At 39.4% G+C, this 72,089-nt stretch overlaps 1 protein-coding gene and 1 long non-coding RNA gene across 3 annotated transcripts; one reads left to right on the top strand and one right to left on the bottom strand.

Annotated features, from left to right (window-relative positions):
- Positions 1–4,310: 4,310 nt before the first annotated feature.
- On the bottom strand, positions 4,311–34,305 carry Btbd3 (BTB domain containing 3). Of its 2 annotated transcripts, XM_027421671.2 has the most exons (5): positions 34,153–34,305; positions 12,444–12,747; positions 11,856–11,946; positions 11,188–11,306; positions 4,311–8,265 (listed from the first exon to the last, which is right to left on the bottom strand). In XM_027421671.2, exons 2-5 carry the CDS (start codon positions 12,584–12,586, stop codon positions 7,233–7,235), a joined length of 1,386 nt encoding a protein of 461 aa, XP_027277472.1. In that variant the 5' UTR covers positions 12,587–12,747; positions 34,153–34,305; the 3' UTR covers positions 4,311–7,232. The 2 variants fall into 2 exon arrangements, with proteins under 2 accessions (XP_027277472.1, XP_027277471.1); XM_027421670.2 differs by lacking the exon at positions 34,153–34,305 and having other exon boundaries at positions 12,444–13,336.
- Positions 34,306–34,348: 43 nt separating this feature from the next.
- On the top strand, positions 34,349–41,193 carry LOC118239042. The gene is made up of 2 exons (XR_004770431.1): positions 34,349–35,023; positions 40,989–41,193. It is a non-coding gene; the product is annotated as an uncharacterized LOC118239042 (long non-coding RNA).
- Positions 41,194–72,089: the final 30,896 nt, after the last annotated feature.

Raw genomic sequence — 72,089 nt, forward strand, 5'->3', positions numbered from 1 at the left:
GCAAGAGTTAAATCCTAAATCACCTAAGACCACCAGACAATAAGACGTTATTTTAACATTGAAATTAATAAAATAGAATTTTTAACACCTTCAAAATAGACTTCTCTTAGAAAATTGTCTGAAGAATCCTTTATGGCACCCTCCTCCAGCTTTTACAGTCATCTGAAAAATTCTAGCAGAGAAGGCATCTGATGTGCCAGAAACATCACCACCATAATAAATCATTTCTGCATCTCATTAACATGATAAAATTAAAGCTCTTATTAGAAATCTAATTAAAGTATGAGAATTCCTCAACAATACAGGCCTTTGTAGCTTCTACAAACTAGGTGGCTATTGAGCGTGAGGATTTAAAAGAACAGCACTGAGGTCTTTCCCAACTATCTACACTGACAACTTGCTAAAAGAATGTGTAAACTTGCTGGGCATTGGTAGCGCATGCCTTTAATCCCAGCACTCGGGAGGCAGAAGCAGACAGATCTCTATGAGTTCGAGACCACCCTGGTCTACAAGAGCTAGTTCCAGGACGGCCTCCAAAGCCACAGAGAAACCCTGTCTCGAAAAAACAAACAAATAAATAAATAAATAAATAAATAAATAAATGTGTAAACTCAAAGTACATATGCACAAGTAAGGAACATTTATGGTTTACTTGGTGACTCTCCATCTCTGCTTTCACTTAGCACTTACAGGTGAATTTTCTGTTCACCAAGCACTGTCAAAGTGCTCTGGAGTATTGATTGTCATCACCTAACTCTTCCACAAAGGCATTTTCACCACCTGCCTGCAAATAGGAGGTTCAGAGGCAGAGCAACTTGCTTCAAGTCACATGCAGACTGAGCCACATTATGAGAGCAGATGGCAGTCCAGCTCCAGGCTGAGCCATTAGCCACTGCACCATGTCACCATTTTATTTTAGCTTATTTTTTAAAGAATGTAATGGGAGAATCTTGGAGGGTTTCTACAACACAACTATTAGTTCAGGCAAAACTCCCTGAGAATAAACAATAAGGCAAGAGGTTTCACCATTTTCGTTTGGTAAGTCCCTTTATATTGGGCTATTTCAAAATGCAATCATACCCAGATCTGCATCCTTTTAACCATCTCCTAGCTGCTTTAATCTTCATGTACATTATTCTCTAAACCTAGTAATCTCCTGCCTCCAGCCTGATCCAGTCTATCTTGCCCAGAGTTCAGTGCCTAAAATACAAATTTGTTGTCTGTTCTGAAATCTCTTAGTTGTAACTGCCTTATTTTGTGTCTAAAAGCCAGACAAATGAGCCCGATACATGGAATGCTTGCTCCCTGCTCCTGCTAGGTTAGTATCCTATTCTAAACCCAGCTCACAGGATGTGGCTTTGTTCTACATGGACCCTTTACTGTGGCCATATTGGGATGTCTTAATATATTTGTTTTGGGATTTTCTTCTGGGCTTCACATTACAGTTTGCCATTTATGGCAGCAATCATTTCCTCTTCCATCTTGAAGCTGACTTATGTGTTGCTAATGATCTACTAGAAGCTCCAGCCTGCCTGCCCAACCTCTCGGCTCTGCTGATTTGTACTCACAAAGCTCCTCTTGTACTGTTTCTGGGTCAGCGATACTTGGTGTGATCTGCAGACAGCAGCACTGACATCAGGAGGAAGTTCCAGCAAAACTTCCAGGGAATGGGGCTCAGTCACCTATGATTCTTCTGTATCTAACATTGGAGCACCCTTGACCTCCACCACAATCTCCCCGGACTATGGCATGCATCTTCCTGGCCTGCCTCCCTACACCTCCGACTGCTTATGATGAAGCAGCACACCAATAAAAGATCAATGAATGAATTCGTAGTGAGTTAATCCTCTGAATGACTCATTAAACCTTGTGTCATGTTGAAGTCAGAAAGACATGGATCTCCAGTTCACTACTGTCTACAAATATTCTTAGAAACGGAATTTTTATTTAAGAATAAAGATCAATGACAACTTTCAATTTTGAATTAGTAAAGGGTTCACGCAGTTTCAACACTGTAATAGGAGATGCTGAAGTAATTTTAAAGTTTACAGTTTGGGAAGCACTGAAATGAGAATTCCCTAGGATGCACAAAATGTCTCAAAAGAACATTTCTATGCATTCTACAGTATAACAGAAGGTGGTACTCTCGACTTCAAGATTTGAAGTATTATTCATGTGCTTTTAAATAGTCATTGCCATTCTCTTGATAGGAAAGAAAATGTAAATTGGATAGCCCCAGTGAAGACTGCCACACACCAAAACATCTTATCATTCTAGTTTCACACAAAACGTCTTCATGTTAAAATTAACAAGGTCATTCATATGACTTGTTTCTATCAGATTTTTTTCAGGCATAATCTCATTCTTCTACAGTAACAAATGAAATAATGGGCATAAAAGAAACAGTCTACTAATTATAAAGCTGCTCCCAAAGTAATAAAAACTGAAGGATGTCCTTATTTAAGTAACTTTTTATACCACTATGGCCTTAGTGAAGAAAGACTGCCTCACAGAAAGCTTACCATGCAACTACTCTGCTTGTCACCAGTAGCTAAGAGGAGTGAAAAGAGTAGCTAACTGTCATAGAGATGGACTTAAGAGGCAGAGCTTGCAGAGCTGTTGGGCTTATCTTGAATTAGGGGCTTTTTAGACATTAAGAGTATAAAATAGTAAAACAATCTTGTTTCTAATTTAAATAAAAATGAAAAAAAGTATAAAATAGTATCTACTAGCAAAGATGCTTTCTACTGGACATTTCAGCACATAGGCAACTAAACAGTAACCATAGGGTCAGAGCACATATCATGGAAACCACCTCGTCTCCCCTAGAAAGGTTTAGAAAAGACAACAGAAGAGAAAGGTTGATCTGAAGAAAATGTGGGCAAACATTCCTCAGAAGCAAGACAATGGCATCCATGTTGTATGCTCAGCAATTAGACATCATTAGTGGCATCTACCCATTTTTACAAACCTTTTTATCTCACCCGACACTGGCAAGCTCTCAACTGGGAAACTCTCCACCCACCAATGTTAGGGAAATAAATGCATAAGCTCTATTTTGAAAATAAATTCTCCAGAAGTGGTTTTGTTAGAGCATATATTCTAAAAAGTAGAGAGTAAAGATTACAACAAGAAAAACAATTGGTCAGTAAGGGGAAGGCACTTATTGTGGAAAGAACATTGGAATGCATCTCTGGAAATTCTACTGAAGTTTCTCCAAGGCTCAGCTGATACTTTCAGCTCACTTACATCTTTGGGTCCCCTACATTTTATACCAGTTAGTTTCTGCTTTTCAGTTTTCACTCAAGGATTGGCCCACAGCCTTCCCAGGCAAGCCAGTCAACCAGGAAGGTATAATTTCAGTGACATGTTAATCTTTGGTCCCAACAATGGAGTTGGATTATTCCCAACTGTCTTGGGATAATGAAAACAAACATGCGGATTAACTTTAAATAGAAACAAAGAAGAGATAAAAGCTGAGACTTGGGTGGATTAAAGATCTTTGCAATTCAGGTTGCAACTGTGCTTGAGCTCATGGGGATAGGGGTGGAGGATCCCAGTTCTCATGCTTAGGAGGAATTCCAAAATTCCTCTGAGTAAGTTAAACAGTAGAGTCTGAACCTAGGTAGGTGAAGTAGTTACACAAATGCAGAGGACTCACAAGAAAGGCTAGTAGAAAAGTACTGGGGAGGTGCACAGAAGAAAATAGGTAATATGCATAACTATGTATACATAATAATAAATGAGCACATGGGTATGTTATGTTCAGTGTACGTGACACAGAGAGATACACCTGACTGCTATCCAAGAGGCCAAGAAGCCGTCACACTGGAGAGCAGAATGGAAAATGAACTGATTATATAACAACTACACTAAAATTCTTGTTTGGCAGTTTATTTCTGGATCCAATCAAGACCTTGGGAAACAGCAGTACAGGTCCCATCAGAACCCAGATGCTGTTCAGCACAACACCCCCTTAGCACAGGGAGATCCAGACATTTAAGCAACTATGGCAACTATAGCTTGGAATGCCAGCCAACCACAAATTCCATAACAGGACTACAAATGCATCCATTCACTCACTCTCATTAAGTGAACAGTCGGGCTTTGAACAATGCAATTGATTAACATATTCATTGTTCTCTTATGCTTTTACCTCAAATTCCACCTTCTTTAGGAATCAAAGACACTGAATACTTCACAAATAAATGCTCCTGTGAAATCATCATTGTAAAATGCAGTGGCACCAATAGTGACAGAACTAACTTTTTACTATTTCAAGGGAGCAACAAAAATGCTAAGAAAGCAAATCTATGAACCAGTTTTATTTTATTTGCATTTAACATGATTATACACATTCATGTGTCTAACAAGATCTGCACTGTTACATTAAAAATACAGTACAATAACATTCAACATGAGGTACTTCATATTTATATATTTTCCTTCATAAATAATGCTGTAAGCTGCTAAAGTCAAGCACACTGATGCACAGTTGCCTACAGTGTACTGAATTAGCTGAGCTTATTTAAACACCTTTAAAAAAAAGACAGTTCAGTGCAATAATTATGTAGAAATGAGACCATTTACTTAAATACTATCTTACGATATGATTAAAGAATGCTGCATTAGAACTGCTAGCCTAGTTACCCTTATCCCCAGTATGAACAATGATGAAGACTGCAAGGTATGCTGGGAAAAGCATCTACAGCGTTTTCTGCTTAATAAAGTTGTGTTTATACACTACAGCTGCCAGCCCTGTCAGAACAATGGTTTCTATTCTTACAAACTACAAAGTTCAAAATTATCAAAGAAAACCAAAGCAAGTGCATTATCTTTCATTTTGCTGAGAATGCAGTTAAGAGAATAGGTTCAGAACACAAAATTTCTTGTTTTAGGTACAGCTTTCCAATCTTACCCACAGTTCTTGGCGGAGGCTAATCAGTAAGTGGATGTGTCTTTTTTGGAAACATAATAATAATAAATATAAAGTCATGTTCTCTCATCCTCAGTGAACTGTACTTGCCTAGCCACAGGGAGGGCAGCTAAGTCACAATAAAAGAGTGAGGGTGGGGGTGGATGCTGCCCCTTGAAGGTTATCACACCCAGCCCAACTATCTGACAGGACTCAAGCAGTGTTAAACAAAATATCTTCTCCTCTGGCTTTAAAGTAAGTGCCTTCTGGTCAGGCTTACCAATCTGTATGGTAGCTGCGAGTTACTGAAATGTTTAACCATAATTTTAAAACAAAAGCCTTTGTAGAAGTAATTTTAATTGACAATGTACCTTTATTTTATTGATGTTTTGCCAAAACTACAACCTGTCATCTCCTTTATCAGGAAGCAATTGAAAGATTATTTTGTAAAGTTGTCCTAGTAATATCCATCTAGTCATGAATAATAGCTTTCAGTCACCTATGCTAACAGATGTAAGTAATGGCAAAATGATTAAAACAGTTCCCATAATCCAGTGCTCTCCTCCACCAGGGATGCTGGCCAAAGGCCACAAGCCCTTCTCTGTAGGGGAAGAAGTGGCCCAGAAGCACAGTGAGTGGAAGCACTCATGGGGCCTTGCTGGCACCAGTAGGGGGTGGGAGGCATTTCTGACACACCCACCACTAGCCAGGCTGGGAGGAGGCAGCTCCTGAGTTGGCAAGCACACTTTCATGCGCATACTGCGCAGACACACACACACACCCCAGGACTAGCCCCTGCTCCAGGGAAGCCAACTTTACTTTGGCTTATAGAGCAGGAGAAGGAGGCGGCCAGGGACCACACTCTGGGTGGCGGGGAGCCATCTCAGGATCACACTGAGCAGAAAAGCTGCTCAGAAACACATGGACATTTCAGTTTCAAGTGACCACATTGGACACTACCAGGGTCACAGGCACTAAGCCAGCACAAACCATCATGGAAGGAGAAGTTGTCTGTGAGCTTTTCCCTCTTTGCTTATGCTACCATGGACAAGTAAGAGCTGCATGTGATGCTGATGAGGTGAATACTTGGTATAACCCAGTGTCACTCCGAACCATTTTTCAAAAACCCTGCAGGCATATATTGGCACTTTAAGATGGCCAGAGGCCAGGTTCTAGCAGTCCAGAAACTTGTTCAGAATCAACAAATAAGATCGTCTATGGTCAAAGAGCAGATAAAGAATGTTTCAATTAAAAAGAAAAGCATAAAAAGTACTTTATCACATTGACAAGTAGTGCTACCATTACTCCATACCTCCACTGTTTGGTCCTCTTCTAACAGGGGAGAGAGAGGTGGGGAAACTTGAGTCCTGTACAGCAAGACTTAAGAACAAGCCAATAGAGATGGGGGGGGGGTGTCCAAAACTACCAGGCAAGAGTAGCTTTTCCAAACTGTGCAAGCTTCTCACTGATAAACTGGACTATTCATTTTTATAGGGCATTACCAGGCTTCCATTTTACCTGTTGTAGTATGAATTTGCAGGTTTGCAACTTTTTTTTCTATTGACAACATTTTCTAATTTCATCCATCCTGAAAGAAGTCTCTGTGTTCAGGAACTTGTCTGCTAAACTAATAGAATCTAAGTTTGCTTTGTATCAGAAGTCTTGGTCTAAACAAACATCCAATTCCTTACACCAACAGTGTCAACTGTTCAGTATGAAACACATAGATGAACTTAAGATACAAAGAACATAAAAGCAAGGCCCAGAAGCAACAGATGTAAATAAACAGAGTCAAACATGACCACTGGCCTACTGTTTACCTTCTAAGTTTACTTGTTACAAAGCAAATATTCTTTCAAAATTGTACACTGAGGTTTACCTGTTTTTTGTTTTTGTTTTTATTTATTCATTTTGAGAGGAAGGGGGGTTCTGTTTAAAAATAACTTGATGGTATTACTTTAGAATACATACTTCCATTTAGTAAAGGAAATTCAAGTTGATCCAAAATCTTCTTCAGAGGTACAAAAGTGGGAGGTTGGTGGGCACTTGAAAAAGCACATGATCTCCCTAGGCATACAGACGCAACTCTAAAACCACGAAGCCTGAGTAAGAACTTGGCTCTTCTAAGCATATAGTTAAAAGCGGAATGTTGCATTTTAGCCTGTACATAATTAAAAGGTTCAAAGACATTAGAAACTGCCTACCGCTGCTTCATTCATTACAAATTACCTGTGCTGATCACATATCTGGAGACGAGCTAAGCGTCAGGCAAGGAGGGCCCAGGTGGATGTCTCATGATGTATAAGGAACAGAAGGTTCAAGCATAGAATATGAGTTCGGGGATCTGCCCCCCCTGTACCCCAGTGCCGTTGGTGCTGTCTGAGGAGCACTGAAACTGGACAGTCACCTTGCCACACTGAACTTCCGTCATGCCTTCCTGTCCAAAGTAGCTGAGTTCATTGCCATCCAGCACAACACTGGCTGTGTAGAAGGTGTCTGGCTCAATCTGCACCGGATATTCAAACCACACAGGGAAGGTATTGCTGGATCCATCTGAGAAGTACTTGCTCAAGTTCTGGCCCAGGACAACGCCCTGCCGTTTGAGTTCAATCTTGGCGCTGTACTCTGCCGAGCCACAACTGGAGCCATACAGCCCAAAGCCTGCGATGAATACCCTCTTATCAACTGCAAACTGGATGCTGTCACAGCGACCCCGATAGCGCCACTGGTTGCTCCGATAGGCACATGACTGGAATCGGTGACAACGCTGGGGGACCAGGCCCTTTCGGGCTTTACTCACAAACTGCAGCTCCGGTTTTTTGGATGCAGTGTACCAGAGGAAGATGTCATTGGTCTCGTTGAGAGTTAATACGCCAGACTGCGCAGCACCATTTGCAAAGTCATCCAGGGCCATGGTGGGGATGCGGATCAAGTACAGGGCCTTTCCTAGGACCTTGCGTTTATTTTCAATGCTCAAGGCCAGATCCTGCCGCTGGCATTCTACTTCAGCCCAGTTTAGGGCTGCCTCAAAAACCACTATTTCTTTGGCATTCAGCGTTTCCCTGCGGAGGATACTTTCGAGTGTCTGGAAGTCGATGTCGCAGAATCCCTCGGACTTGAGTGCTAACTCAGCTTGAGCATCAATCACCTCCCAGCATCGCTGTGTCAGGTCTGGCTCCTCAAACAGACAGCTCTGAGACAGGAGTACACAGGCATTCTTGGCGCTCAGGCTCGTCTCCAGGAAATTAACACAGGCTCTGGCAAGGTGAGGAACTATGTACTTTTTGGCAGCATACAGTGTGGCCAGCACTGTGTCCGCAGCCAAGTCAATTTCATCACAATAGATGTATCTGAAAGAAAGCATCCAACATGTAAGCGGATTGCCACAAAATGAGCATGTACAGCAAGGAAGGAAGCCACTGCCTTCAAGCCTGTCCAAGAATATAAAGTCATGTGACAGTTACTACAAACATGTTAGGAAAGCATCTGAAATACATTCACAAGGCACTGACATTTCAGCTCAGCAGCAAGCTTATATAATTAAAGAGATTAACGTGTTATTATTCATCCTCTATCCGTTTTCAACAAAACAGGAGATACTGCAATTATCTGAAAGATGACTGTGTATCAGAGATAAGATTATGAAACACAGCAAAATTCTATTATACTTTTCTAAGTTAAAGCACTGTCATTCCTAATCCCACAGTTCAAAAGAATATTTATTATATATGTATGTGTGTATATTTGTGCATCTGGATACTCCTGGAAACCAGAAGAGGGCACTGGATCCCCTGGAACTGGAGTTGTAGGCAGCTGTGAGCGATCTAATAGGGGTCTAGGACCTGAACTCTGGTCCTCTGCAAGAGCAGCTCTCAACCTCTGTGCTCTCCTCAGTTCCACCAATGTTTAAAGTACAGCACACACAGTTTTATGCCAATCATCTTCTGGACATTCAAATAAAAACAAATGTCTTTTGACACTAAGGTCAAAAATTATATTTTAATGATTTTGGACTTTTCTAAAATATAAAAATAAAATCTGATATTAAGTATTTCTGAAGTGGTTCCAAGTTCAATAAACTGTCAAATTCAAACTTCATGATTACCTTTTCAGTTAATGTCACAAAATCCTTTGAGTTCTAAATTTCTAAACTCATGTGTCCCCCACATATTCCTCCTACTCTCAGCACTGAGGAGTACATTATTTTCACACACATCTATTAAAAGCAGAGAGCTTAAATGAACATGGATTGTGTGCTTTGGTGAGCTGTACCTATTTAAGAGATGAAATACCTCTTGGTGTTTGGGGGATGGTGGCAATTTCTCAAAACAGTATGTAAAGGTGGAAACCACATGCTATCTTATATTCCAGGACAAAAGAACAGTCAATAAGAACTCTACCAGTGAACAACACTGAGAAAATTTACCCTGTCAAGTTTTCCAGCTAATGCATAGAGTACTTTATCTGATTTTTTTAATAGCTATCTTGTTTCCTATTTGTAAGACATACACAAGCCAAAGTTTCCACAGTCACACACAGAAAGCCTTCTGCTTCCAGGAAACTCTTCTCTAATAGGCTAAGCCAGTTACACTGGCAAGACCACTCAACAACACAGCTGTAGTACAGTTGCACTTTGCCCAGAGGCTAGGACTAGGGAAATATCCAGAACATGGGCTGGATTTATAGTCTTCCCTGGAACTCATGGGAGCTACCACTCCTTTTCTAAATGTACAGCTACTCACCTAGGATGCAGGAGGAGGAAACTCAGTTACTGTCTCAACTACAACATACCAGCAAGGCAAATGGAACCCCATTGCAGTTCTACTCTTACTCTTCCATCTGATTCCATGGATAATTTCTAAAAACTGTACTAGTATGACCTAGGTGAGTCATCTACAAGAGAAGACACTTGGCAATTGATAAGTCAAATGACTTGGGGAAGGTGTAACTTTCTGCCATTCCTGTTCATGTTTCCTGACTGTGCACACATCTAGGATAGAACACTTCAATATTAGACTTCAGTGAGGCCCCAATGTTAACTAGAGCGGCATTTCACCCAACAACAGATGGCACTGTCGCATCCATAGAGCTGACTTCACTTGCAGTGATGAAGGAAGGGTTAGGATCCAGGCAGGGGGAAGGGGTTTCTAGATGACTGTGTCTAATGGACTCTGAAGGTTAAAAAGTGAGGAAGAAGTTAACGTTAGTGTACTTCACATGCTCACTTGCCTTTAATCTCCCTGTTTCGCTTCCCACTGTCAAAGTTCTAGTTCAATCAGATTGCAAAGCTATAACAGGAACAAGGAGTTCAACACTTACAAACTCTAGAGCTGACTATAACTTCTTTTTCAGTATGAGGGAGATAGTAAATAATGATCATTTTAACAGTTTGCAAGAATAGTGTCAAACTGGTTGACCCACTGGGCAATTTTTTCTTCAAACTTTTTTAAAAAACATATTCCAGGGAACTTAAATCCCCAGAGCAGCAGATAATCTTGAACTCAAATATGTTAGTGTGTTGTAAATACATTTTAAGAAAAACCGTATAAATATAACTTACAGTAACTGGGCTTTAATCATATGGTGGACTACCCCATTGTCTAGCATCAGACATTGGTAAAGGTGATTCTTGGGACCTGATTAACATGTCAGAGAGTCTGCAAAGGACCTAAAAGACATGTGACTAGCCTAATCTCTTACACTCCTATGTTGCTAAATGAAGATCCTTGCATAAATCTGTAGGAAACTACTTTGCCATTCAAAATCTCTTCATCACCATAAGCATTGTCCAATTTTGTATGTGAAAAACGTGTGGGCAGATAATAAGTTCCACTTCCGGCAGCACAAGACACACATCTCCCCAGTGTTGCTAACTAAACAAAGTACATAACTTCTACAATTGAGAAGTGAAGGCATATTTCTCTAAAGCCTTAACACACACTGCTCTCAGGAGGAGACCACGCCTATTAAAGAACACCTACAGCAGAGAGCTATTTTTCTTCTAAAATGTCGTTAAAAAGCAGCTCACTGCATAAGCTGCATGCCCCTAGGCTCTAGGCTAAGACATGACTCTAAGTCCCTGCAACATTCCATATGACTCCCACGGGAAGATGAAGAACAGTTTCCTCCAAAGTCATTCACAAGGCAAGCAGCAGCACCCTCTCTCTTTAGAACCTCCTCTTACACAGAACTCACACCTGACTCGGAAGCCAGCAGAGCACAAACACAGTCAGCACAAGCAAACTCTTTCCGAACACACAAATAATGCTTACTTCAGCATGGCGAGGAAAGCAGCAGGTTCGACGTCTGGTATTCGGATTTCATCTTTGTCCTCAGCAAGTTCTCCATAAAACATTGCATGGAACACTGAGCTCCCAACAGCTAAGACATACTGTGGAGAAAGGGAAATCTCATTTCACGCACTAAACTGAAAGCATTTTCAGCAAGTCAATCCCGAAAAACAACTAGCGAGTCAGGGGTAGGGGGATGTAAAGGACCTAACCTGTGTCTTTGAAACAGCCAGGGTACAGTGTATCCTGACAGGGGAGCATAAGATTGCCACACAAGACGTGATCTCTATCAGGATCTCAAAGCTTTGACATTAATGTACACCCCCCTCCCATGTGAAATAAGTAAAACCAGAGCTTATTTATCTGATTTCCATAGGAACAGTAAACAGAGGACTTTCCAAACCTGTTACAACACTTGTAATCATTGGAGAGTGAAGAGGGCATGTTTCTGTGTGACATATACAACCATGTAGACGAAAACAAAGACAACATTAAGTGTGGCCCAAGCCCTTGGAAAGGGTCTGCTTTCTCTGTAATCTGGTGAAACATGCACTGCCTGCCATCAGCAAGCTGCCCACACCAAGCTCGGGGCTGAGAGGATCCCTCTACACAAATCTCAAGACTAAACCGGTAATGCAGCTGTTGCTTACTTTGTGTCCTGGCAACCGCTGAGTCCCACCTGGTGGCCCAACCACAAAATGTACATCTGCCATCAAGTCATTATTGAACATCACCGCATTTCTACAAACAGAGGCAATTCATTAATTCACAGCAGCTTGCATTCTTACCACCCCTTTCCCAACATGCAAAACTTAAAGAAGCTACTCAAGCTAAGCAACAACAGTTCAGTGACTTCACAGCAAAAGAGAAAAGAAAGTGTCCAACTGTACAACTATCGGAAATCACTGCAGACACATGGGAAGAAACTAAAGTTTTAAAAGTTATCCAAACTTTCACACAGCTTAGGACAAATAAAGAGTTTCTCTTCTGTGCTCCACAGACACAGCCCTGCCGGTTAAACGTTACAGCTTGCAAAAATTTTTTTTTTTTTAAATCTAAGAGGAAAACAGCTGTACTGTTTTGGAAAAGATACAAGGTGGCTTTCCATTACCAGTAAAGCTTCTGGGAAGAGAGGAGACAGAGATTCATGTTAAAATGCATTACGGGTCATGCAAAAGCAGAAACTTCAGCACTGGCAAACTTTGAAAATAAATACTGGCCGGCTGGCCGGCACTTACCTTTCTCTGATGGTGGGATAAAGACCCTGCCAGTTGGGGGCCGGGATGAGGTTGTTGTTACAGAGATTGTGCTGGTGGTGCTGCTGGACAGTGGTGCTGCTGGAGCTGACTGGTTTCTTCCGGGGGAATATATCAGCAGCCATCTTCTTCTTCTTTTTAGTCTTCAAGGTAATTATTTCATAACAAACTGGGGGCAACTTACTGCTGCCGCCGCTGCTGCTGCCACCACCACCACTGCTGCTGTTGCTGCTGCTGCTGCTGTTTGCTTTCTTTGAACCTTTCTTGGACCTGTTCTTTACTGTCTCTGGAAGCATCAAGAAGAAGGTGAGACATTTCATGTTCTTTTCTTTATCATCTACCATGAGTACAGGATGTCTCTCTTTAGAGCTAGATATCCCAAATTTGCTCGAACATCTAGGCAAAGAGGCTAGCCAGAGCTAAGATGTTAACAGAAACCGACAAGCTGGTGGTATTTTGCTGCTTTTCTCAGCCAGGCAAGGTGACCTTTTCACTATGTTGAAGAGGAACTGGCTTTAAGTTTTATCCAGGACCGGATCTGTTAAATACATTCCCATCATGATTCCCGTTTTTCTTATTTGCTCATAAAAATAGCCGTTTTCTGGATCACCTGAAAAGGCTATGCTGAGCAAAGGCGGCAGGCAGAGAGCTGTGGAGCTTGCTTTCTGAATTAGGTTAGCAAGATGTGCTGAGCGAGCCCAGCGAGGAGTCTGTTCAGCCGGCGAAGTTGTGTGGTGAATGGATCGGAGAGAGGAGAGTAGGTATTACAGCCCTGCAGACGGAGTCAGACAGCCAGCGCTCTGAGCCAATAGCTGAAGCCACCAATCAGGATTGGACCAAGCCAAACAGTGACACCTATTGTAGCATGCACAGCTCTGATATTAAAGGAACAGCAGTTACATTCTCTTTTCTACTGTATATTTAAATTAAGATAAACAGCAAATGAAACACATTTGCAAACAGGAAGGGTGGGGTTCATTTCTCTTTAGCACAGGAGCAGTTTCATTTCAACCCAAACAAGCAAAGCCATTAACAAAGAATGGGAACACATATGTCTAATCTCTCTTTCTGGCAAAATCTTCCTCCTAACAGCATTTACTTGCAACTATTTTGAGCAGAATCCTCTAGTCTCTAAAGCCAAAGGGAATCAATGTACTAAAACCAAACCAAACACATTTAAGTACAGTTTTTTTGGGCATGGGGAGGTTTTTTTTCCAGTCTTTCTGAATGTTTTACTAAGGTCATGCATTCAGCTTACTTTCCAAGGTTTTGTAACTCCACAATGACACTGGTCATGAGTGCCAGGTCACAAAACACTGTTAAGCTTACACCCGAACACTTAGCTGAGCATAGGACAAATTCTAGATATGAAAATAGCATTCAAATAAGGCAAATCTGTTAATCAGTGTTTAGATACTGTAATTCACTAAAAATATGTCAGAGGGGGGCTCTGCTCAGATCTCAAAATCCACTCAACTCTTCTGGCTAAACTTAATCTTGTCATAACACATTTTAAGTAAAATAATCCATAAGCTCCAACACAGCACCAGTAATAGGTTTATTTAAAATGATCAAAGTCTGTATTACCTAGTTAAAAGGCAAAAGGGCTCTTTGCTTCAGATGGGAATAAGGCTCCCCTAGCAGCTACACATGCTTACTTATTTGTAAAGAGGGACTAGTGACTAGAGTGACTCTCACTCCTATCTACAGAATTACTCTCATTTATTCAGAGCACAGAGGCTCAATGCTGCCCCTCAATAAAGTATGCTTTGGGGCCATAGCCCTGCACACCATGGAACATTCACCTGCATAGCAAATATAAGCAAATGAGAACTAGTTGTTACTGTAACTAATAGTATTACATATCAGGAATTTCAGTCCCAGGCATCCTAATCACTAAGTCAGTCCAAAGACACACTCCTCATTGTCATTATTATTGAAATTCATTTGCAAATCCACTGCAGGCACAATGCTTAATACAAAGTTACCTATCCCCATTCTAGGTGGAGCCTAAGCCATGCTTATTTATTACAACTATTGTATTATCAATTGCAGGGCCAATACACCTTATCAGCACCATATAAATAACCTTCAGCTGTATTTTAAGCATAATGTTAAAGATATAACAACCTGTTAAATTAGTATCTAGAAAGGCTTGGTGAGAAAAGTACTTGCCATGCAAAAACAGAGACCTGAGTTTGGATCCCCAGCAGGGGAGAAAAGCAAAAGCTATGCACAACAGCATGTACCTGTAACACTAACTCAAGCAGTGAGTGAGGGGTTAAGTAAAGCCTCACCAGCCAGCAAGCCTAGCCAAGAGGTGAGCTACACAATGAAGGCAGAGAGAGATGGGAGACATGCTGTGTCAACATCTGTTCTCTATACACTTAAAACACACAAACAATGCACCCCCCTCCACACACAATATACCACACACTTATCACTGGCCACACAAACATACACCATACACAGACACACAAACACCCACACCCACGACGCAATACATCACACCACACACAAACACCCATACCTACCACACAAGACAGGAAAAAACACCTCATACATTATACACACTCACAGCCCACACAACACAAAACACACATACACATACCACACATAAATACCCATCCCCACCGCACATACACAACACCAGTTCCACAAACATCTCATATCACACAACTCACAGCCACACTCACTCACATTCACAGACAGACACACTCACACACTCACAGGGCACCAAGGAAAAGACACTAGGCAAACAAGCAAATCCTGTGTGAGCTGCCTATCAGGAGTGGGCTGAAACAGAGGGTTTCTCTACTGATGGCTACTGAAGTTCTCCTTCACATCTGCCTGGAAAGCCCTTCTGAGGGGTAGGCCCTTCTGAGCATAAATCCTAAACATATTTCTAACAAACCCAGTATCTGGCTTCTAAAGTCAGAACTAATCAATTAAAATGGAAAGGGAAACCAGTGCTTTGAGAAAGTCCTTATTATCTGCCAACTGAAAAATGACAAAACAGAAGAAATATAAGAACAACACATGAGACTTTGTGGTCATTACAGCTAGTTCAACATCCACCCCAAAGAAAGTCTCCAAGACTATGGCTTTTCCCTCAAGGAGAAGAGGAAAAGTGCATGCAGCAGTTTGAGAAAGCGAATTATGTAACGCTTTAGAAAAAACTCATTCTGAAACTAAAGAGCCCAGGTATCTGGAAAATCAAGCTCTGTAGAAAAGCTGGGAAAGGCAAGTGAAGTAGAAATGTAAGGGAAGGAGGGCTGAGTGCAGACTTGCACGCACAAACAGAGCTGGCTGCAGAAGGCCCCTCTGTCACTCAGGCCCAGAGGCTAGTGAGGTGGCTGTTAGAAGGCACACAATGGGAAAGGCACACACAGCTGCCTTTCCTGCTTTTGTAACAAGGCAGGCCAAACACTGCGGCTAAACCTGAAGCCCCAGGGCCAGCGGCAGTATGAGCCAGGAGCCTTTAGGGAAAGCAGATTCAACAGGATCAAACCAGAATTTTAACAAGGACTCTCCCAGTGTGTGTAAGGCACTGAAGTTTGAGAAAGACTTCTCTAACACCCACCAGCACATGTTGCCTTCAATTCAAATGAATGAGCAAACAACTCAAGATAATTTAATTTAGTTTGGACTAAGAACTTAACTCTTCAATCGTGTTCTGCAATTCTTCTCTTCTGGTTAGGGGCACAATTCTAGGATAAAGGTGAGCAGCCAGGCAAATGAGCATGCCTAAGGTGTGCGGTTCTCTGGAAAAGCAGCTCTAGTCCTGATTCTTGGAGGTCAACCAACAGTGACGATTCAAAATTACCAAGCGGATGAACCTGTCAAACCTTAACCAACCAACTCCACAATTCTGTCTCAGAAAGCTACAGGTTACATCATCAACATCAGCAATCCAGTCCCAGTTCCCTTTCAGCTAAGCCACCTAACTAGATAGGGGTGGGGGTGGGGCTCTGAAATCAAGTCAGTGTTTAAGGAACTCAGTTTTCTCGGCGCAACAGTGAGGTTGTTTGGAAGGGCATTTCTCCAACTGACACTTAATCCAGTGACATCACCTTTTATAGTCTGACTTTGAACAGAGCACACATATCAGAAGAGCTCAAGTATAAAGCTCAAGTTGATGTTTTCTATGTTATTCTTTATATTTTGATGTTGCACTGATTATTCTGTGAGACACCTAAAGTTTAACACCTAAGGGTCTTTTCTATCAAGAACTTTGACTAGGGCCTATCAGAAGAAAACAAAAGTAATACCCCATGTACTTAACAGAGTAAGTTGTTTCAGTAAGTAACCTGAAATCCCTCAAACAGCACGCACAAACTGGCAGGGCCAATGATGTTTCTGGAAAGAGTAACAGTAGCTTTCATCTGTCTTTCTGAGTAAGACATGATCCAGAACACAGTAAAGCAGTCGTTCTCAAATTCTTAATGCTGCTACTCTTTAATACAGTTCTTCATGTTGTGGTGACCCTCAGCTATAAAAATTTTTTGTTGCTACTTAATAATTGTAATTTTGCTACTGTTATGAATTGTTACGTAAATATCTGTGTTTTCTGGTGGTCTTAAGTGAGTGACCACTGTGAAAGAGTCATCTGACCCCCAAAGGGTTCTTGCCCCACAGGCTGGAAACTGCTACAGTAAATATTATGGGAAACAAACAAACCAAGTATTAATTTGAGTATCTTTATTCTCTGCTTTTGTTGCTACTTTACTACATTAAATACGGTATGTGCCTCCCCTTATTTAAATATGAACAGAGTCTCATCTACTGTCTCCAATCCAGACATAGCACCTCTAGTTAGGAGGGATCATCTAGAACCTCCTCCTAACTAGCATTTTCTCACTTTAGACTTCCTTAGTTTCAGAGCTTTTTGAGACATTGTTAATCTGCCTTAATGAGGCAACTGGGCCAGGAAGCCCTTCCACCTTTAAAGAAAGCATTCACCAAATACACCCAACAGAGCCTGCAGTGCACTAGGCACACAAACAGGGAGAAGCAGAAACCAGGTCCAAAGGTTAGCTAATAACAGTGGGTTTCTATTGATTTTATAATTGTCAGAAAGTTGGATCACAACTTACGTAGGCAGTTTGGGGAAGGAATCTTGGAAGCCTGAAAAACAGCAGTGTCACTGAGAGGCCTCCTGCCAGAAGTGTGAGGGATTTGTAAAGAAATGTCCACAGTAAAAGGGAGTAGGGCGAGACATGAACTGGGAGGCAGGTCTGCTTACCTATGTGCTGTTTGTCCCACTCAGTCTGGCGTATCACAACGATCGAACCACACATGCCTCTATTTATATACTTAATCTGCTATAAAAGAAAATTGTATGTGCAGAGTTCACAAAGACAAAAGCCACAGACATACAGGGCCACACCCCTGCTGGGGCAGTTCAGGAAGGAGTGCTCAAAGGACAGGATCCAGAAAGTCTTTCAATGGGCAGGAACAGCCATGGAGAACTTGCTGAAACCCTGGAGGCTCTCAATAAGTCTAAAGTCAGAAAACCAGCTATTCCTGGTTAACATGGAGTTCTGTGACTGCAACAACAATGCCGGCAACTCTTGTTTAGCTTGTTCTAACTCTGGACTCCTTGTCTGGACTTGTATATGGCTTACTACAAAACACCTAAAAACCAAGGCAGTGTGGTGGATTGGAAGAGTCACTTCCAACCCGAGTCACAGAACATAACAGGAAACAGTTCAACCTGATGAGTTGTGATACAATGCTGTTTGGGTTTTGCTTATTTTTCCTTTCAGCACCAAGCAAATGTTATGCTTGTGATCTGGGAGGTAGAGAGATAAGTGACAAAATGCTGGCAGTCCCTAAAGATAGCAGCAGCTGCTGGAAAACATGCTACATGCTTTCTAAATTTGGAGATAAATGAAGAGCCAAACAACACCACAGCATGTATAGTGAAAAAGGCAAGAGCCAATAACAAATGACTTTCAGGTTGGTTTCTTAGCATCTGAGAGCCACATTTTCCTCATCTTCCAAATAGAATAATTACACACAGCTCAGCCCTCTCACGTTTAACATGATGTCAAAATTATATGTTTGTGAAAGCACTTTGATAAATGTTGAAAATGGTCTACAAGGGTAAGTTTGCACTACGAGTAGCAATTGGACTCAAGCAGAAAACATCATTTATGATGAACACAAAGGCAACCGGCACTCTGCCTTCCCATCCTTGCACCATCTTCAAGCAGCATAGCTGCAGACACTGCATCTCTCCAGGCATGCTCTGGCCCCACCTGTGGACCACACAAGACCCAAGTTCCTTTGAAGCCTGCTCAGATTCTTCAAGTCTATGAACTATGCATTTTTGAGGCGAGCCACAGCAATGTCAGAATCCTGCATTGTTATTCCCAAATCTATACCTGGAGCCAACACTGCAGGCCGCATGCCTGCTGCACTTAATCAGAAGGCAAGTGCCGGCTACTGCCCCACTCACGGTACCTGTAACAAAACCCGAAGCTGCAAGCAGCCATCTAGCCACCTGACAATGCTCACACTGACCAACACAAACTGGACTCTCTCAATGAGCCACTTTCAACTCTAGCACTGGGCAACCACACCTAATACAAGCCTTTGGGGAAAGCATGTCGGAGTTGTCTAGAAGGGTGAGGCAGGCATATGGCCAGCTTACTAACTCACATCCTTTACCAGGAAGAACTCCAGTTAACCTTGAAATTTGAGGGGGAAGCAGCCAAAGTCAGAATACATCAATTCTCAAAAAAACAATTCTTTTAAAAAATCCTATAGAGCATTTAACACACCTGATAATTACAGCCCTGAAACATACTGTATCTCAGTACACACCTTATTTAGAATATTAAACAACTCATTTAAATCTGAAATTACTCAATCATACATTAAATGAAATAATCTTGAAAATGAGTATCTAAGGTGTATCATGTGATATCTCTAGACAGCTACTTAAAGGAATATCATCATATATTATTTTGTAAAGGTTATGATATTTTGATAGAAAGGTAACGAAGCTTTACATAGTCTAAATAATCTTATAGATAATTTTCTCTATATATTTCCAGGACTTAAAAAAATCTACTTATTGGCTGGAGAAATGGCTTAGTGGCTAAGAGCACTTGCTACACTTGAAGAGAACTAGAATTTGCTTCCCAGCCCACGCTTCAAGTGGTTACAGGGGATCTGATGCCACTTTCTGGCATCTACAGGCATTACAAAGACATGCATATATACATGCACAAATAAGTAAAAAGTTTATACATGACCAAATTAATTACTCACTATTGCTTCCTTTTTATTTATCAAAATAAAATTATTTGTAAATAAATGTGCAATGTTTTACTAAGTTTTCCTACAAATACACATACACTTTAATCTGGATTCTAATGATTATAAGACAGCATCTAATGATTATAACCACTAGACCTTTTTTCTTATACTATATCAAATAATAACATATCTGATAGCTCATGGCACCCTGAAGTCAGTGAAATAATGTTACATTCACACAACTCAAAACAAAGAAAGTAATCTTTTCTCTAGGTCGCTTAACTATGGCCTTAAGCAGACAAGATCAAGGCTGAGAATTCTGGCTGACCTGCATTAGAATAATTGCATTTGCATCATGCAGGCATTTGATAAGTATATAATCACAATTCTCAATTGAGACTGCTACTATGACAACCGTTGATATGGTGGAAAATGTAGATGGAATCCTGAAGTGAGAACTTCTATTGCCGGGCACAGTAAAACATCCCTGCATGTAAGTAAAAGGAAGTTAGCAGAAACCAACAATTACCTGGGTAATATCTTTGAGAGAGAGATTTATCAATCAAAGATTAACAAGTGAATAAAGTAAAAACCGGGGGTGAAATGAGTACTTAAAAGATGCTGTGTACATTGAAAAAATAGATTCTGTATTAACATGTTAATTTATAAGTGAGAAACGATTATAAGGACCACACACCCCTCCCCATAGGACTCTTACTATGCACTTGAAAACAATTTATCCAAAGAAATTTCAGGGCCTGAGAGCTCTTTGAAAATCTCTGATCCAACAGAAAACTCTAACTCTACTGGGAATGGCCACAACAGAGCAACTCCACACAACCATTGCTGTCACCTTTTCCAGATCAGCTATTTGTTTTACATGAGAGAGAAGGAAAATAATGTGTTTTAGTCAATTAAAAAAAGAAAGATAGTCATTTACTTTGGGTGACTTAGTCCCCACCCTGTATTAGGAGGAGAATCACCAAGAACATCACAATCAGTTCAGATCATGACTGAAGCCTGTGTCACTCACAAACTAAAGAAAGAACACTTGACTCCACTGGGAAAAGTCACCCTGTTCCAATGAGCACACTGAATGGTAAGAGAGAAATCAGACAATTCCCGAACCACTTAGTATTTATTTTCACCAGTCTTGATTAATAGTGGGATTCCAAATCTGTCATAGGCAAATTTCACTCTTAGTGAAAAACTCCTAAAACATGAGAAATCTAAATACAAAGTGACACAAGTGTGTGCTGTCCCCCTATTCACTCAAGTCAGAGAAATTAGTGTCGTTCTAACCCTTCAATTTACCCTCTCCCATCACACAAAACACCTGATCAATGAAAATTATCTTGGACTTTACATCATTGGAAGCAATGCCACAAAGCCCTTTTAAATTTTATTTTTTAGCCAACCACAAAGAAAAGACTGGCTAAAACTCTCCGTTTGGATTAATACCATACACATATCCATACAGTGTCAGCTAACTAGTACTTAATGATGTTTCTTCCTTCATCTTTATAATACATTATCAGAATAAAATATCATTTCTGGTAAATGATAATGCTACAAAAAAGAGAAGTCAGTTACTCAGGGAAGTCTAGGAAACAACACTAACTGAGATTTTAAAAAAAAAGCGCATTAACAGCTTTTGCTGTTTTGTTTTCTGTTTGCTGTTTCTGTTGACTGAACAAACAGGGTCTTGCTATATGGTTCTGGCTGGCCTCACATTCAGAGCAATCCCCTTGCTTTCCTTAGTCTTCTGGGTACTACAATCTGAGGCTTAAATTCCTGTGCATGATTCTAACACACCTTCTCTGAAATACACACATTCAAATGAAATAAAAAGAAATGCATTACCAAAAGAAGCCTTGATGGGGATACTGTAGACTCTTACTTCCAGCAAAAGCTCAAAGTAAAATCTCCTCTAAGTTCAAATTAGAAGTGGGCTTATGCTACTTTTAATCAATTGATCTCTCTCTCTCTCTCTCTCTCTCTCTCTCTCTCTCTCTCTCTCTCTATCTGTGTGTGTGTGTGGTGTGTGTGTGTGAGAGAGAGAGAGAGAGAGAGGAGAGAGAGAGAGAGGAGAGGGAGGGAGGGGAGGAGGAGGAGAAGGAGGAGGAGGGGAGGAGGAGGAGGAGGAGAAGGAGGAGGAGGAGGAGGGGGAGGAGGAAGAGGAGGAGGAGGAGGAGGAGGGAGTTTGTGAAACACATACATGCAAGTACCCACAGGTGCCAGAAGAGGGCACTGGATCATCTGGAACTAAAGGTATAGGCAGTTGTTAAGTTGCCATATGGTTGCAGGGAACTGAACCCTGGTCTTCTGGCAAAAACAATGAGCACACCTAACTGCTAAGACATCTCCTCTGCCTTCACTTTTCAATTAGCTTTAAAGTGTGCAATCCCTTAGGTTTGTTGTTAAAGATATGTTATGAGGTACAGTGTACTATGTTTGTGTAACCTTAATGATATCAATATCAAGAAACATTCAGAGACCCTCCCATTTGCCACAGGAAATAAGGTAGGGCTGGACAAGCATCCATTTGTTGCTCCTACCTCACTTGTTGTTGTTAAATGAATAGATGCTGAGGAGTTTCTATACGTAACTTGATTCCCTATATTAGATCAAGAAATTAAGGCATTTGAATCAAAAGGTCAATTCCAATAACATACTCAGTGAGTTTTGGGTTGTGTGATAAGGATACTATTTAAGTAGGACAGTGCTTGTATTACCCAATGCTAAAGAAAAAACAATCTAATTGCTCTTAAAAATATGTCTCACTTTCAAAAGTCATCAACCTGTTCTTATGTCTGGGTTTCCCCAATCTACATCACACAGCCCTCAGGCACAAGCATGTACTATAGCCCCTAAGTGCCACTGAAGCTAACATATATCTTCAAAGAAGGTTAATCTTCATTTTTATTAAAAATACACTGAGAAATATTTCACCATAGTTTACAGCTACACTATCTCATGGGAGATCCATGTCAGTGTGGTGACAACTGGAATCAGACCAAAGCCACCCTTAGACTCTAAAGAGAAAACAAAATTTATAGTCAGCTAGCTCTTTGCTCAGGCAGCTGTGGGCATGTCATGGAACTACTAAGGATTCGCTATTTGCTTATACTAATATCCTCTAGTAAAACTGAAAATAACATCAATGTGGAGAAAAAAAGAGATGTTTATTAAATGGCAGGTGGCCAAATCTCAGCTGCACTGAGATGGTCTTCATAAAAAGACTATCCTAACACAGTGAGAATGGACTTGTCTGCACACCAGGAGAACACAGCAAGCATCTACGCAGGCAAAAGAAACAATATCTTGTTTCTCACAATCAGGAAAAAAACCACAGCACTTGCAATGTGTTCTGAATCTATGTCTACAACCCCACTCTAACTCACTCACTATAGCTCTTTTGACTTGTTCTTTTCTTTCTCCACAGCACTTGACTCTGAAGCATCCAGCGTCCTCACAGTTCTACTTTCCTATAAACGGACCAGAAGCTTACCCCATCCTTCACCAGTCCAGAGGCTACCTCAAGTCCAGGCATCCTTGGTATTTGCACTCTCCACATCCAACTGTTCTACCTCGTCCCAGGTCACCAGATTAGAGAATTCATTCTCTAGAGCTGCATCTCACATCTCTATCTAGAGCTAACAGGCCACACCCACCCACCTGGCGTTCTCTGGTTACATAAGAGCAAAGTTCAGGCCCAACATGTCCAAGTCCAATTAGCGCTCTATATTAAATTTGTGCAGTGCAACTGAACTTGTGGTAGAATGGCCTGAGACTGTGGTCTAAGTGTTTCCAACTGTCTGTGTTGCAAGCTTAAACTAGGCACAGTGGCAAAGAACATAGAGATCTATTAAATGTATCCCGAGGCTCTCCCAGACATGTCCAAGCACAAATGCAACTTTTAATACTACATTCAGCTTGTAGCTAATGAAACTGAAAACAATAAAGCTCAACCTAAAGCAAGCCCCTACTTGTGCTTAAAGTAAGGCTCTGGTTCATTGGAAGCCTAACATTTAACGCAATGCAGACATTCACAGAGAAGTGTGGGTTAACCACATCAAGATCACTTACAGGGACAAGCTGCTTTCAACCAAACCCAATTCATGGTCAAGCACATTTATTTATAGCACCAGAGGAGAATCTTAGTGATTTAATGAACTGGAAAGGATGATAAATTCTGTGATTTACATGAAAGGAGGGAAGTAGTCATATGAATAATCCAAAAAAAAATGATAATTAAAAAGACTTTCTGTGGCTCTGAAATGTGTTTCATCTGTATTTAACAATGAATGGATGAATTTCCACTACATTAGACACACCCAATCTTCAAACAAATCTTCAAACAAAGCAGTAAAATAGGCTTGTGTGAATAGGGCAGTCCAAAAACTCATGCCTCCACAGCAAACCACCACCCTCCTTGTAATGTCTCATCTCAGATTATCTCCTAACACAAGCAGAAAAGTACACTGCTTACATCGGTGTCTTGCAGTCGGGTGTACAAAAGGAAGGGAGGTGGCCATGCAGCTCAGCAAAAGTCTACACATTCCCTCACAATACTGAGGTTATCTCCACTTTATTATAGGTTGGGGGGAGGGGAGAAAGGGAGAGAGAGGAGGGGGAGAGAGGGAGAGAGGGAGAAAGGGAGAGAAAGAGAGGCGTGGGGAAACTCTTTTGAATTTTCCAAAAGAGTTCTCCTGGCTACAAAACTGTATTTCTGGGAGATGGTATGAGGTAAATACATTCTGTGTGCAAGTATCAAGGATCTTTTGTGAACTGCACTGCTCAGGGAAGTATTGGGGAAGTGTTGGAAGGAGGCACCAGCAAGAGTCCCAGAGCAACAGCTGGCAGTAGTGATGCAGAACTGAAAGTCTCCAGAGAACAGCTATCAGCCACAGACAGAAAGGACAAGGAACTCCAAAGGAGATCAAGCAAAGCCTGTGGAAGGTCACCCCAGTGTACCGGAAAATGCAGAAAGGAAAACATATTGAATATAGTGAATGATAGAGTAAGTTACTTTACCTTCCCCATTCTCCCAAGCCACACCAATCATGGGCTATTTAGGCAATTGGTGAATAGTCTGGGCAAATGAAGATTAGCACAACTCTACATTCCTTACCCAAAATCAAAGTAACATTTCATGGGGAAACATGTGAGAGAAGCCACAGTTCAAACAGCCCATGTAGTAAATCCAGCACTCAAGTACACATACACCTTTTTAAAGCCTGCATAAGGCATTTCTGATGAAACTGAAAGATTGGTTACCTTGAGTGAAGCATTTGTGAAACTTGTGTGAGTCAAACCTACAGAATTTGCTAGCCCTTTTTACTTGAGAGTAAGCAAGGTGTGCTTATCAAGACTCCGGTACACAACTTCTCAAAAAAAGTGAGCCTGGCATTTCAAGAAAATAAAAACAAAACAAAACTGGACAATATCTATTGCTGATGGTAAAATCCAAGCCTCAGGGCAAAAACCTGAATTTTGGGAACCATGAGTGTGACACCAAGAGTCTGCAAACTTCCCAGCACTTAACACTGATACAATGAAAGCAGCTGTAGTATTGAATGATTTCTTCAAACTACACAATGCAAAGTGCAGACATCAGTGTTTTCTAACCACAATATCCAAAAAATGGGATAGCTATCAACAAAACCACACACTGATTAAAAAAAAAAAAAATGACCCAACCAAAGTACAAGATCTACTAGCTTAGCATGACAGAGTTACAAAAAGTTTACCAACACTTCTTGGAAATCTACATAGCAATTAAAAACAAAAATAACCCTTTCACATTGTCAGGTACATCCTGCCTGGTGAGGACATGCCAGAGACACTTGCTAACAGGAATTCAGGACTGATGCAAGCTGTGTGTGGGGAGATTTTCCTGACACTGATAAAAGAAAACAGCTAAAAAACTTCAGGGATACATGAATGGATCCCACAAAAACACTTATTGTATGGTGCGTAGTAAATGAACTAGAACTATCAAATAAAGGAGCTATACGAATTCATTAAACCCGTTGATGTCATCTGGAGGAAATGTGGGGATGCCCTGACTGCATACTCTTCTCTCCATTGCTGGCCACATTCAGAACAGTCCACCTTTCAACAGACACTCTCCAGCTTCAGGCATTAAAGGGTCTTATGGTCCTAAGCTACCAAAGAGGGTGAGTCAAAGAGGAGTCACTGTGCACACATCCCTGTCTATAGAGATAGGACAGGAATGGGGGTGGGGGTGTAAATGAGATCCAGCTGGCTTCCAGCAGCTCCCTGAAGCCTGAACCCTCCTCTTTCAAAGGTGCTTCTGGGAACCTTGTTAGCCTTTCCAATGTTGATAGTAAGATTTGGGGAGAGCTGCCCACTGTGTTCCCAATTAAGAACTTTATGGATTTCTAGGCTATTTGGGTATGCAGATCATCCCAAGTCATATTAAAAGTATTTTGATTTTAAACTGCCTACATTTTCCACTAACAAACAAGAAAAATAGGTAGTGGTTGGCATCAGAAGCCCTTTTCTATGCAGAAATTTAAAATATAAGAGCAGACAAGGGCCAAAGTTAGTCCCTCACTAATGAGTGGGAATATGACTTACAAAATCAAAAACAGAAGATACAGAGAAATGAGGTGGCAATTCAAAACAAACAGACAAAATAATAAAATAAATAAGTAGATAAAAAAAAAGAGTAACACCAAACATTTGTACAGGGCTGGAAAGAGTACTTAGTAGCAGAGTTTCTGCATAGCAAGCAGAAGACCCTATGTTCAAATATATGAATAAATACCTTTCACAAGGGCAGCAATTACTTGCAGGAGACCCTTAACAAAGTATAGACCTGGAACAACAAAGACTATTTTCCAACTAGACTACCCATTAATGGCTAAACCTACAGTAAACATGATTCATCATCAGAGAGATCTTTCCTTTCAGCTTTGGACAATAGTACTATGAGAACTCAATATAAAATGAGTTGTAACCATGTTATTAAGTTTTCCTAAGAACAAATGTAGACCCAGCCAGAGTTTCAAAGATAAGCAGATCAAAGATAAGCTGTTTCTGTGTCTAAAACCCATGGCTAAAGCTGGGTGTTGGTGACGCACACCTTTAATCCCAGCTCTCGGGAGGAGGCGGATCTCTGTGAGTTCGAGGCCAGCCTGGTCTCCAGAGCGACTGCCAGGATAGGCTCCAAAGCTATACAGAGAAACCCTGTCTCAAAAAAACAAAAAAATTTTAAAAAAATATGGCTAAAATATTTACACTAACTGAACATGCAAATTACTCCTACTCATAAAAGCCTTAATACATATAAGAAACTAAGTACATCTTGAGAAAGACAAAAATAGAAAAATATCTTTACCTTTGGATTTACATAACAGTTACTGGGTTTGTGTATGTCTAGAGAGTAGAGAGTACAACACCATGATTTCAAACCTGTATGACATCTAATTTAGTCTCTCTCTGTCTCTCTCTGTCTCTCTCTCTGTCTCTCTCTCTGTCTCTCTCTCTCTCTCTCTCTCTCTCTCTCTCTCTCTCTCTCTCTCTCTCTCTCTGTGTGTGTGTGTGTGTGTTTTCACAGTATGAATGTTAAGGTCAGACACACTGTCTTGTCATATAAAAAGGAAAGAGGGTGACTTTTTTTTTTGACATTCTTGCATTTGAAGAACCCAAACTGAGGCTACAATGTAAGCAAACTTTAATGACAACTCTAGTAATAAAGCAGGGAGGACAGCAACGCCCCTGTCTCTGGGCAACTCAGGACCAGAGGTGCGCATAATATTACAGGCAGAAAATACAGCACACAGACTTAACATGGGAATGTGCCTACTGTGTTCAAGGGTAAGCAAAGAGGGATAACCAGCTGGAGTGCAAAGTGTGAGAGGAGAAATGGGAGAAGAGGTCAGAGCCAGTGGGAACTCGAGAGTGCAAGCAGTGTCAATCCTAAAGAATCTGGCCAATGTGGCACACAAGGCTCTGGAGATTTTTATGTCCAGGATGATTCAAATTTGTAAAAGATCATTTCGGGGGTTGGGGATGTGGATCAGTGCCAGAGCAGTTTCCTAGCATGTGCAAAGCCCCGGGTACAACCTTCAGCCCAAAGAGGAAAAGCAGAGGAGGTGAAGGCAGAGGAGAGGAGAAGAAAGAAATCATTCTGGTAGATATGTTGATAAAGCCAAGTTAACAAAATGGGACTAGGTCTTACCTTGGAAGGCCACTGCAATAATAGTACCAGCAAGAGTTGATAAGAAAGAGAAAACATGCTGAGAGGAAAGGTGAGAAGAGGAACTACATTCTGGTTTTGGATGAAGGCAGAATCCTGAACATATTCTTTTAGACATTAGCAACAGATACCCTAGAATAGTGTAGGCAAGAAAACTCAAGGCAACATCAATGGTTATGGAATGAATAGGCCAGGAAGGAAGTGGGATGCAAACAGACTAGCTTTATGGAGGAAGATCTTTCAATATCGGGCTTCGAGGACTGTCTTATTTAAGGCAAGTAGGTCAAAAAAGTACTTGGAGCTGTCTGAGCAAGAATTTGGAAATTGCATATAGGTGCATTGTAATGTATTAACATACTGTGAGTATTTGCACTGAGGCTGGTAGGAAGTGAGCTTTGGCCCATTCCAAGTAGTAAGTTAGGGAAAAAATAACATACATTAAAAAAATCTGACCAAGAAAACCAAAAGACCAATGCTTTAGGAGGAAATGAAGATGTGGAGTAAATACAAGAATCAACTGCAGAAGTCTCAAGAAGAGATGGCCAATTATTTCAAAAGCTGTCAATAGACAAGGTGAGAATTTACCAACCAGGAATATTTTCTTCCAAATAACCCCGGTGACTGACTCATACCCACATCAAAGAAAACATAGTTGGGACTGAATGTGTTATACTGCAGTCTTCTGGTGAATTTAACTTTCTGAAGAAAAATCCACAGAGACGGGCTTGATTCAAACTGCTAATTGATACTCAACTCAGTTTGTTACTTTAAGAAAGACCAGTAATAAGTGACAGATGCCAATGGCCGAATGCTAACATTCAAATATCATTCTTTAAAATATTAAAAAGTCTTATATGTAAATGAAAGGATAAATTTCCCTTGTCCTGGCATGGGACCATGACAACCCAAAAGTCAAATTTGCACTCCTCTTTTGTCTATCAAAATAAAACACAAGTTTGTACAGTAACACTGTTCCAGAAGCATTTTATATGATTGCAAATGCTAACTCTAGTGCAATTTGCCATAAAGCCAAAATTTAAAATGTAATTACTACACGGAAGTAAATGTGCCATTATCTGCAAATGTGTTTGTAAGTAGGAAACCAAAGACAATAAGTTTCAATGCTCTTAGAGTAAGAGGCAGTCATAAAATAAATACACAAAACCACCATCCATCTGACTGGCAAGTCAATTTGATAAACAAAGTACAAAAGCAACAAAAACATAAATCCCTAGGAAATACCCCAGGAGAGAAAGTTAGGGCCTTGGTGAAGAAAGCGAATTCTGCTCGGCCAGATGGGAGGTCTGAAGAACATTCCCTCTCTCCCCACAGGAACACTGACCACCCTACAAGATAGTAGTGCTTGCCAACTGCAGCCGTGAGTGATTTCTCATTCTAAAGACTCATGTCCACAGTCTTTAATGTCCTTTCCATGTATTCCACTAAAGTAACAGCCCAGAGACCTTTCCACAAGGCACGGAGACCCACAGACTTAAAATGGTTGCAGTGGAGACCAAAACGATATCAACACAGTGGAAAGCTGGTGGAAATGGCAACTGTCTTAGACAACCTGAGAGGGAGCAGCAATGAGGACCGTGACACCACACAGTGCCTTGATTCACTGTGACAAAGAGTAGAAGACTGATTAAGAAATCCGAAACTCCCTAGATGCCCTCATTGTATGTCACTGTATGACTGACAGTTCCACATCGCCGGAAGACTGAAGCGGTGCTCTTAGACAAGTCAATTAACATGTTAAGTTTAAGTAACTACACCCAAAGAGGATAATGAGACCCAGCCAAATTCCTCAATGAATCCTGGACCCTCCCTCGAGGAGGTCACTGAAAGACCACTCTGGCCAGTCCAAGAAGAAAACCTGACAAGTAGAGCCAGTGAAATCCACAGGAGAGAAACAGCAGCCCACAGTGGTTACTGTGAGGTCTCAAAAAGACCCAGGACAAGTCTCACTCAGTACTTCTCACAGGGTCCCATACCCCAAACCTCTCTAGTCCAGGGACTGGGCTTCCCTCCCCCAACTCTCTAATCCTTACGTTCCCTCAGCCATTTTGGCCACATGGTTGGTTTCTTGACACTCTTGGTCCCATGTACTTTCCTGGTCCTCTCTCCACCCACTTCTCTCATGGCCCAGCACAGTCTGGACCCTTCCAGATGCCTCTGCCTGTGATCTCCCTCATATCTACAATAAACCTTCTACTCAGCCAGACCCAGGAACAGTCATGTCCATTTTCATTCAGTTACCATGTGGGAGACAGACTAGGAGACTGGAATAGGAGGCCACTTATATTTAACACTTTAGAGATTAAGTTAAATCTAGCCTCTGTATCTGAAATGATAAGTAAATAAATGTCATGTGATTTGAACTACCACATTTCTACATATTCTAAATCTAAGGCTTTGCATTAAGATTTGGGAATGGTGTGTAGATGAGAAAGGGCTAAAAGATTCAAATCTTCAATGTTTTTGTTTTATTCCATCACCCTTGGACTTGTCAAACATACCTGGCCTTAAAAAGATGGAACTATAAAACTGTGATAATAATGTGTGGTGCACTATGATATATAGTAAAATGGAAGTATTTTTCGTTGGGGGTTAACACAGTAATTCAAATTACTAACAAGCAATGAAGTAACTCTTCTGTGAGAAGCCCACATTGAACACCTCTCCTTTTCTTAAACTCCATTCTTAAAATCTATATGCAATTTGTAATAAATCCCAACTCTGCTTCAAAGAATCCAAAACCAAAACCAAATTAAAACTATATACATGAAACAGTCTCAGTATTTTTTATAGAAAACATGTATTTAACTCATTTAAAACACACACACACACACACACACACACACACACACACACACACACAAACATGCTATTTAAAAGTAAAGTAGGAATGGTACTGACACAGACAACTTCCAGAGCACCAAGTTACTCATTTCAGTATTAAAACTAAATGAATCTTTATAGAAACTCAGGGAGGATTAAACACTGGAGTGCTGGATCACCTGCTCATAGAGTGGGTAAGGAAGGAACAGGTCATTGCAAAAACAAGTTAATGAGCCTCAGGAACCATAAAGAGTTCACCTGTTTGTTATGTTGTAAATCTAGCCCAAGCAAATCACAGATGCCAAGACTTTCACAAAGGGCATTGACCTTGGCCATGCTTGTTTTCCTAGGACTGCACGGAGCTCACATCCTCTGCCACCCTGCTGGCCTTCTCTGTTTGGTTCATTCCATCTCCCGGCAGTTCTTCAGTACAGTTATCCTTATCCCAAGAAAGGGGATTTTAAACTAGCAGTAATTAAGGCCACTTAGCAAGTAGACAATCTGGGCTTTGCAACCTGAGAACCTAACAGCATATTCTCAATGTTGAAAATAGAGTTTGGTATTTAAAAACAAACAAAAACTCAATAAACGAAACTCAAGCAAATGGACATATCCATCATAAAAATCGTATTTTCAAATTATTTAAAAAGTAGAAGAGACATTTGAGACAAAAATGCTAAGAGTTCTGTTTAAAAGTACTTAAGCCAGGTATGATGGCACATACCTATAACCTCAGTACTCTGGAAGCTGAGGCAGGAGGATGGTTTGAATATACACTGAGATCTAGGCAAGCCTGGACTATGTAGTAAAACCATTTCCATAAACAAACAGAAACATTCAAATGCCAACTTTGTTTGAGTCTCTGCAGGAAAATACAAAAAGCCAAATGGAAGGGAGAAGATATCAACAGATGGTGACTGCCAGGGGATGTGACTATGATCTTAATTTCCTTATATTTGTTGCAGTAATCTCCCAAAGTCTGAAAATAAAGGTAAACGACATTTACTTTAAAATGTTTTTAAAAAAACCTAGAAACAACAGAAATTCTCAGCTATTGCTGCAACTAACTTTTCAAAAGGACCTATCAATGACAGCACACAAATACCCATCCTCAAGGATCTTTTACTGGACATCTAGACTGAGGGTAGTGAAAAAAAAAAAAAAAAGAAAGAAAAGATGTGATGGGTTTAAAAAGAAAAAAACAAAACAAAACAAAACAAAACTTATTTCAGCACCATGAGGTTACAGGTCCAGACCACAGATTCCCATCATCCACCATTCCTTCTCCATCCCTCCCAGTTCAATGGTGAATTCACAGAATTTGGTTGACGGCACTGAATTAGCACTAGCACATACACACAAAAAAACTGAAGACGCCCAATACATGTTCAGAATGAATACTACCCTAATGACACACTGGGATCCACAACACTCATTACTTCTAGTGAAGCATGAAAGGTTTCAAAAACTGAAGTCTAAAAAGCATAAACGACATACTTCTGTCCTGCTGTATACAAGATTTTTTTGTTGTTGTTCTTTTGTTTTTTCTTGACCTTTGAATGTTGGAGAAGGAAGGAGTTCCTTGCCTCTGCCTTTGTCGTTGTTAAAGGATAACATTACACAAGTTATGGGAAAACACCTTCTAGGAAACAAACAACTTAAAACACTGACAGCGGCATTTTTTTTTTCCTCACAAAACGTTGATTTCTTTTTCTTTTTGTTTTCCATTTCCTCTTGCACAGCTGTAGGACATTTCATGTTTATAGACCGGTAAACATAAAATGTCTTGGTGCATTAAAAAAAAAACATTGTTTACAATTCTCAAGTTTGTATGTGTGGAAGGAAAGATGTCAGGAACATGAAACTTTTGCTAAACAAATCAAGTGTGGACAGATAAGTATTTGGGGAAGGGGTGAGGGCTACTGTACTCAGCAAGGAAATCATAGCCGTGAAAAGTATCCTTCCATGCCAACCTACAATTATCCTAGAAAGAAAACCTAGAATAGGATAACCTCCTCCTTACCCTCACTGAGTTCAAAGAACTGACAAAAGTGAATCAAAATCTTCAGAAGAGTCCTCTTTAGAAACCCAATGTTATGAGGCCCCGCCCACTTCCCCTGGAGGACCCATTGCTATGGGAACCCACAGTAACCCTTTAGATTCAACACCAAAAGCTTAAGGGATATTCTCCTAAGAGACCTGGTACATTAAATATGGGGTCCTGGAAGAGGAACGGTTAAGATGAGATAGCCTCGTGGCTGTAATAAGGAAATTCAAAACACCAAAGTCACATAGTCTAGCTCAAGTTTGACCGTTAAGGACACTTTGTTCCCTCGCTGGTGGGAACAAGGAATAATAAACTAGTTTCAGCCCAGCAATTATAAACCGAATGCTACTTACTACTACTTTGTAAAACTAGCCTTGACTTTCTCTTATCAAACGAGTGTCTCTGAACTCTACAGCTCTCAGAATTACATGCGGACTTTTTACAAATAAATGCCTTGTGTCTGAATTAATCTAGGGTGCAATGGGAAGCATGGTGAGTTTTAAAACTCGCCAGCCAATCTCCCGCACAGACAAGTTTGGGAACTATCCTAGGGCAGGATTTAGAGGTGGCGGGAGTATTTCAAAAAGAAAAAAGCCTAATTATATCCTTTAGCCTTCTTCAAAAACTAAATATAGAAGTAGCTAGTCTTCTGCACCAGCACATGGGACAATAGATTGCTTGACACACAGAACATGCAGCACACCCTAACAATACTTTCTTTGAGATAAAGGCAGTAAGAGTCTTTTCTTCCCGAGACAGCAAATAACCAAGACACCAAACTTCAACATCTAAGCTAGAGCGAACGGGCCCTGCAAGGCACTCGGAACTTGGAAGACGCACAGTGACTGCAACAGGACCCCTGGAAAACGCACCTGCAGGGACCAGGGCAAAAAGGCAAGGCATGAGTCCCCAGAATCCCTAGCCTGGGACCGGTCGGCCACGCCCCAATAAGTTTCTTGGGGTAAGTTTGCTCGGGCTCCTCGGTGCTCTTGGTACGCTCTGGGCAGACTCCGCCATGCACTGTGCAGGTGGCCGCCACCCTGTCCCGGACCTCCGCCCCCACCGAGATCGTTTGGCCCACGGCGTCTGCCCGGTCGCGGCCCGGCTCGCCTCGCCCTCAGTGGGGTCGTGGCCAACGCCCTGGTCCTGGCCGTCCGCCCTACACCCCACCCAAAGCCCCGGGAGGGAGCTCGCGCCCCCCGCCGCCCGCACCCCCAGCTCGGCCACTCCCGCCTCCGGGCGCGAGCTCCAGCCTGGGCCCACGCCGCGCACGCGCACAGCTGCCGCCACTCGCCCGCACTCACCGTCCACGGTCTGCGTGGCTTCGGACGCTACCGCCACTCGCGGCTACGACCAGGTGCCCCCCTCCGCTGGCCCGGCCGGGACACTCGGGAATCCAGAGCCCGGCGGGGCTAGGCGGGCACCCGCACGCAGGGCACGCTCCCCGGGACCGTGAACGCACGCCCGAGCGCCAGGAGGGGCCGGGAGGCGCTCCCGGAGGCTGCCCTGGATACGGGGCATGCGCAGAGACCTCCCCTTCCCAAGGCCCGTGAGGAGTGGGCGGGGATTCTGGAGGAGAGGGTAGGAAGACAGAAGAGGAACTCCAGGGCTAAGGGTCTCACTGTGAGCTCTCTATGTCCATTCCTAGAAACGGCAGCTTCCTTCTCTAGTCCACTCGTTACATCAGATACTAAACATTTATGGTGCATGTATGTTACAGACTACACAGCAGTGTGCCAGAGGAGTAGACATTTTGCCTTTCATTTTGGAATTCCCATTGGACTGATGAGAGGAATAAATAAATAAGAGATCATTCTACATTTGAAAGAGCAAACATTAATTACACTCTTCGTGATAGAGGGAAGGAAAATGGCTTGCAGTGCTAATGAAAGCTTAGTTGAGAAATGGAAACACAGGCATAGAAGTCAGAAGGCAAACTTACCTGTTGGGGAAGATAAACAAAGGGCAAAGCCTTGAAGTAGTCTGTGAATTCCTGAATGCTCAGAGGCAAGAATACCCTGACTGCTGTTTGGAGGGTTAAGAAAACAGCAGCTGGAAATACAGTTGAAACTCATCTGGAAATAATCTTTAATGTTTTCCCCAAGATTCCAACTCTAGTGAATAAATGGGAAATTCTTGAAATGGGAGAAAGGAATCCTGCCTTGGCCTTTTGAGGTATGTCTGAAATGCTTAGCTATCTTCTATGTAGAAAGTAGTGGACACCCAAGTTCAAGAATATAGACAGAGTTTGTAATGAGCCAACTCCCATGGGATACTGATCAGAGAGGTCCCTGTGTCCCACAAAACAATATAGATTTGTTATTATATTATTTATGATTTATTAAAGCTTTCCTGAACATCAGAGTGCAAAGCTATCCACATGCATAGAGGCCAGGCAGTGACCATACACATATTTTATCCCAACACTCAGGAGTTAGAGGCAGACAGATCACTGCTAGTTCAAGGCCACCCTGAGCCACAAGAAACTGATCCAGTATAAAAGAGAAACAGAGCTCACATAAAGGTGATCTCAGCAGTTGAGATCACCTTTAGTCATGCCTTTAATCCTAGCACTAGAGAGGAATATAAGGCAGGAGGAGACAGGAGGAGCTCAGGGTGGTCTGAGTGAATCTGAAGACCACCTAACAACAACTGGTTCTGTTTCTTGGGATAACTCTGACTAATACAACTTGTAACCTTATGAAGAATATAATATCAACTAATTTTCAATTGAAAAACCGAACATAATTTTTAACTTGCTACCTTTAAAAAATATAATTCAACTATAAAAAACTCCAGTACATATCTCTCTGTCTCTGTTTCTGTCTCTATCTCACTCTTCTCTTGCTCTGTATCAACTCTTGAGTATATATATATATATATATATATATATATATATATATATATATATATGCTGGAACACATATATGCCACATAGGTAACATCGATGAATACATGTAAATTAAAGAAAAACAGGAAATTCAAAGTTGAGTCATTCATAAAAAGTTCCACATCACCAAATCAAACGTAGTTAGAGTTCTCTAAATTCAAGATCACATCTTTTGGGAAACAAAATAGAAATGATGGCCAAATCCTAGTAAACTAACAAAACTGTGTTATAATGTTGTATGTTGTCTTAGTTAGGATTTTATTGCTGTGAAGAGACACCATGACCACAGCAACTCTTATAAAGGAAAGCATTTAACTGAGGTGGCTACTTATACTTTCAGAGGTTTAGTCCGTTATCAGCATGGCAGGGAATGTGGAGGCATGCAGGCAGACATGATGCTGGAGAAGTAGCTGCTACGTGTTGATATGCAGGCAATAGGAAGTAGAGTGAAATACTGAGCATGGTTTGAGCATATGTGAGACCTCAAAGCCCACCTCCACAGTGACATACTTCCTCCAACAAGACCACATCTGCTCCAACAAGGCCACACCTCCTAATAGTGTCACTCCCTTTGAAGGCCTTTTTTTTTTTTTTTTTTTAAAGCCAACACATGTATGTTATAATGAAAGTAACCTTAAAACAACCAAGTCTCTAATTGTTCCTTGGCCCATTTTCCTCGATTTCTTCTGTCTGTAAACTTTCTGTTTAACTCAATGAAGCAAATTTCTGTTTCATAGACTAGATACTACTCATTCATGAACCACTAACAAAGCCAATGGAATCCTGGATATGCCCTTGAAGTTTTGTGCTTTGACTTATATATGTGATTTTTATTCCAATTTTTTGGTACCTGTTGAGGTTGGCTAATTTGCCGAGTATATGGTAGATTTTAGAGAAGGTTCTATGTGATGCCGAAAAGAAGGTATATTCTTTTGTGTTTGGATGGAATGTTCTATAGATGTCTGTTACTCCCAATCGGATCATAACTTCTGTTAGTTCCTTTGTCTCTTTATTAAGTTTCTGTCTGGTGGTCCTGTCCAGTGGTGAGAGTGGGGTGTTGAAGTCTCCCACTATAACTGTGTGAGGTCTTATTTGTGATTTGAGTTTTAATAATGTTTCTTTTATGAACATTGGTGCATTTGTATTTGGGGCATAGATGTTTAGAATTGAAACTTCTTCCTGATGTATTTTTCCTGTGATGAATATGAAATGACCTTCTTCATCTCTTTTGATTGATTTTAGTTTGAAATCTAATTTGTTAGATACTAGAATAGCTACCCCAGCTTGTTTCTTGGGTCCATTTAATTGGAATATCTTATCCCAACCCTTTACTCTGAGGTAAAGTCTGTCTTTGAATTTGAGGTGTGTTTCTTGAATGCAGCAGAAGGATGGATTCTGTCTTCATATCCATTCTGTTAGCCTGTGTCTTTTTATACATGAGTTATGACCATTAATACTGAGGGAAATTAAGGACCATTGAGTGCTTATTCTTGCTTGCTTTTGATTTGTTGTTGGTAATGGTATTGTATGTGGATTTACCCTGCTTTTTCTTTTGGCTTTTGGTAAAGTGGGATTATCTATTGCCTACGTTTTTGTGAGTGTAGTTGACTTCCTTAGGTTGGAGTTTTCCTTCCAGTACTTACTGTAGGGCTGGATTAGTGGTTACATATTGTTTAAATCTGGTTTTGTCATGGAATATCTTGTTTTCTCCATTTATAGTGATTGAAAGCTTTACTAGGTATAGAATTCTGGGCTGGCATCCATGTTCTCTCAGAGTTGGTAGAATATCTATCCAGGTCCTTGTGGCTTTCAAAGTTTCCATGGAGAAGTCAGGTGTAATTCTGATAGGTTTGCCTTTATATGTTACTTTGTCTTTTTCCTTTGCTGCTCTTAATATTCTTCTTTTATTCTGTATGTTTTGTATTTTAAGTATTATGTGATGAGGGGGCTTTCTTTTGTGGTTCACTCTATTTGATGTTCTGTAGGCTTCTTGTACTTACCTTGGCATGTCTTTGTTTAGGTTGGGAAAGTTTTCTTCTATTATTTTGTTGAATATGTTTTCTGGAACTTTGAGTTGGGTTTCTTCACCTTCTTCTATACCTATTATCCTTAAGTTTGGTCTTTTCACAGTGCCCCATATTTCCTGGATATTTTGCAATAAGGATTTGTTGGATTTAAGATTTTCTTTGCTTAATGAATCTATTTCCTCTAGTTTATCTTCAGCATCTGAGATTCTGTCTTTTATCTCTTGTATTCTGTTGGTTATGCTTGCATATGTGGTTCCTGATTGTTTAGTAAGCTTTTCTACTTCCAGCATTCCCTCAGTTTGTGTTTTTTTTTTATTGTCTCTATTTCAATTTTCAGGTCTTGAACTGTCTGAATTGTTTCCTTCAGCTGTTTGATTGTATTTTCTTGGCTTTCCTTAAAAGATTTGTTGATTTCTTGTATCTTTTGGTTTGTCTTTTCTTCCATTTCTCTGAAGGATTTTCTCATTTCCTCTCTTAGTGTATCATCTTCATGAAGTTGTTTTTAAGGTTGTTCTCTTCTGCTTCATCTGTGTTGGGATGTTCAGGTCTTGCTGGTGTAGAGTCTCTAGAAGGGTGGTGTCATATTGATTTTTCTGTTGTTGGATGTGTTCTTATATTGTCACCTTCCCATCTCTTCTTCCAGTGGGTGCAGGTGGTGTCTCTTCCTTTCCTAGTGTGTATGGGTCCAAGGTTCTCTTCTGGTGGGTACAAGAGGGTCCAATACTCTGGTGGGTCTCAAGGTGGGTGCAGGTGGGTCGGAGGCACTTGCTCTCCAGTTAGGTAGGAGCAGGACTAGCACAGATATGTCAGCAGACTCGGGGTTGCTTGGTCCTCAGGGGCCGAGTCAACCTGCCTGCAGACCCCAGAGTGCTGTAATTTTTATTTACATATAAAATATCCATCTGTGGTGATATGTTGTTTACGATATAACAAATAAAGCTTGGCTGAACATCAGAGTGCAAAGCTATCCACATGCATAGAGGCCAGGCAGTGACCATACACACCTTTTATCCCAGCACTCAGGAGTTAGAGGCAGACAGATCTCTCTTAGTTCAAGGCCACCCTGAGCCACAAGAAACTGATCCATATAAAAGAGAAACAGAGCTCACATAAAGGTGATCTCAGGAGTTGGGATCACCTTTAGTCATGCCTTTAATCCCAGCACTAGAGAGGAATATAAGGCAGGAGGAGACAGGAGGAGGTCTGAGTGAATCTGAAGACCACCTAACAGCAACTGGTTCTGTTTCTTGGGATAACTCTGACTAATACAACTTGTAACCTTATGAAGAATATAATATCATCTAATTTTCAACTGAAAAACTGAACATAATTTTTAACTTGCTACCTTTAAAAATATAATTCAATTATAAAAAACTCCAGTACATAATAGGAACAGGATAAATGACAAATAGTATCACCTGTGAATGAATACCAAAGGCAAAATAAAAGAGGGAAGAGTGATATTTTCGCCTTGAAAACACTTTTCTCGGGTCACTAGGTAATAAATATGTAAAAACCAGATTTATGATATAAAAGGAAAAATTGATATCCATAGCTACAATGCAGAAAGGAGGACACATGCATATATTTTCGTTTTATAAATAAATGTCCTAAATAGAAACTAATTAGGAATACATAATAGATGCATGCTAAGACACCAGAATTACAAAGGCAGACATATAAGAACATATTTGCTCATTTTCTTCTAATTTCTCTTCTGATTCTGTTCATTCTGTTTGCTGCCAGGGTGGGAAAAACCTGGGAGCTTACTTCTAACAAAATTCCTAACCTCCCAGAATGGCTGCATGTTGCAGCATTCAGTCTGTATTAGCGTTTTTATTGATTCCTTTCTGGAGAATCCAATAGCTGAGGGGAGTATGCAAAAATGATTAAAATATTCCAGTTATTCTACAAATATCACAATATGTTATTCTGGGTAATGCCTCTGTCTTGAGGGGGTTTATTAAATCGTCCAAGAAAAAGAATTCTGACTGTAATTTAGAAGAATGTGACAGGTACCTTAAGAGGAAGTGAATGATTTGGCCAATTATACTTTATCAGATAGTTAATGCCAGAAGCTTTCTTTACTTATGATGGCCTCACCATGGTTCCTAGCTTTCCATTTTGGTTTGGAAAAGCCAACGAGGTATGACAGAACATTTAAATAGGTTTCAGTTGAGGTAAGTAAGTATTAGATAACCTAACATTCTCATTCCACTGATTCTGGGCTTCTCAGATGACAGAACACTGGAAGGGAAGATGTGTCAGAAGTACAGTTCATTTAGGCCTAAAGTTCATTCTTATCTTTTCTTATTGTCTTGGTTAATTATTTACAGGAGAATTTAAATTAAAATATAGGATAATAGTTTTCCGGACATAATGGAAATTTGTAACAAAAGCACATAAAACTCCCATAACAGAATGTTTGGTTTGGGCTGCTAATGAGAGGAGTTGGAAGCTGTTGCCATGTACAGCATGATGACTGCTGTTCTAGTTCTGTTACTGGCCCCATTCTGATGGACCACCTTTTTCTTTTAACAAAGCATAAAATACTCCATTATGAAGAACTGCAAAGCCAGAACTAACATAAACAAATGATTTGGGGGACATTACATGGCGTTTTAGTAGTCTTTAAATCATCAGGATGTTTTACTATGAGAATTTGTGAATCTCTTCATTTTGTAAACTTATCACATGAACTAGGAAATAAATTAGTCTCAGGAATCTATGCAAGAAATGGAAGCATTTTAATAAAATTGTCAGGAATTGCCTCAAACCTTAGATGAAAAATTTCATTTGATGAGTAATAGTAATGATAATAGAAGTTTCAAAATAATATCTAATAAACATAAATATTATATACATGGAATTATAAAGATATATGACAGATAGATAGATGATAGATAGATAGATAGATAGATAGATAGATAGATAGATAGATCTAAGCCAGAGTTATTCAAAGATTTTGAACCTTGAAAAGGCATCTTACAAATTAGACAATCTGCTAGCTTCTAATACATCTCTTTTCCATGCACCCTTTCTTTTATTAGTTCTATTAAGATAATACATTGTCCAGGTTCATATTATAGTAGAATGTTGTCTTTTTATTTAGCAGGTAATGGCATTGTGAGAGTATTTGACCTTGTAATGATTAAAATTTAACAAAAGGGTTAACAAACATGGTACTAATAATTACAAATTCAGTCTTCCTCTTTTCTTTTAGGATTTTATCCCATTGACAAATGTGACTGAAGCAATATTTTAACAAGGTGACATCAGGCTTGGTGACACATGCCTATAATCCCACCACTTGGGAGGCTGAGAAAAGATGACCCAGTGAAGCCTTGATTACATAGAAGACCCCATATCAAAAAGTGAAAAACTAGATCCTCTAAAAGCAAAACAAATAAAACACTCTAAAGCAACAAGATGACTTTTGTACATCTTAATTATTTCTATACCTGAAATCATTCTTAAACTTAGTGTGGTGGTTTGGATGAAAACCACCAACATAGACTCATAGGGATTAGCATTATTGGAAGTGCGGCCTTGTTGGAATGAGTGTGGCATCATTGGAGTGAGTACGTCACAGGGGCTGGGCTTTGAGATTTCAGAAGTTCAAGTTAGGATCAGTGTCCCCCTCTCTCCTTGCTGCCTGCAGATCCAGATGTAGGGCTCTCAGCTCCTTCTCTAGCACCATGTCTGCCTGCATGCTGTCATGATGACAATGAACTAAAATCTCTGAAATGTAGGCCAACCCAAGTTAAATGCTTTCCTTTATTAGAGTTGCCATGGTGCTTCTTCCCAGCAGTAGAAACCTAAACCAAGACACTTTGTATCAGTGTTACATTTAAAATATTAAATTTAGTGTAATCATGAAAATCAAATTCTTGTAAATCACTTTGCATGAGCAGTGAGAAAAGGTAAAAGTTATATATTGAGCTATAGTTCTTTAAAAAAAAAATGAACCTGTCAGGGAAAATTTCACTGTTTTCTTGACTGTGAGCACACACTTTGTTATGCCAATTTCTCTAAGATCACATAAACATTAGAATACTTATTTCCATGTCATCTTTCTTTGTAGTGGGGGGCAGTGTAGATCAGAGCTGCTTAATACAAAGGCATTTAATAGTGGCACTTTCAAAATGATTAGGGACCAACTTTTTTTTTTCTTTCTTTCTTTCTTTGTCTTTTCTTTCTTTTTTTTTTTGAGTCAGGACTTCACTTTCTGCCTTAGACTGGCCTGGAACTTGTTATATAGCACAGGCTAGTTGGAACTAGCTTCCTACCTGACTTAGGCTTCCAAGTAATGAGATCACAGACATGTGCCACCAGACTATGCCAACACAGATAAAATTAGTTTTGATACTGTTTTCCATTTACTATATCAAAATATCCTTTCAAATATAATGAATAAAAGTATTTTAACAATGTATTTTTACTTCTTTTCATTCTGTCTTTGAAATCTGGTACGTTCCTTTCATTACCAGTTCATTTAAATACAGATTAGCCATATCTTGAATGCTTCCTAGTTATTTGTGGCTATCATATTGCACAACACGGATTCAGGCATAATAAGTGCATAGCACTTATTCTTAAATTTACTTATATTTGTTCATGTATATCAGCTTATAAAATTATGCTGAAATATACTAAGAATATAGTGTATTTAATACCCTTTATAAGTGAGCATCACTGTATATCTTAAGAATACTTGCTAATAAAAGTCTGATGCTTAGTTAATATACCTACATTCACATGTAACATGGCCTATTCTAGGTTGCAATTTAATCCTAGTACTTGATTTAAACTGCTGATCAGTGTCTCATCTGTAGAAGACTTGGCTAGAAGGAAAATCTCTTTCTCTGCTGCAATTTAGTCTTGATGTTATTTTAATTAGTATTTAATTATTGAGACAGGCTCCTGCTATGTTTCTCAGGCTGTACTGGGCTCAAGTGATACTCCTGCCTCAGCCTCTCAAATAACTGGGATAACAGCTATGTGTTACTGTGCCTGGCCAATAAGAGACGCAGGTTCTTTATACTGTTTTGTTAACCAACAGGAAAGTAGTCATTTCCATATCTTCATGAAGACAAAAGTCTTCTGTTTTAAATCAATCAATGTCAGTCTAAGAGGCAAGTTGAGACATACCAAGATACCAAGTCTAAGAACAAAGAGTTTATTCATGCAAAAATGAGGAATGCCATCAGCAAGAAAACAATAGTTCTCATTGTCTAGAATAAGTGCTTCCAAAATGGCTCCAAAGGCTCTCAGACTTTATAGATTAAAAAAAGGGCAACAACAAGAATGGTATGGCAAAACACTTAGTACAGCAGTATTGGTCAGTAAGAACAGCACAGGACATTCTTGGTCACTTATACTACACATTCCAGATTAGAAATGAAACAAACAGGAAAAGACTTTTACAGGGAAGTTCTTTATTATCTTTATAACATCACGGAATTCACAGACGCACACTCTGTTAGGTCAGGATGACCTGAATGACCATGGCACCATGCTTCACATTTATCCCAAGGCAAAAGAATTTATGATCTCATTGCTATACCATTTGAAGTCTTTTCTCAACTTTTATTAACTTTCTACTCTATTGGTTGGTTGGATGATTCTGCTCCTAGGAAGGCTGCCACTAACTTCTGAACTTTTTCAGACAACTCCCTGGATGATGGGTTGCTGGAGGCCAAGGATTCTAGTAAAGTCTTAAGTGAAACAACTCAGCTCTGCTGCAGGTGGTCTCTCTTAAAGTCAAGTCACAGAACCAAGAACACAGCGAGGCTATGGTGGTGACAATAAGAGCCCACCTAAGACAAAAGCATAAGCACATTTTAAAGACTGCATCAAGTTGCCACTGTATCCTTAGCCAAAGCTAGTCCCATAGGTGAGACCAGCATTGCCACGAGAGACTATCCAAAGGCTGTGAATTCAAGTATCAGTGCATCCAGGACACGTGCACAGCATATATGAACTCTGTGTACTCAATTAGTCCTGTCATGTATTTCTAATTAACCAGTTTATTCCTTTACATTGCTCTCTGTCTTATGTTATATAATTATTGCAATGTTGATTTTTGTTTAAATTAGATCTCTCCTTCAAATTTTATTTGTATCCCTTATAGACAGACTTTTCTTTATATTTCAGTCATTTTTCTACTTTTAAAAATCTCTTCTTAAAATGATTATGTGGATTAATAATAAAAATGAATATAATCTTTGATCAGCAAGCCATAAAGACATGCAATAGAATGCAAAGGCCTCATAAATTGTCTTGATTCCAAAAAAGATTGTAAATGCTGTACATTTTGTCAGAATTACGAATCTGATTTCAAAATAATTAAATAAATGCTAATTTGCATGTTATATTGACAATATGCTTTTTCTATCCGCTTGCTGATCATTTGAACCTTTGTTTTCCTCTTCACTACTTTGTACTTAATAGCTTGATCCCTTATGTAAAACCTTTCTTGCTTGTGTTTTGAGACTAACATACACAGATCCAAGCATTACAGTAAAGGACATTATATTTTACCAACTGGCAATATGGCTAAGATTTTGCTTAAGACTGAAACCAAGTGTGTTTTCTTCTCTAAGATAACTTATTTTGTGCCTCTTGAGTTTCATTATATATATATATATATATATATATATATATATATTCTAAAAATATATTCTAAAAAGAAATATATATCCTTTTGTAAATGCCTTTAAGCAGCCATTGTGAATTATTTGTTACTACATTAAGCCTTATACCAGTAAATTATACTTCATACAGCTTTGAATTGCCATGAAACATTTTATGCCAGCACAAGTAAATAACAAAAAATGGACTAATAAAACATCACCAGGATATGCTGTACTGTTTGCCCTTTGAAAACGTTTACCACTCTTTGCATGCTCATGATGAAGAAAAGACTCAGTTTTCTTGTGTGTATCTGGAGAAGGCTTTCTTCCCCATCAAATAATAACTTGAACTAGACTCCCTATTGTTCTAATTCTCCTAAGGTTAGCTTCCTTGGATCCTACATGACAGGAAAACATCATATAGCACAAGACCTCCTTGCTTTGGCTTTCTTCAGCAACAAATAGAATTCAAATGAAAGTAGTTTGGTTGGCAGTGGTCCATGGGAAAGCTTGTGGTAAAGGGGGGAAATGAAACAATGAAGGAGAAGCAGCCAAGTACGGCTGCAGGCAGCTGGAGTTGCAGTATGCTGGGGACTCTGAGAGCTGGCATAGACACATATGCACAGGGATAGCCCAATGATGGGCCAGGAATTCATAGATTGTTACTGACTACCTCCTGCTGATGAAGTCATAAGAGAGAAGAATCATTAACCACTGGTTCTCATCCATCTATTATTTGGGGTGTGCTCAGAGAAACTATTTCCCTAGCACTTTCCTTCAGTTCCTGTTCATGAGCTGAACAAGGTTCTGTGGCCAGGAAAAAGTAAATGCAATTCATCAGCTCATAAATGAACTCTAATGTTCTTGCACTTCTATGAGCAGAGTGGCATCAGGATGTCCTGGGTACATGGAGACACAAACATCACACAGTCCCTTCCAACGCAAATCTGAATGTGATCTTCATTCCCCTGAGGGGTGATCATCATTCTCATGTTTACTTTTGCTGCCTTCTCTGCTTCTTTCAAAATTCAAAATCCTTCTTGCAGGCATGTGCTAATGACACACACAGCAGATAGCCTACATGAGAGCAAGCCCAAGCCGCCAGACTGTAACTGCACACTCTGTGAAAGAAACTTTTCATTCAGGCTGTTTGTAAAAAAAGAAAAAAAAAGTCTGGAAGCTGTTTTATGAAGATACAGATGTCTAGAAGGAGTTCTGAAAGCAAAATTGCCTGCAGCTCTCTACTGGTCTACCCCCAGGGGGAACATTTACACCGTCTCACTTTCTTCCTGCCTCCAAATTGATATTTGGCTCTGGCTGATGGCAAGTGAGTTTCAGTGGTCACAGATGATCTAGTCACAGACTAGAAGAAGCTCCAAACCTATGAACCAAAACCAAACTTTTTCTTCTAGTAAGTTGTTTGTCATAGGTTTCTGTTTTAAGGTTACAGAGCTGACTAACACACTGCTAACTATCTTACTAATACACAGAATATTGGTCTTCACTCCTCAAATAATTATACATCCTCAAAGTTCTATGGAGACCCTAGAGAAGAACTCTGATACAGAGAAACCATATCAATGGGAGATGATGATGCTCCAGGCCATGCATCCCAGTTTCCTCTTTTAATTTCCTCTGTACTTCCAATTTTTAATCTAACAAGCAAAGTTTCCATTGATTTCTAAAGGTGTTTCTAAGCATGTTAGCAGGCACAACAAGGAAGCTCATTATGAATTTTGAAACTTTCTTTCATTGAATAAGGGAGTGGCAGCCTGACCTTTTCAAATGTTTCCAGATGCTGAACACTGGATTGAAATGCTGAATCTACCCACTATTATGGATTAGCTATGGCAAAAAGACTAGTTTTCTTTTGACATAATGAGTCATGGAGGATAGAAAGATACTGACACTCAGTGATTAATCTCTAAAAATGTGGTTGAACGAATCAAATTATGTATCATTTGATGCCATTAAATGTGAGTTCCTGCACTGTATGCAGACCTTAGCCTGTGAAATTAAATGTGCCATTTGCAAGCTATCATGCAATTTCCTGTTTTCTGAAACAAAAGCAACAATCTGGGTGCATTAAAGACCATTATATAATTGACAAACCTGCTTTTATAAAACTTGATCTAAAATACTTAAATGACTATCATTTGCACAGGGAGGCTCATTAACAGTGCAAAATCATTAAAAACCTAGGAAGAGAACCAAACTTGTTTGTGTTCCTCTGGAATACTTCCAAGTGTACATTCTTATAGTTTACAAGGTTTCTTTCTCTTGGGCCAATTACCCCACATGATTTCTTCACTCAGTCATATAAGGAGACAGAAGAGGTATTTGTGACCCCATTTTTAAATACAATTAAAGAGAATTTTGTAGTTCATTAACTGTAAGGCAGTTATATTTCATCCCATCACAGTAGCTTGACTTGTGGTTTAGTTTCAATTTTTAAAAACACTTTTTGAGTAGGCACATATGGAAGGGTGTACACAAGTTACAAGTGTAATCTTTACAACTTAGAGGCATCTGTGAAGCTGGTGATCAGCTTAAATGTAAGATCCCTGTCCCCCAAGCCTTGGTACCACTGTCCATTTCCATAGGAGAACCAAGACTCTCCCTGCTCACAGTGTGTATTCACTTGGCCTAATTTGAATTAGATACAGAGGAAATCATGTGAGGTGTACTCTTTTTGGCCTCTTTTGCTCTTTTAGTCTGTGAGCATAATAATTTTAGTTTATTATTGTTTACCATTCCCCATATGGTATTAAAAACAACCATTAATTTGATTATAGATGAAAACAGTTTATTTCTGTTTTTTTCAATGATAAATATTGATGCTGTGAACTTCCGTATACACAGTGAATATAAATATGTGTTTCTGTTGAGTTTATATCTAGGAGCAGAGGTGATTAATGAAAGATATACTCTGCCTTAGTTGATTTTCTCCAGCAGTCTTTGGTGAACTTGCAGTCCAATAGCGTTGTCCCAGAGTTTTTATTCCTTATTCTTATCTATTCTTGATATTATCTGTCATTTCATCATGGTCATTCTGTGATGTATGACATTATATCATTAGTTAGATCCTGTTTTGATTTTAACTTTAACAAAAATTGGAAGTTATGTCTCTTGTTATCATTAGCCTGTAAGTTAAACAGTGTTTTTAAAAATACTTAAGGGTTTTTTGTTTGTTTGTTTGTTTGTTTGTAGCCCCACCTATATAAGTGCAAGAGCTTCAGGCTGTCTTATTTAAGCCATCTGTTTATTTCAGATTATCCATAAAGACTACAGAAATCTTGAGATTATCTCTGCTTATCTCAGTAGAATTTGATGACCATGTAGCAGCAGAACAATTGATTTTGTCAGAATAATGAGTGTGAGCTCAGTAATTCGATATGAAATTTACACCAAACTCCTGACAAAGTGCAAGGCCACTAAACAATACTGTGTGGATTCAACCTGACATAACCACAACCATCCTGAATCATCACTACCATGCATGATTGCTCTTGAGTAACCCCATGCAGTTTTCCCTACATAGTTTGACAACACACTGTAAGTAAACAAAACAATTAGAGAGGTGTGTGAAGCCCTATGACCATATCTTGATGCTAAGAATGTGCCTGACCCTGGCAGCAGCTTGAGATAAGTCAGGTACATTTTAGTGTCATTGAAATATTTTTTGTCTTATCCACTTTACAAGCCCCCCATTATTCTGACCCACCTCGTCTTGACATCATCACCAAGGACTACACTTTATCTGTAAGACCCCATAATATTGCATTCAACAGAAGCTTGTATCTCTTTCTTCAGCTTCACAGCATAAAGGGCCATTCTCATGAAATGGGACGAGCTTGCTCTGCTACGAATATTGTATTCTCATTTCATGAGAGCCATCTTCATGTTGTTATAACATTTGTCATTTAAGCTGTAATATGTGGTATCTTCCTCTATTTCTATCCACAAACCCTGATTCTGTTGGCCACATTACATCCAATTCTATATTTTAGTCCATGCCTCTGGCCAAGTGACCTTTTTGGGGGGTGTTAATCATCTTTAATTGCTTCTGAGTTCCCTATTCAGCTCTTCCCTGCTACCATTTCTGATAAAGGAACTTCCATCTAACCTCTCTTGAGTAGTTGCTTACATCTGTACATAATGAACCTTATGGATACTTTTGCCCTCTCAATAAGTAACAGTCATTAAGATGGTCAATCCCTAGAAAATGGATGGCAGTGAGAGCAATTTCAGTTGGACACATTCAACTTTTGATGCTTAGAATGTGTGCTCAATGCATAATATACCTCTTCAGAGTAGCCAGTCTCTATACTCAAAAAAGAAATCTACAATACTTTGAGAATAGGAGGAGCTTAGCCATCTGTAACTTGCTATGCCATGTCTTGTGGATACCCATGGGAGGCCTGCCCTGTTCTGAACAGAAACTGAGGAGGAATGGGTTGGGTGGAGTGCAGAGGAGAGGTGGGAGAAAAGGATGAGAGGAGAAGAGGGAGGGGAAACTGTGGTTGGATGTAAAATAAATAATTTTAATAAAAAGAACACTTTGCTCATTATCCTCTTTACATCTATCTTTGATTTTGTATGCTGGTAGATTATTGAAATAACACTCTATAAAACTTTCCAAATTAAATGGCTTAAGACAATAAGCATAAAGTCATCTCATGAGTCTGAGGGCTGGGAATTTAGTCAGACTTACATTGGTCAAGTCTTCTAGGCTTTGCTGAATTTTCCTGCATCCTTGCTTCATAGCAGTCCACAAAGCCTTGGCTGGGATGACAGATGTGGCTAGTATTATGTGTTCTAGGTGTTTGTGTCTCCTACTTCTGGGGCAGCAATTTAGCCTAGACAGGTCCTTTCCACAGCAATGGTAAATATGAAGGGAAAAGTGTGAGCAAGTCCTGTTGTACAAGGACTCGTCCTGACTCTCAGTGTCTTGAAATCTCTCACATCCCATTAACCACGACAAGTCATGTGGCTGGTGATGCGGTCAGACTGGGAGGAGCAGCAAAGTGCATGGCTAGAGGCATGGAATGAGCAAGGTTAAGAAGCAAGGTGTTTTTGAGCTCTATCATGACAGGTCATCTCAGGCAAGTTACTTAATCTTCCTAAACCTCAGTTCTGTTGTCAATAATTAAGGGATGATTATAACCCAGGAGACTCTCCCCAATTTTTATAATGATTGAAAATTTGATATGTGTATTATAAAACCATAAGTGCTTCAAAAGTGGTTAAGTGGTAAATATGTGAGATGACATTATTATTTTTATTATTATGTTTACATTGTTGGCTTTGAACAGAATGTTAGAGTGAGTGATCTTGGCTCTCAGTGCCTCTGGCCTCACAGGTGGCTGTAAGTCTTACTACGTTTGTCATTACAGTAGCTCATTATAGTAATGTCTCTCTATTTAGACAGCATGTAATCAGTGAACAAGCCAATGAGTTCATTTGTCAAGGAAATGGCTACTTGACTCTCATCTTATCTTGCATTCAACCAAAATGAACCAACAACTTACCTGCACAACGTTTCCTCCATCTGTTGTGATCAAGTTTCAGAAATGCAAAAAAGAACAGATAGAGTGGCAGGGAAATACAATTTCAGAGAAATTCAGTTTTGAGATAAAGAAATACAAGATGAAACATTGTTCCAACACCAAAGAAAATATACAGTGGAAGTTGACATGGGATGGATGATATACCAAGCCTTTACAGGAGGCTTTAGAGGAAACACTTTGAGGGAAGGAGATAAGTGAGTGGCTTAGACATGCTGGCATTTGTGAGCTGGATATTATAGACTGAGACAATAGACTAAGTAAAGAAATTGAGACCTGTCATATTCAGTCATTGTTTATTAGTTGTTAGAATATATAATAAAATCACAAGTGTGAGAAGAAATGAAGTTAGGGCGGATTTGAGTGAGTGAGTGGAATGCTCAGAGTTGAATGCTAGGAAGACCAGAGTGGGAAGAACAGTCTGACATTGGAAATAGTCAGTGGTAGACGAGAGTTTGGTGGTGTAAAAGTTAGACAAGAGATAATGTGCCCTTTATCCTGAGATACATCAGGCAAGCTAAGGAGGAATGGGTGAATATGACAGACACTCACTGATGTTTATGGAACTTTGTGATTAACTTGATGGATGAAAGAGGTCTTCCCACTCACATGGAGACCACAAAGAGGATATCCAATTTATCACCAGACAAGTCAATCAACAGATGATTATTCACTCAGAGGGTACTTTGGGCAAAGCAAGGCAAGATGATAAAGACACAGTGGTCTGATAATTAGTAAACAAGTATCTGAATTAAGTCACCGATTTAGAATAAAAGCCTCTGTCAAGGAATACACAAAACACTGTGGGATAAATGAGAAAGCTTAACTGAACTTGATTAATAAGCTTTCTTGTCACAAAGCTAGAGATATTATTCTAAGCCTGGATTGTTCTTGTCTCCATTAATTGTCATAAGAGTCTAGTCCCTTAATAGGAAGGAGGCCTAATGCTGTTCATTCTCTTTCTAATTTTTGTAAAATGAATAAGACTTAAAAGTTAGAGTTTTTCTAGAATTTTCTTAAAAAATACCAGGGCCAGCATTGAACAAATATCTGTCTATGCTTAAGGATGGTTGTCTCCCTGTGCTAGCTTTGTCTCTGTTGTTATGATAAAACACTGAACAAAGGATGGTTATAGAACAGTTTATTTCATCTTACACTTCCAGGTAACAGTCCATCACTGAAGGAAGTCAGAATAGGAACTGAAAGCAAGAACCTGGAGTCAGGAACTGGAACAGAGATCGTTGAGGATCTCTGCTTACACACTTGTTCCCAGGGTCATGTTCAACTACCTTCTTAAACCTCCCAGGACAACCTTCCCCAGAGTGGCACCACCACAATAGGCAGGGGCTTCCAACATCCATCAACAATTAAGAAAATGACACACAAACATGCCTATAGGCTAATTGGATGGTGGCATTTATTCAATTGAGGTTCCCTCCTTCCTTTCACATGACTCTAGTTTGTGTTCACTTGACAAAATCTAATCAGTACACACCCAGTGGCTCTTCCATTAAGATTATAGCGTTATATACCTTACTCTGGAGAAGCATGAGATAAGAACTCAGATGCCCATTCGTAGTTTTATACAGGACCATTCCTCAGAAAGGTGGCAAGGGTAGTGGGTCTGGAAACCCTTCTCCCAGTCTCTCCAAGAGTGTGCAGCAGACGGGACAGCTTGTTTTACTCCCCCTAACAACTTGGGTCTGAGACTACAGAAGCAGGCATTATAATGAGTAACCATGCACAAATGATGAAGAAGTGAGTTTTACTGAAAAGAGAGCAAACCAAGTGAAGAAGAGAACAAGCCACCACTTTAGTAGTTTGCTCTACTACTGCTAAAACAAACTAACCAACAGAAACAACTGATGGGAGGAAGGATTTATTTTGGCTTACGATTTTAGAAATGCTAGAGGTGTAACCAATCATTTCATGCAGGTTTTGCTTGCATTAGTGGGGTGCATGGAACTCACCTGTGACTCAGGAAGCACTTTGAAAGGCTTCCAGATACCTGACTTTGCCAGCCAATCCTCATATCATATGGGCTCTATAGCCTTCAAAATAGCACCATAAACTGAAAATAAAGTAGCCTGTGTGTATGTGTGGGATGGGGTGAAGGTGGCAGTGGAATTCAGATGAAACTATAACATTCTGCCCCTGGACTCAAAAAAATGTAAGAACACAGAATATAGCCAGACATGGCTTATTTTTGTTAACTTAAAAAGTATTTTAGAATTCCAAACATAAGTACTGTGTTTACACCATTTCAAACCCTCTCCCAAGTCCTCCCATGTTTCTTCTCCACTCCCTATCAAATTCATGACCTATTCTTCTATAATTACTATTGCTACATATTGGGGTGGAGCATTGTGAAATTTCCCCTATCAATGTTGGAATGCTGACTGGTGTGATGATTATGTGGGTCTTGTTTGAGCAACCATATTGTTGATATTTCATGTATGCAACTTCCCTGTCATATAGAGAAGACACTGTCTCAAAACAGGCAGCTTGGTCCTGTGGCTCTTACAATCTTTCTGCCTCTCTTTTCCACAATGTTCCTGAGCCTTACATATTGGGGTTGCTTTGTAGAGGTACCAATTACAGTTGGAGATCCCAAAGTCACTTAGTCTCTCCATTTTGACCAACTGTGGATCTCTAACAATCCCAATCTGATGCAAAATGAAACTTTGGAGCGGGGTGAGGGATGAGAGCTACCCTTACCATTGGGTGTAAGAATAAATATTTAGAATAGAGTTATGAGCAATATTGCTTTAGGAAAATGGCAGTGGCAGGTTATTCTCTAATGTCTATGGCCTCTCTAGCTATGTATGGGTCATTGGTTAGATTTTCAGAATCAGGTATGGATTCCCTCTTACTGAGTGGAACTTAAGTTAAATTAGACAACTTTTCATTAACCCAAATGTAAAAGTGCCGCTGTTGCACCATTGAGGGATATCTTGCCAAGTAGATCACTACTGTGATTCATAAACTTTACAGCTAGATAAGATTATTGACAGATTTTCTCCCTTGGAAATTAACCAGATTGTTTGTCAGAATGCAACATGAATGACCTCTAGTCCTGTTTTTTACAGGGGTCTAATCTCACATGAAAACTCATGAAAAAAGTATCCACTATCCGGATTTTGATTGGCATTTTGGTCTTCCACATTCTCACCACTGTCCCTAACAAGCTTTGATGAAAGCATCCTAGGATTTGTAGTCTACTTCTTCAAATTCTTCTACATTCTTCCTGAAAACCAATCCAGAGGCTTAATAGCAATGTGATAAAGCTTAATCATAGCAATGCCCCCACTCTTGGTACCAATTTGCAATACTAGTTTACTTTCTTGTTGCCATGACAAAATATCTGCCTGGAGCAATGGATTGATTTTAGCTTCAAGATCCAGATATTTTAGTTCACTACAGTGGAGAAAGCATGACAGTTTGGCTCATGGTAGTTTTGTCCAGGGGAATCTGAGATGATGGATTACTGATCTAAACCAAAAGTAGATTAGATACCAGATTAGAACCAGAAGCTGGTTTAACTTTCCAGGATCTATCTCAAGTGACTTATTTCTTCTTGTAATAATTGCTACCATGGTATTTGTTCAACAAATGTTATGACTTTCAATTCTTGAAGTGTGTGTGTGTGTGTGTGTGTGTGTGTGTGTGTGTGTGTGTGTGTGTGTGTGTGTGTAGATACAGGAATGTACTTATGCTATCTTTATTTCATTAAGGAAGAGAAGAGGAAAATATAGAATAGGATAAAGTACAAAAGAGAATGTGAAAAAGGCAGGGAAGAAGAGAAAAAGTGCACAGAAGCTGAAGGATGAAAGAGGATTGCAGGAAATCTGGCATGGTTTTAATATTATCTTGCTTGCTGAGGAATCTCAGTGCCCCATCTTAGTAAGACTAAGGTTGGAGAACAATAGTTCTCTCAACATTGTGATGCATAAAAACGAGTAATGCAAATATATTTTCATTATTGGGTGTTGAATCCAGGACTTTGTGCACAGTGAGACAGTGACTTTATCACTCAACTATATACACAAACCGTGGCTATATATGTTTTTAATTTTGATTTTATTTCCTGTTTTTGAAATTTCACAGATGCCTTTTTTGAGTAGAAAGAAGTAAATTTATTACTTTCTTCACTTATTTAAAGCATACATTTTAAGATTTTAGTTAGTGATGTATCACTTCTGCGGATGGAACTTTACAAGTAAAGTTGAAGTGCAGAACCCTTCCCAGAAGCAGTTATTTGTCTACAAATATTGAGAGTGACTTCAAATGAATTGCATACTTTCTTAGAGAAACGTGAACTGATACTTGTGTGGTTGACCAAAGGACTAAGTTCTTAGCTACAAAGCAGTTTCTGCCAAGACTATGTCTGTTGAAGTGTTTCTTTTTAGTACTATGGAAAATTCTGTGGAAATCTTCAGCACCTCTAAATCATGATTTTACTCAGAATGGTTCAGCATTACATCATCTTTTGGGCAGGTAGTAGAAAAGAACTAGGTAGAAAAATGCTAAAGGGAAAATAATTGTTTCCTGAAATAAAATGTCCGAAGATCACAATAAACTTATTGGCTATCCCTTTGAAGTATAATTGATTCATTAAACAGGTTATAGAATGAGTTTTCATTTCATTCACCTTGTAATATAAAGTTAAAGGGAATTTAAGATTGATTTATTTTCTTAAGCACGGGGTAGGCAGGCAATAACAAATGAAGCATCAGTCTATGATGTTTGCCTTTTGTAAAGGAAAGTTACTGTTCTGTGCCTTTCTTTAGCTGCCTTGTGGGAATGGAAGGTTTCAGTTTATCAGACCTTCTGAAGACCTGGAAAAATTGAAAACATAATATTCTTTTAGTATTAAAATTCTATTAAATTAAAATTTTAAAAACTGTACCATCCAAATCTCATAAGCAGCAAGATACCATTCTAAAAATAAAGTTAACGATGAAGTTCTTACTTAACTATGAAGGTGCTATTGAGTTAAAGCTATGACTGACTTTTAACTCTGACTTTGAAATAAGTTTGACTTACTGCTTATTTTTAACTTGTGTTATGTTTGGTTACACATTTTTCTCCCCAGTGTCCATTTTCAGTTATGATGTGTACATACTATAAATCCCAATCCTCAGCCAATATTTGACAACCCTACTTTGTCTTCTGGGGTTTCAATATTGAAGGCACATGTAGCACAGAGTCTATCATAACCATCTGAACATCTAAGGCAAAACAGAAATAGAACATCTATGGCAAAACAGAAACAGCATCTAGAGCCTCTGCCCTACTTCTGCTATAGCCCCTGTTTTCTGTTCTGTTAAGACTCCAATGTTGTTTCTATAAAGCAGTGTCTCTAAACTAGATAACCTTTATTTAGTCATGGTCTTTTACTGCTCCAGTACAAATTCAGTTCAGTTCAATAATTCAATTAAAAATGTAAATGTTTGCTTATTAGATTAGCAAAAATTAAACATATTAAAAATGCCCACTTCTAATGTGGTTTCTGAGTACTGGGGTCTCTTTAGCCACAGGAAAAAAGTAAATTGGTAGAACTTCTGGAAGTACAACTCAGTAATACATTCAGTACCAAGTTTAACAGTATACATACTTAGCCAGTTTCCAGGAATCTCACTGCAGCAAAACAGCAACTGAAATACTGAAGGGGCAGTAGTTTGAATGAAAGTCAGCATAACCATAATGAAATAGTTTTCACTCACTAAATATCAATCAAGATCCAGTTATGTTTGTGGCATGAAAGTAATGCATCAAATATGCATTAGAAGGAGAGATTGATATATCTTTGTTATGGATCTATTTTTTTACTAAAATGTCTAGACTGATATGAAAGTGACAAGAAATAAAAGAAAGGGACAAAAGAGAGCAAAATATGAGAGGGAGAGAGAAAAACAGCATGAGATGGTAGTTCTTTCCTCGGGTTTCAAATGGGATTAAAGATGACCTTGCAAGCTGTTTCTTACTATTTTAGTGTATACATGAATAAGAAATAGTAAAATTAATGTCTTTTAATACCCTCTAATATAAAGTCACTTGAAGCACTTGGAATCAAATTGTTTCATTTTTGAATAAAAGTATCAATGAAAGCACTATGGCAGGTGTGTGCCATCCTTCTTGTTCTTGTACCTTGATGCAAACAGCTTTTCTGTGCCTTGATAAATTGTCAAACTGTCTTCAAAATGTAGATGGGATTCTGACACAATACCCTTTGTATTTTCAATACCAGAAAGTATCTCTTAAAGTTTCCTTAACAGGAAGATTTTTATTGGCCTCACTTCTCGTGGAACATTTCCATCCTCTCATCCTGGAATTTCTCATTTATGCTAGAGTTTTCATTCTCCACATTCTCTCCCAATGGCAGCCACTTCAACATTCCTGCAGTGGGTGGGCTCTTTCTTCCTTGACTCAGATTACATTCTCTTTGAATTTTACTGCATGAGAACATGCTCACTGCATCTTCAATTTAATTCATAAATATCACTTTTTTTTGGCTAATTCAATCCTTCCTCTTCTGAGTTTTTAAAAATGCACTATGGGTTCATCAGTAGGAGCTAATGTAGCAACACAGACATCAGGTTCACTGTCTGTGTGTGAGCTGAGTAACAAATCTGCAGTGAATCACTGCTGGGGCCACAGATCTCCACACCTGTATTATTAGTAAAGAAAATGGTGGGCAAAGGAGCTAGAGGCAATTTTTTTAGTTTATATAATTACTCTTAATAGCACTTAGTAACTAAAAATTGAATCATCTTGTTGGGGAACATAGGCTAACTACACTCCATAGCTAAAAATTTGCATATCATATTTATTAACTCAAATAGTCTAGGCGTAAAAAGGAGGGAAGAGGATTGCTAAAATCTACAGTGACTGACTATCTTTACACAATTGCAGTTATGTTTTTAAAATTATCCTATGTGTGTTCTAAAATTTCCTACAATGAATGTTTATTGCTTTGTAAGGAAATGAGCAATATTGAGAAAAATAGCCCCTTTCTATCTTTCTTTGCAATTTGTTTTTACTTCTTTCATTTTATTTTGTTGTGGTGCTGGGGAACTCACCCAGGGCTTTCAACGTGCTAAGCAAGCTTTTTATTTGCATTTCTAAACCACTGTCACATCTAATTAGATTTTGGTGTAAATCAATAACTTTAATTTGATTCAGGTAACTTGGGGGATTCTTTAGCTAATAAAAATGTTTTCTTTTAGTCATTCCTTTAAAGTTCTTCCCTCTAAAATTAATTTTTATTTGATCAAGTAACCTTGATTAAATTACTTTCAGGAAAATACTCCATTATAATATTTGTATTTATCCCAAGAACATTGAATAATGGGCTGGCTTTTCCTCTTGCACTTTTCTATTTTATGCTGGTCAGTGGTATTTTATAATGGTTTCCAATAACACCTTTTATATCTATTTAGTGCTAGGAATATTTCATATGGATACTATGTGCAATGTCTCTGAAATAGGGACGCTATTGATTTTTTTCTTAAACTGATAATATTGGTTCCAATCATATTGAACTCTTGTTAGTAGAACATATGATGGATCATATTCACTTTAAGATTTCTGTTACTGTTCTGCATCGAGTTTCACTCTTCCTTCCAAGTTTCACATTGTCTTACATGAGGATATTTTCTCCCTTTACTCTGCTATTCATACCTATATATCCTATAATCTCACTCCTTCTAAATATAACACAGTATATTCCCTCCAACTGTCATCTGATTTCTCTTATCCCCTTTACAGCTAAGTTAGTGAAAGTCATGATCTTTGCTTTTTGACACCCTCTCCCCATGCAGCCCAGAAGTGCCATAGCAGGCTCCACTTCTGAAAACCTTATCTCAAGGAAGGGAAACTTCAGAAAGAGTAGTCACCTCCTAAGTAGGAGTGGCACTCTGTGCCTAAACTATTCATAAACAAGACTAGTGTTGAGTTCTCCTGCCTCTTTTACTGTTAGAGGATGGAACCTTCATACACATCAGGAAGAAGCTGTCTACATGGTTGGGCTTCAATAAAAGTCCTGGGTTCTAAGGCTCTCATGAGCCTTGGTTAGTTGGAAGGATTTCTCACAGCCTCTTATGGCAGATTGAACATGTACTACTGTGTGAACCCAAACAGAAAGGCTTGGAAGCGTCCAACTGCTTTGCCCTACACCTCTCCCTTTGTACTTTTTCATGACGTTAATGCAGTTGTGTATCTAGGTTGCAGTTTTGTCATAACTCTGTGTTAAACTCAAGAAAGACCTTAAAGGCTCCCAGAGAAGAACTGACCAGGAGGTGGGCACAGGGACCAGGTTGCAATCCTCACTTCCAAATCTTTTTTTTTTTTTTTTGGTAGCCTCTATTAAAGTTTATATTCTACTGTTCCCATGGAATCCACCCTTGCCAAGGAACCCAGTGAACCCTTTGATGATCAATCCCATTGTCATTTCCCAGTCCTCATTTTATTCTGCCTTCAATGGTTTATGAGTCAGATTGCCATGTTTTTCCTTTCAAATTACTTCCTTTCTTGGTCTCTAGGACAATACACTTTCCTGGTTTTTGTTATACTCCATTGACACATTTTTTTTCCATCTTCTTTCCTGGATGCTGTCTCATTCCTGAGCTCCATAGTAGAAATAATTTATATAATAATGGTTTGCTGGCATTTGGTGTGTTGCGTATGTGTGTGTGGTAGGGAGGGTGAATATCTATCTAAATCTGATGGCTGAAAAGAAAAAGGAGAAGAGAAACTGGAGGAAGTACAAGAGACAAGAGGAAATAGTTTTCTCTCACCTAATTTTACTATGAAGAGAAACAAACTGACAGACATCCTAAAGGGAAACTATATCCAATAAAGTATTTTCAAGGTAGGGTAGATGACTGCTGGATGATCTGTTAGTGGGGAATAGAAGATAGGTGGATAAGAGGGACAGAGTGAAGGTTGTGGGCACCTATTGAGCAAGTAGAGGGCTTACTTTTGCTAGAAATAAGAGAAGCACCATCTGTAACTAAGAGAAGAGGAACCAGTCGGTATGGGGCCATTTGCTTAGAAACTTGTTAGTGTGGTGGTCATTGAAAGAATGCTACAGGGTGCCTTGATTTTCACATTGAAGGAAGTCAGCTCTGAACTGGAGTGTGATGAAAGGCATTTGGAAATCTGAAGATGAAGATGCTGATGGATGTGAGACAAGCTGTGGAATATGTGGATGGATAAACCCGAGGAGTAAGGACTACATAGGTTTCTATGACCTTGAGGATAATTCTCAGGAACCTCCTCACTCTCTGATACAGTTCCTTCCCAAATATGGTGCTAGGCAGAACTGCTTTGTAAGGGAGACATTTGGTAATATCACTCATAAATGCCACTAGGACTATTTTAATAGTCTCTAAGATTTGTGGCTTACAATCTACCAGCAGGCATTTGGGATGTTGTGTAGATAGATAGATAGCCTTTAACATCCTCAGAAGGGTTCCACCCTCCCACTTCACTATTTGCCATTTGATTTAGAACTCATTTGATATGGAATCACTAGAAAGACCTTTCTGATCATTGCCTGGTACATGACAACATATTTTTAAAATTCTTATGATTTTCTGAGTGACGGGATGCTAGAAACATCTTTTGCTACACTCCTGCTTCTTAATAGTGGACCCATGGAATTGTTGGGATATTTAGAGTATCTTCTATATTTTGATGAGATAACAGGTAGCTGGAATTTCTAGGTAGCTTCCAGATGGGGCTTTGTCACCAGAAAGACCAGGTACAATTAGAGCCATGCTTCAATTCTAGGGAGGGGAAATGAATTACACATTAGCTAAATCACTAAAGGTCAATGACTGGATTCATCATGTCTGTGTAACTAAAGCTTCACCAAACCCCAAACAGAGGGAATTCAGAAAACATTCAGGTAGGCACAAAATATCCATGTCAGAAGTGCTACTTGCAACTCCAGGGACAGGAGCTCCTGCTTTCCAGACCTCACATTATACACCTCTGCTGCTTGTCCATCTGCATCCTTAGACCATCTTCCATTATATACACAAATGTTTCATTGAGGTTTGTGAGACATCACAACAAAGAGGGACTAGTGGGGACCCAATTTGCAAGCTCATCAGAAGCATAGGTGACTTGTACTTGTACTTAGTGTCTGACAAAAGCAATCTTGAAGCACCAAACTCTTAACCTATGGGGTCTCTGTGCTCACTCCACATTTGTAGTATTAAAATTGAAAGGCAGTTCTTGGTAAAACAATCAGAGGACTGGTTAGTTTCTTGGTCTGTTTATGCTTGTATAAGAAAATACCACAGCTTGAATGATATAAACAAAAGAAATTCATTTCTCTAGTTCTGGAGTCATGGAATTTCAATATCAAGATACTGTTTGGTCTGGTGTGTGATAGGGACCAAGATTCATCCTCAAGATGGCTGTATCCTCAGAGGAGAGAAACCTGCTGTTCTTCTATGATAGAATAATAGGAGATCACTACCTAAAACTTAACCTTCATGTAAAGGAACTAGTTTATGATAATATAAGCCTCAGAATTTAATCACCTTTCAAAATTTTCACCTCTTTTTTTTTTAAACTTGCTTTTTATTTATTCTTTGTGTCTTTCACATCATGCCTCCCAATCCCACCCATCTCCCATCCACCCCCAAATAAAACTTAAGGGATAAAAGTGGAAAAAAGGAAGAAAAGGGAAGTCTCATTGTGGAAGCTGCAGTGTGATACAGCGAGTCACTCAGTAAAATCCTTTATCCATATGTTTTTTTACATCAAGGTGTTCATTGCAAAGAATCAATGGTCTGGTTCAAGGTCCCTGATCTCTGCTACACCATTGAGGTGGAGTCATCACTGGGACTCTTCCTGAACATCTTGTTGCTGCCCTGTGTCATGGAGATTCTGTTGCCCTGGGCCCAAAGGACTGACCCCTGCCTACCACCTCGCTCCAGTAGATTCCAGATGGAGTGGGTGTTGGCGTGTGCCAATACATAGTCCTGGTTCTGGGCTTGGGTAATTTCATGGTTGCTCAGCCTGCCAGCTCTCCAGCATTGCCCTAGTTAGTTCATTCCTTGCAATGGTGAGCAGTGGGTGGGGACAATTCTCCGACTCTCATGTCCTCAGGGTTGGTTGTCCCATACTGACACCTTCAGAGCCAGCTCTGTTGTGGTGCCCAGGTGAGGTGTAGCGGACACTCTCCAGAGTGTTACAGATGAGGAGGGGCAGAAACAACTCTCCTGCTCTTATGGCCTTAGGGTCAGCTCTTCTACCTGCCTCAGGCATTGATGGGTGGGGGGTGGGCATTCCCCCTCACCCCCTGCTCATGCCTCTACATGACAGATGAGTAATAGGGACAGTTCTCCCATGCTCACAATATCAGAGCTGGCTCACCCACGCCTCCACCAACAGGGTCAATGCCACTGTGCTGCCCAGGTGAGGTTCAGGGTCCATTTTGTAGAGCGCTGCAGCTGATAAGGGGATGGGGTCATCTCCCTCACCCATCACAAGAGGCAGTGTCAAGTGGTGGGGAGGGCATGTTTCCCACACATTCACCAGCACATGGCAGGAGTGTGTGGCCAGCTAGCCCATTCTCACACCCACAGGGAAGCCTTTGCCAACAGGGTTAGCTGTGCTGTGAGGTTCAGGGGAGGAGCAGGGCTGGCTTTACTTGAGTGTTGCAGCTGATAAGGGGGGATGATCAACTCACTTGTCTATCTCAGATGGTAAGGGGAGAGGGGCAAGAAAGTTTCACCTCTTTATACTGTTTCACTGGAGGTCAACTGTAAGCATCCCATCCACAGCAGGAATCACGCAAGTCACTCCACATTAAAGGGTGAGAGGACACAAACCTGTCAGGGTGTCTGTTCTATGAAGATATTTAAAGTAGCTGTTTTTCCTTTTTTGTTCTTTTTTTTTTTAAAAAAATAGAAATTCATAATCCAGCATCAAATTTTATTTTATGTGATTTAAAAGTAATTGTGGTTTTTATTCACTGTTGATGCTTTATGGGAACATAATTAAATTTCTTGTATCTATTTTGTTTCACAATTATTTGCTAACCTCTTTTATCTGATTTTGTAATGTGCCTATAGATTTGGGGAATATTTTCTAAGAACTATTGCATCTGCTCTGAATTATAGCAGCTTTCCATCTTTTCTCTGAATTGTTATGCCTTAAAATTCTCTTTCTTACTTTACTGCCTCGGATAATATTGGAGGAAAAGTGATAAAAGGATTTCTCTGATTCTTAAAAGCTTTAGAATCTGCACATGAAATTAAATGCCGCACTCCTTCCTTCTTTCCTCTTTAAAGAATATTATTGAATTAATTAAGCTGATGCATACTTGTACATCATTTGGAGCATCATATTCCATATGCCAGTGAAAAAGGAGGAATCAGCCCATTGATGGAAGTGTAACGTCATGGAAAACTGTGTAGTCATTCCTTAAACAACTAGCTATAGATACACCTCATCCCTCCACCACCTTCCTTTGCTTTACTGTCTTCTTCTGTTATTTTCTATTTTTATTTGTCTTAATATATTATCTAGAAAATTGACATTTTCTCCTCTCATTTGTCCCTGCTTTTAAAATAATATAACAAAATTATTCCAAAATTGAGGTGGCATCTTTTTATTTGAGGGGATTTTAAAATTTTCCCTATGTTTTCCTTTACTTGTCCCTGTTCTTGTACTCTTCTTTCATTTATTTGTGTGTGTCCATGTGTGTCAAACATGTACATATACATAGTATGTGTCTAAATGCACATTTGTGTCACAGCCTCACATCTTGTCCCTTGAGAACTGTGATTACATTTTGCTACCAGTCCTTGCTTTCTGTGGGTTCTGGGGATTCAAACTCAAGCCCACACACTAGTGCAACAATCTCTTTTCTTATTGTGCTGTCTCTAACCTAAATCTAAGTTTCTGATATTTTTCTTTCTCTGAAGAACTACTTCTTTTACATTTATATACTTATTTTGTTTGTGAAGAGTGTGTGTGTGTATGAATGCACACAATTTTCATAAGTTGATACTTTCACTGTGTGGTTCTGAGGGATCAAATTCAGGTCTTCAGACTCAGTGGCAAGCACCTTTACCTTGTGAGTCATCTTGCCAGGCCTGAAGAATTACTTCTTACAAGGCAAGTTGAGTTCACCTTCAAAAATGTCTATTCATCCCATATAGGGCTCCAAAAACAGACCAAAGTCATGGTTGTACAAAAGTCCAGTTTAGTGAAAGAATGAGTTGGTCAGCATTGTCCTCAGGAGGATGGATGGCTTCCCAGTAGCTGTATCTATAGAAAAGCCTGACATATGTGATGACATCTCCATAGCTGATCAGATGGAATTCTACCTTGAGCTAATGTCCCACTTCCTATGAACTCTACCATTTTTCATGAGAGAGGGCAGAGGACAGTAATGGCTGAAATGTCAGGTGAGGAGCCTAAGGTCTTCTGCTTTTCTCATTCTCCTTTGTGTGTCAACAGCTTCACCAGTATTACCTTACACAGACTCTCTTTGCTTATTTCATTTCAGGGATTACATGGAGAACAGTATCTTTGTGCCCCGTGATGGTGGTGGGATGATCATGCTAAGTAGAGAAGAGAAAGTTTTACAATTGGCAACAAACTTCCTCAATTTTATTTGCTAGAGAAAGTCTTTATTTCTCCTTAGATTTGAAAAACAATTTTATACAATATATAATTCCCTGTTTTGAGCTTTCCTCAACAGTTTAATATATTAACTTACTCACTTGCTAATACAGTTTTCAAAACATCAAATGTAAATTTTATCTTCCTTGCTCTGTATGTAGGATGACCTCCGCTCCACTTTTGGTTTCTTTGATTTTTTTCCCTTTATTTTGATTTTATGCAGTTTCATTATGATGTGTGCAAGTTAGCTGGGTTTGTTTATTTGTTAGGAATTTATTACGTTTGTTGTTATCTCCACTTCTGGTGCCAGTGGCTTACTAGCTGACAGGGGAAATTATCTACAAAGGCAAGGCTATGTCTTGGGTTCTAGATTGATGCACTCACTAGATTGATGACAGTGATAATGACTTCTTTAGAGCATCCTTAAAAGCCAGGTTACATATTGAACAAGACACTTTATACATACCTTTTGGCTCAACTCTTCAATTATTTAGGCAGAAAAAACATATCAGTACCCTGAAGACTTACTTGAATGTTACTGTACCTCTGTATTTACTTCTTTTCCCATCATGGCCATGTTTGAATAATTCTCCCCACTCTGCTTTTTTATCATCACATCCTTAGCTGGTATATGGGGACACATGACCAAGACTTGTTCCTTGGAACAGCAACCAAGGCAAGGCTTTTCTTCTAAAACTCCTAGTTACATAACCTGTGAAGACCAAAGACCACTGGTCTTTTTCTAGATGACTGGTTATGTTCTCTCTTTAGTTTTTCTCCAGTCTATAATAACAAAACCTGGTAGAAATCCTAGACCTTAAGCTGACAAAACCATCAGAACTCCAAAAACACTCTAGGGATTTTTACTTCTGAGATGTATCTATACCAACTCTGAAACAATTTCAACTTTTGTTATTCTAATACAAATACCTTTGCTTTTTTCTTGGTAGATATTCATTGTATATAGTGGTTGGTTTCATCAAGGCAATTTCTTTTAAATATATTAAGTATTTTGACCATATTCATCTCCACATTATGCTATATATTACCCTTTTGTCTCTTTCTTCCCTCTACCTTCTGCTTCCCTGTCATAGATATAAATGGTTTTATGTGTCTATAAACAATCATCCTCTATGAGTTTGGCTTACTCCATTCCACACAATAATTTCCTTGCAGAGGTTTTGGCTTACTTGTCTCAATTCCAGTCACTTAATGACTATCTTTGTACCTTCTTGTCACTTAAGTTTTGGGGGTGACAGTTTTTCCTATGAATTCAGTTCTCTGATGGATTTCATAACAGTTTTTAATTTGTTTATCTTTTCTTCTTATTAAGACAGATGGATAGCTTTCAAGTATTTTACATTTTAAGAAGAAGCTGGACTTTAAAAAAATTCTGTTAAGACAGTGAATTTAATTACAGCTATGTGTACATGCACTTGCAAGGAGACATTACTGGAACAACTGTAAGTTAATACTAATTAAATTTTTTCCTTATCTTCTGAATTCACTTGGTTAAAATTTCCTTTGCAGTTGTATGTGTGTTTATTACTGAAAATTTCCTGTAAACTCCCAGTACTCTGTCTTCTTTCTTTTTGTGTGTGTATGTCATGGTTGCAGAAGTCACACACATACTAGAACATTCTATCTTTTATTATTCTGTAGAACAGTGTGACTAATACTCAAATGATCCCTTCCTTGGATATCTGTTAAAACTTGCTTGCAAATCTTTTTATGATCTGAGATTTGTTTGCTAAAGAAATGTAAAAGTAATGTTTGCTTTATCTTTAAAAATCTACTTTAAGTGGTCACTCATATTTCCAGATAATTTTGAGTCAGTATTCATACATCAGATTTAGGAGACTCAGTTCATTTTCAGCTTCTATCAGAAGGTAGTCTTATAATTGTTAAAATACTTATACTATCTAGAATTATATTTTCTTTGTGTTTCCTCAGAACTACAGGTTATTCTTTAAAGTGGTAAGGAGAGGTAAAATCTTTAAGTTGCTTCCTATCTGTGTCTAGTCTAAGGGCTTGAGTCTAAGTAGAAGTGGGTTAGCTATGTGTGAACACATTTACTTTCTCACTCTGGATAGTTACAGAGGTTGCACTCCCCATATTCTCTTGGAGTTTGGTGGGACTTTGTGACTGAGTTTTTTTCAATGTAAAGCTAAGTAGTACATCTGTTTCCAAACCCAATCTGCAAAACCATTTCCAAGGACTGGTGACTTCAAATATGCAATTATTTTATTTATTTCAATGGTCAGTTTACTGGACAGTGTTGTGCTTTGTAGCCTTTCCTGGCTTCTGTCACATGATTGCATTAACATGTGAGTTGTCTTGAGCCAGGAGAGCCCAAGATGGTCTTTCTTCCATATTGTAGTCTTTGGTGATCACTGTGAGCTGAAGTGCTGAAGTTCTCTGTGGTCATTCCCTCCATTTGATATCTATCCTTTATGGCCTTGTGGTAGTCACTGTCTGACAGAATTGATTGAATAACATTACAGCATACTGGTCAAGTGCCAACTGGGAAAGTTTAGATGTTATTGGCCCTCTTCAGCTCAGAAGCCCCACAGTGTTGCTTTCAGCAATTCTATTGGGCAGCCCAGATTCAAAGTGAGACGCAGACTGCTTCTTCAAAGTGACATTGAAAAGAGGTTAAACCATTGAGAAATTGGATTCTTTCTGGGGGTGGGGGTTGACTCTTTTTCTTGTGTCAGGCATAGAACTTAGGACCTGTTCATGGGAAGTGCTTGTTACTTATCTATGTACCCATTCCCATGGGGACAATTTTCACACATTTTAACACATCACTCACTGACTATTCCTACCTTTCTTTGTTCACCTAATGATAGGTAGATCATGCTTCAAGAGGCTTTATAAGCATCTAAAGAAGTAAGAAGGGCCTCTGTGAGAGAATTCATTCTCTGTAGTTACTGCTCTGTGGCATGAAGTGTGTAGAAAAGGAGTAAATGTGGTTTAGATTAAGCCACTGATATTTCAGGCTGTTTATTAAAGCTAATCTTACCCTAAAAATAGACATTAAAGCTAATTCTCAGCTTGAGCTTGCTTGAGCCATATAGGTATTATGAAAGGATCATTTTGTGAACATAATTTCTCCAGGAGGGGGGCATTTTCTTTTTTACCTAATGCCAAGGTCAGAAAGAGTCAAGTTTCCTTTTTGATCTAGGTAGTGTGAATCATGGGAAGGTTTACAGAGGGTGGGCAGTGACTATTTTCTTTTTCCTTTAAACTTTTACTCAGTGTTGCTCCGAGTGTATCCTGCTGCTAGGCCCATTTTATCTGGGTGAGGACTCATCTCATCTCCTGATCTCCCAACCAGTCTGTGAAAGCCAACAAAGGCCAGCCTCTCTTGATTTGGCAAATCAGCCTGAAGTTGGCCTTGACTTTCTGCCTGCCTCTCTGGATTCTGCATTTAATCAGTGCTGAGCCATGAGAAGCCACTACTCTCTGTCCATGTGTACTGTCATTAAAAATACATTATTTATATGTTAGATATCATTTTAAGTTGTTTTCAACAGGAGGGAAATTTGGTTCTTTTTTTTATACTTTCAGAAGAACCAGTTATTTATCTTGAAAAACATTTAAGTTAGTGCTAAATATGTTTCTCACGACTTTCTACCGATTTACGCATCTCATTCTATTTTGTGAACTTTCTAGTCATATTCTATGATGTTTTATTCTACCCCCTCCAAAAAAAAAAGAACAGTGGGATCAAATGCTCTCTAAGGAAAGTCCCAAAGAGGTTTCCACTCACTTTGATCTTTTGCACCTGGGTAGCATCACAAAATCAGTAGTGAGGTCAAGATTGACACCTTTTCCTTTTGCACATAGACCCACTGAACAAGCCCACTCTTGCTTGCAGGCCCTGCCTCTGAGAGTTCAGCAAAGTGTTTCATTGCATTGGATTCTTTTATGTTTCTCAGGGAATTTTGCTATAAATTCTACGTTTACCCTTCAATCTAATATTCTCAGCATTAGATGTTATCTTAGTTTGAAATCTCCCAGGATTTTCCAGGAAAGTGATTCTAAAATGTTGGAACAGCCACCATAACCCTCTGCATTTGTATTCTGAAGAGAATGTATATGTGAATCTGTAAGACACATAGATTAGAACCAGTAAGAAATGTGGTCTGTATTATAGTAAAAGGAATGCTTCATCCATTAAGGCAATTGTAACAAAATACCACAGCTTGGGTGGCTTACAATCAACTTAAACTTATACCTCATGGTTCTGGAGGTTGAGAAGATCCAACAATATCAGGTTCTATCGAGGGCCATTTTCCAAGCTGCAAATTGCCAGATCCTTGCTGTGCCATAAGATAGTGGGAGAAGCAGATGAACTCCCTTTGACCTATTTTTATGAGAGCTCAAATGTATCATGAGAGGTCCAACTTCACAGTCTCTCCTCCCCCAAAGCCCTACCTCCTAATGCTAGTACATCAGGAGTTCAGTATTTCAATATATGAATCCTGGGTGATACAGACTTTAGAAAATGGCAGACTTAAAGGACAAAAGTAAGTGAATAGCACTCTCTATTTTTATAAGCATTGAAGTAATCACAAAGATGACGAGGCATGGCTTATCATTTTTCATTAAATGTAGTTCATTTGATCCTTGAGAACTCAAATGAGGTAGAACACTTCTTAAATACCCATCTGTACATAGAGGGATTTACCTGTGGGAAGGTTTCTCAGGTTGTATTTATCACACAACTAATAGGAATTAGAGTAAGATTTGAACCTAAATGCTCTGAAGATCATGTTCCTAAGCACTATGCTGCACATTACCTCTCTAGTTAACCCATAAATGTAGATGATTGACCAGAAATTGTTAAAAAATAGACAAGTAGAAAATAAAAATATAACATTGTAGGCAATGATGTGAACCATACCATAGCTTGTGTTTTCTATGAGATAAAAAATTTCGATTTATTGTTTTAAGGGTCTGCCTAATAAATTGAGGAAAGACGCCCTACTCAGTGAATTATAACCAAAGAAGAAAGGGAAGGAGGAAGGCAAAATGGAGGAGAGAAAGATGGAGAAGAAAGGGAAGGAAAGAAGAAATGGAGGGATATAAATACTTTCTTCTCCATGCATAGCATATTTTCCTTAATTCTAATATTCCGGTTGGCAGGGCGTGTTTATTTTAGGAACACATTTGAGATGTAAAGTCAATTCTGTGAGAACATGTGGGTGTGTGTTTAGTTGTAATGGCTCATACATTTTTTAAATCTACACATGGAGTGTGTGGGATTTGTTCCAGGTCTCCTCTGAGATCCCACATTCTAGAAGCCAGCAATTACTTTCACTTTGTATCTCAGGACCAGACACCAATGTGACTGTAAACCCTCTCATGGCCTTTTAAAAGTATCTTTCTTGCTGAAGCTTATTCCTTATTTAAAATAGGCTCAAAATAATATCCAGGTCATTTTTTCTGCTAATAAGAGGAATATGATCTAAGTCATCAAGATAAAATGAAGGCATATTATGCAATTTTAAAGGGAAGTGATTTGCTCTTTTCACTTTAAGCATTGAAGTAGAAAGATGGGTGGAATAAAAAAAAATCATTGAAGAAAATTAAATTAGGGATCAAGGAAGGGCAAACACATAACAAGCAGTTTAATCACAATAATTTATAAAAGCTCATTATGGGATGATTTTCAAATATCACAAATTGGATCACAACAGATCTGACCTGATATCTTAGTAAGCAGCTTTGCTACCCATCAGTCTGAAATCTCGAGAGCTGCCAGGAGAGCATCTGCAATATGTTATTAGTGGAGGAAAATAGAAATTATTTTGAGCCTTGGAGTATGTGGTTGTCATTGAGTATTCTGTGATTAGATATTTTAGAAAGAATTGGACAAATGGTGCAATTAGGAGGAGCCAAACCTTCTAATTTAAGAAAACCTTAAGATAGATTTTTTTGTTTTGTACATAGGCTAATAATTAAAGTCTAATATATATTCTTAATTTTGTTTTTGTGCTTTGGTTTCTGACTTTTGCTGGTGGTGATTGTCCTTGGCCTAGATTAACTTTTTTCTCTCCTGTGAATAAACATGAATTATCTATAAGGAACATTCTGCTTAAAATAGCTTATGGCTGTTAGTCACTCATTATCGCACCAAATCTGAAGTTTTTATAGTATGGGTTCATTTCACTTTTAATTGATGAGTACTCTGTATATTAGTTCATTTTATGTTGCTATCACAGAATACCTAATGCTAGGTACTCTATAAAGCAAAGGAATTTGCTTAGTATGGAGTTTTGGAGGGTTAAAATCTGAGGCTTGGCATTGCCATCTGTTCAACCTCTGGTGCATGGTGGACCAATGGAAAGGGAGCTCATAAGTATAGTGGGCCAATTGAAAGAGAGCTGATAAGTATAGTGAACCAATGGAAAGGGAGCTGATAAGCATAGTGAACCAATAGAAAGGGAGCTGATAAGGATAGTGGACCAATGGAAAGGGAGCTGATTTGTGCAGGAGAAACCAAGCACGTGGCCTGGCTGTTCTAACAATAACCAGCTCTTACAGTAACTAGCTTATTCCTGAAGATCTGCAGTAATCCTTTCTGATTCTGAAGCACCCACTCTTCAGTATTCCACTTCCTAATATCATGATACCAGCACCCAAACTTCCAGCACATGGGCTTCTATAAAATATACTGGTCAAACCATATACAAATCACAGCACATGGATATTTCATTTTAAGTTTCTTTATGGAGATATATCTCAACCTATACCTCAGATGGGCCTCAAATCTGTGACAACCTTCCCATCTCTGCTTTCCAAGTGCTATACTTACAACTGTGAACCCCCACCCCCAGGCCCAGTAACATTGCCATTTTAAAAATAACAATTTATATAATTACATTACTTTAGATAATTAGAATAATAATGTTTATATGGTCTCAGCATCAATATTATTTGTACTCTTGTTGGAAATGTGGGTTCTCAGACCTTACCCAAATATGCTAACTCTCAGATTCTGTGGCAGTTGAGGCCCAAGAGAATGAATTTCAATAAACCTATACACAATATAAACCTAAACACAACAAGTTTAAGGTTAAGAAAACTAAAGGCTAGTCAGCAAACCTTTTGTATAAATTCCTAAATCCTATATAATTTAGTCACTGTAGACATCAGTAGGCCCTTATCATGCTACTGTAGGAACAGAGTGACTAGCAATAAAGTGTGGTTGTGTCTCAGTAAAACTGAATCTCCAAAACCAGACTCAAGGTCACATTGACTCAAGACACATAGTATACCCAGTACTGAGCTGGGACATGAAGTGCCAGTTAGTACTATGGAAATGTTAGGAAAGCTAGTGTTTATTAAATAATTACTGCATGCAAAGGTCTTTATATTTATCTCAACAGCTTATGCTCCATCTTGCCCAGCTGTACAGACTATACTGAAAATCAATTCTTGATGACATTTGACTGTATGCAACCCAGACAGCATGGGGAAGACATAGTTTTCCTCATTATCTTCATTGTACAGAATAAGATAAAGAGCCTTAAAAGGGTAAAAGAAGTCACCTACATCTGGTTTATCTAACAGCCATAAGGACAGTGATTGGACCACTCACTCTACTGAAGATAGGTAATGCCATGGCCCCTGGCTCCATGTTCTATTCCGTTTCCAAAATATGAAAAGGAAAACCTTGCTACTGGATATTGGAATACAGACAAAGATAGAGAAAGATATTATGTATGGATAACTCAGGCAAATGCTTTTGCAGAATTCTGAACATTTTACAGATTCCTCTGGCTCAACATACAGCTTTACATCATGGCAGGTTTATAATAAGCTGCATATCATTTACCAGTGTATGTATGACAAACCACTCCAAACTCAGTGGCCTAAAATAAGCATCAGTTTCCGTTCTTCTGATCTTGTCTTGGCTCACTTGGGTTGGCTGTGGGTGGTCAACAGCTCTAGGGTTCTTTGCTATATTCTCCTTCATGTTTGGGGCTGAAGTCTATAGAATGGTCTAGGATGCTTTTACCTAGAGAAACTGGGTTCTTTCAGGTTAGCCAGGCCTGAGTTTTCTTTTTTGATAGTGGTAAGGATTTAAAGAGAGAACAGCCAGCAGTGTGCAAGCCTTCTGCACATGCACTATTATCAGAAATAAATTCCTTCCCTAAAATTTTGTTGTTTGCTTTCCACTTTTTGAAGCTTTTGTGGCCTTGGGATTTTTGTTGGCCAGTAAGCCACAGCAGTCAGAGTGGAGAACTATCTTAGGCAGATTGCTCAAGTTTTGAGGCCCTACCTAGTCACCATATCCAAGCAAGTTTTCTTGGAATTCAGGAATCACATAGAAGAGATGTGAGTTATCCCTGATCAGTCTTTCTTGAGCCTACATAAACGGAGTGAACCACCATCTAGCTAAACCCAATCCAAACTAGAAAACACAGTGCTAGGCAAACTTCCTAACCTTATGGG

Source organism: Cricetulus griseus, chromosome 6 (assembly GCF_003668045.3).
Source record: "Cricetulus griseus strain 17A/GY chromosome 6, alternate assembly CriGri-PICRH-1.0, whole genome shotgun sequence".
Lineage (NCBI taxonomy): Eukaryota > Metazoa > Chordata > Mammalia > Rodentia > Cricetidae > Cricetulus > Cricetulus griseus.

What these genes read in the sequence shown, in the direction of transcription:
- Btbd3 (XM_027421670.2), bottom strand. Translation starts at nt 12,805, where the DNA reads ATGGTAGATGATAAAGAAAAGAACATGAAATGTCTCACCTTCTTCTTG. An exon ending in AGCGGTTGCCAGGACACAAA is followed by an intron (nt 11,307 to 11,855) that starts GTAAGCAACAGC and finishes CTTTCTCCACAG; the next exon opens with TATGTCTTAGCTGTTGGGAG. An exon ending in GCTTTCCTCGCCATGCTGAA is followed by an intron (nt 8,266 to 11,187) that starts GTAAGCATTATT and finishes GCTTTCTTTCAG; the next exon opens with ATACATCTATTGTGATGAAA.